The sequence below is a fragment of the Malania oleifera genome, chromosome 6, assembly GCF_029873635.1.
Source record: "Malania oleifera isolate guangnan ecotype guangnan chromosome 6, ASM2987363v1, whole genome shotgun sequence".
NCBI lineage: Eukaryota > Viridiplantae > Streptophyta > Magnoliopsida > Santalales > Ximeniaceae > Malania > Malania oleifera.
Genome location: NC_080422.1, coordinates 4,037,645 through 4,101,262, shown reverse-complemented (window position 1 = coordinate 4,101,262; position 63,618 = coordinate 4,037,645). Strand labels below are relative to the sequence as shown.

The 63,618-nt window shown below is 37.6% G+C and overlaps 2 protein-coding genes across 4 annotated transcripts; one reads left to right on the top strand and one right to left on the bottom strand.

The window, feature by feature from the left end:
* Window positions 1-30,659: 30,659 nt before the first annotated feature.
* Window positions 30,660-60,258, top strand: LOC131158355 (protein NLP7). 3 transcript variants are annotated; one of them, XM_058113163.1, is made up of 5 exons: window positions 30,660-31,104; window positions 31,814-32,385; window positions 57,545-57,592; window positions 57,690-58,629; window positions 58,744-60,258. In XM_058113163.1, exons 1-5 carry the CDS (start codon window positions 30,801-30,803, stop codon window positions 59,844-59,846), a joined length of 2,967 nt encoding a protein of 988 aa, XP_057969146.1. In that variant the 5' UTR covers window positions 30,660-30,800; the 3' UTR covers window positions 59,847-60,258. The 3 variants fall into 3 exon arrangements, with proteins under 3 accessions (XP_057969146.1, XP_057969148.1, XP_057969147.1); XM_058113165.1 differs by having other exon boundaries at window positions 31,006-31,104; window positions 31,847-32,385; XM_058113164.1 differs by lacking the exon at window positions 30,660-31,104 and adding an exon at window positions 31,308-31,414.
* A 925-nt stretch (window positions 60,259-61,183) lies between these two features.
* LOC131157782 (bidirectional sugar transporter SWEET4) lies at window positions 61,184-63,375 on the bottom strand. Its single transcript, XM_058112171.1, has 5 exons — window positions 63,333-63,375; window positions 63,187-63,223; window positions 62,428-62,809; window positions 62,205-62,324; window positions 61,184-61,378 (listed from the first exon to the last, which is right to left on the bottom strand). Exons 1-5 carry the CDS (start codon window positions 63,373-63,375, stop codon window positions 61,184-61,186), a joined length of 777 nt encoding a protein of 258 aa, XP_057968154.1.
* Between the last annotated feature and the right edge of the window lie 243 nt (window positions 63,376-63,618).

Here is a 63,618-nt window from a genome sequence, read left to right as displayed (position 1 = left end):
ACTTTGAAAGCTCGAGGTTTTTATAGCATTATTGGGAAATAGAAAAATAAAAGGGTATATTTCTATGTTAATTTTGGGATGCAAATATTTATATTTTACGTCCTTATATTTTAAGTCTGTGGAGAAAAGAAAGTTTGTGAACATACTGAATTGTTTTGGGAGTTATGTATTTATGGAAATGCAAGTGATGGATGATTTAATATCGATTGTAGTTAGAATTAGTAAATTTTGTTATTATGTTATATGGAGATTATGTTTATGTTCTCTATTGCGTATATGTTAATTATGGATCATGAATATCAGGATATGATCAGGTATAACGCGTCGGACCCGGGTTTATGGGTTCTGGGTGTTACAACGGGTCTATTCTCTAATGCTGGGAGAGGGAGAAAAGGCAAATGACATGGTAACAGGTAATATTTCATTTCTGTCAAATAAAGTTGTTGCTTTGTTTGATTCAGGGACAACACATTCCTTCATAGGACAGGAGTTTATCAGAGTATGTGAGATAGAAACTCAGCCTCTGGATGTTGATCTATCGGTGGCCACACCGACGGGAACCGTGGTAGTATGTAGAAGGATTCTTAAAGGTCATCCAATCGGTATACAGAGGAGAACACTGCCAGCCAATCTAGTGGTATTTTACATGCATAATTTTGATATAATTTTGGGAATGGACTAGCTAGCATCCAATTATGTTAGTATTGATTGTTATAAGAAAGAAGTAGTGTTCAGACCTCACGGGGATCTGGAGTACAGATTCATGGGGTTGTACGTGAGTGCTTCGCCACAAATTCTGTAACACCAGGAACCCTTAAACCCAGTTTGGTGCGTTAAACCTGATAAAAACGTGATAAACCATAACAAATACGCAATAGAAAACATAATTATGATCCTCAATTATATAATATTATAGTTTACTATTCCTATCCATAATCCAAATTAATTATTCACCACCTGTAATCACATATACACATGTCTCCAAAACATAATCCACAAATACCAGTATTCACAACTATTCATCTATCTGAAGACTTCAATACATAAAATATAAAACATAAAATATACATATCAAAATTAACATAAAAATATACCATTTTCTCTTTCTATTTCCCAAAAATGCTATAAAACCTCGAGCTCTCTAAGCTCGATCTCAAGGAAATCTTGAAAAAGATAAATTCATATTCAAGAGAGACACATCTCAATAAGGGAAGAAACAATATATTAAAACGGTGTGTGACTAACATGAGTTTATATAACAATATAATATTTAACATTTGAAAATCGTTAACATAATTTCTGAAATCATTTTCTCATCCTATTCAAATACATGTAAGGTATTTTACCCACGAGATTACTTAAGGATATGGGTGATTACCCGTTCATTCAAGTAGCACCCTTCTGCTCTTATACATATGGCAACCCGAAGGTCACTACTGAAGCATATCAAGGCACTCACCTTACTCAGTAAGCCCTCTAGTGTTAAACTGATCTCGTACTCACACAGTTCAAACAAAGGTTTACTAGCGAAGGCCCCAAGGATAGGGAAATCTACCCGCCCATGGAAATGTGTTCCCATTTCCACACTAGTATAGGCAAAGGCTGCAATGGCCCTGCCGGCCTCTGATGTTAAGCTTTCACCTGTTGACACGTCAGACACTGCTCCATAAATAGGGCAATATCTCTCTTCATACAACTCCACTAGAAGGACTCGCGCAAATCCTGATATGTCTTCGTACCACCCGGATGTACTGTATACAGAGAACGGTGCGCTTCCTCCAGAATTGTCCTTCTGATCTCCTCGTCCTTTGGAACACACAGTCTAGTCCCAAACCTCAACACACCTCTATCAGAGATGTTAAAATTCGCAACCAAACCCAGCTGTACCTTCTCTACAATCTTAGTTAACTCATCATCACTAGCCTGCGTAGCTTTAATATGATCAAACAAGGTCGGTAGGATCACCAAGCTAGCAATGAAAGTCTGATGATCACCAGAAACCAACTCCACACCAAGGCTTTCCAGATCCCATCTGATATGATGCTGAGTTACAACTGCAGATACTGCTGCATGTTCTGATTTCCGACTCAACGCATCAGCTACCACATTAACCTTTCCCGGGTGATAACTGATCGTGCAATCATAGTCCTTGATCAACTCTAACCACCACCTCTGCCTCATATTCAGCTCCTTCTGTATGAAAAAGTACCTGAGGCTTTTGTGGTTAGTGAAAATCTCACATTGAACACCATACAGGTAGTGTCGCCAGATCTTTAGAGCATATACTATAGCAGCCAATTCCAAATCATGCGTAGAGTAATTCTTCTCATACTCCTTAAGTTGTCGAGAAGCATAAGCTACCACCTTACCCTGTTGCATGAGCACACATCCCAAACCCTTCAGGGACGCGTCGCTATAAATCACAAAACCCCCATCCCCTGAAGGAATGGTCAATACTGGAGCAGTAACCAGCCAGTGCTTCAACTCGAGAAAACACTACTCGCAATCACTAGTCCAGTCAAACTTCACTTCTTTCTTAGTCAACCGTGTCAAACGTCCAGACAATTTAGAGAATCCCTCTACGAATCGACGATAGTAACCCGCCAGTCCCAGAAAACTCCAAACCTCTTGCGCACTCTTCGATCTAGTCTAGTCGACCACAGCTTCAATCTTTCTAGGATCAATAGAGATACCACCCTCAGACACCACATGGCCTAAGAATGCGACCTAATTCAACCAGAACTCACACTTCTTCAGCTTATCATACAACTTCTTCTCCCGTAGAATCTATAGCACCAACCTCAAATGTTCCACATGTTCTTCCTTACTCCTCAAGTATACCAGAATGTCGTCAAATACCACTACAAATCGATCTAGGTACTCATGGAAAATCTTGTTCATCAAATCCATGAACACTACCGGCGCATTGGTCAGCCCAAACGGCATAACCAAGAATTCATAATGGCCGTATTTGGTTCGGAAAGCAGTCTTCGCAACATCCTCAGATCTAACCTTCACCTGATGATACCCTAACCGTAGATCGATCTTCGAAAAGACCTGCGTTCCCTACAGTTGGTCAAAAAGATCATCTATACGAGGCAACGTGTAACGATTCTTCACCGTCACTTTGTTGATCTCACGGTAGTCAACACACATACGCATCGACCCATCTTTCTTCTTCACAAATAATACTGGAGCTCCCCAGGGAAAAACACTCAGTCAAATAAAACCCTGGTCCAGTAATTCTTGCAACTGCTCCTTCAACTCTCAAAGTTCTGTTGGAGCCATCCGGTACGGAGCTTTAGAGATCGATGCCTTGCCAGGTTGCAACTCTATCGCAAACTCCACCTCACGATCCGGAGATAAATCGGGTAAGTCGTCTGGAAACACATCCGGAAACTTGTTGACCACCTGAATGTCCTCGAGTCTCAACTCATCCTGCGATGGTTCCTTCACACAAGCTAGGTACCCCTGACAACCATCCAAGAGTAACTTCCTCGCCTGTAAAACTGATAGAATCTGTGGCGTAAAACGCACACACAATCCAGCGAACTCAAACTCTTGCTTCCCAGGAGGTCTGAACACTACTACCTTCCTACGACAATCAATCACCGCATAGCTGGAGAACAACTAATTCGTTCTCAGTATGACGTCAAAACCTGACATGTCGTATACTACAGGTTCGCCGGTAACAGTCTCTCCTGAATCACCACTGGGCAGTCTCCGAACATTTTACTACACATCATTATACTTCCACTCGGCGTAGCCACAGCCAAACTTTCCTCCAAAAGTTGGGTTTCAACCCACACAATTTCACAAATCTAGAAGATATGAATGAATGGGTTGCTCCCGAATCAAATAAAACAATAGCTCTATTCGAAATCAATAACATGGTACCTGTCACCACGTTCCCAGCGTGTTCCGCATTTGCTGGAGTAAGTGAATATACTCTCGTCGGAGCCGTGGTTGCCTGGTAGTTCCCTCGAGGAATCTGATTACTCCCACGGTTCTGGCTCTGTGCAGGCATATCCTTCCTCGGTTCCTGGCAGCTCTTCGCCATGTGGCCCGACTTGCCACAGTTGTAGCAAACACCCTAGAATGGTCGACACTCACCATCGTGCCATTTATGGCACTTAGTGCACGGTGCGGAGGATGAATCCCCCTAAGAACTCAGCCCGCTCGGTGTTCTGCCGATAACCAGAGCTGTAATTCTTCTTCTTCTTCCACTTACTCTGCTGAGGACCACTTTAAGGACCAGAAGATACTGGCCTCTTCCCCTAAACCTGCACTACCTCATCTCCCCAAAGGTCGGTCTCAACTATGATGGCTTTATCCACCAAGAAAGAGAAGTCGCGGATCTGCAGCATCCCTACAAGATGGCGGATGTCTTTCCTCAGACCCCTCTTGGACCTTCAAGCTTTCTCGTGCTCATTCGAAACCAAATATGGTGCAAATCGAGATAACTCGATATATATGGAAGCATACCTCTGCACCATCAAAGTTCCCTGCATCAGGCCCGAAAAATCATCAGCCTTAGCATCCTGTGTGGACACCGGAAAGTATCTTTCGAAAAATACCTCCTTGAAGCGGCCCCACGTCATATCAGATGGACCAGCTCTCTACCTTTCAAGCAGGCTCACTTCCATCCACCATCGCCCAACCTCCCCAGTCAACTAGAAGGTAGCGTACAAGACCTTCTGCTTCTCAGTGCAGTAGAGAACTCCCAAAATCCTCTTGGTCTTCTCGACCCAGTCCTCTGCTACTATCGGATCAAGTCCTCCTGTAAATGTCGGAGGGTGCATGCGTGTGAACCTCTCGATGGTACACCCCGCATCAGTATGAGAGCTCTCACGTCTTCTAACACTCTGCCCAATCTCTCAAATCACCTGCCTCTCCAAACCACAAGACATTAAAGGAGACTCATCACTCGTCGTCTCCTCGGAGCCACTCTCCAAGTTATTATTCTTGGGCTCCATACTGAAAACAGAATAGGAATCGGTTAAAATTCCTATATCGTACATAGTTAACACAATCATAGACCTAATCATGTCAACTATTACTCTCACAGGTCTAAGTCTATCCCGTTACACTAACACGAAAGTCGTCAATGGTCTGCCCTGCCTTTACTAGAATCGTCATCTCAGGAAAAACACGGAATACCGCCAACAAATCCCAATCTAGCAACAAAACAACCCTCGACCAACACTACCCATTTCCTACATCCTATACTCTGGTATGTACACATCAATACTCCTAACCAAGTCTGCAAGACCTAACAACTTTGTTAGCTCTGATACCAAGCTGTCACGCCCCAAACCCGGAAATGGGACTCGGAGGTGAATTTAAATAACCTAACCTGTCTCTGTATCAATTAAAACATACATGATACATCATACAAAGAGGGTCCGACCCCATGGGGTACACGGATGCCCTATATACATACATACAAACATCCATACTCATCAACATACGCAGTGGAATACGATCTTTTATACATAACCAGTATCATACCAGAGTCTATACTATACAAGCTAGGATATACATTCTCATAATACAAAACACACGCCAGGTGTCTACAAAACTATCCTGACGACCTGGATACCAAAACTCGTACCTAGACGGTACTAGCAGTAACTACAACACCCTTGCTTCCAGATGCTAGGATGCTACTTACCGTTACCTGAAGGCACTGAAAAATATTGTACATACATTCGGGGTGAAACACCTCTCAGTAAGGAAGAAAACAGTTTATATCAGTATGTGGCATACCGGTGTCATTTTACATACTTCATAACACTATACATACGATATAGTTTGAAACAATTCGTACAGTTTCATACAAATACATACAGTTCCAGTATTTTCAGAAAACTATTCCAGTTCATACGATACCCAACATACATACATACATACAGTCAGTGTCATCACACTAGTTCGCTACTGTACCAGGTCACCTCGTCTCACAGCGATTACATTGCTACATACGCAACTACGCTGCGACGATCAAGGCCCAATGGTGAATCCATTGGATCATACGCAACTACACAAGGTCACCTAGTCTCACAACGATTACATTGTCATATGCAACTACAAAGATCTACGACTCAGACCCAATAGTGAATCTATTGCTACATACGCAACTACACAAAGGTCACCTAGTCTCACCATGATTACATTGCCATATACACAACTATGCTGCGACGACCTAGGCCCACTGTGAATCCATTGCAACATACGATGTAATGTGTAGCTCACACCACTTCGGTGACCAACCGGAATTAGACTGGTGATATTTCACACCCTCGGATATAATGCTGGTCACTCTCAGCATACGGTAATTAGCCGCCCCTAGCCAATTTCACAAAACCTAGAATCATTTTGGAACTCATGTCTCTATACATTTCAGCGTACGGTAATCAGCCGCCACATAACTATTTTTCAAATACCTGGAACAAATACATACATTCATACATACCACACTTATTTGGTTTACGACAAATAATATCAATTACAATTTCAAGTATACAATTTATGCAAATATGGATTACGGTCACCTCAATAATACAGTTTGAACGCAAACAACAGTTTTCCAAACAAAATAGAGATGATACCCGAAATCCTCAATTTTTTCGAAAAACTTCAACCCGAAAATCCTGTATTTTTACCCGATAGATTTCCCCAAATAAGTAGTCATAACATACATATGATCGTAGCATACAAGCTTACCGATCCTGATTTTGAAAATGGACTGATATAAACAGAATCCCCTTACCTTAACCCGAAATCCAACTATGAACTCTACGGTCCTCAAAACTACGAATTGACACTCCGAAACCTACAACCCATAGTACAAAACATGCTTACAATCCGTACTACTACACATATACTGAATCAGAAAAGAAAACCGAGCCTTACCTCGATTTTGGCCTGAAACCCGAAATCCTTCGAAATGAGATTCTGATCCAGTAGAAACGTAGAGAATCTTTCACTGATCCTCGCAGTATCATTGGATTTACGAATATGGCAACGAATGACAAAGAAAACTAGAGAGAGAGAGAGTGTAGGGAGAGTTCTAGAGAGAGAGAGAGCTTTTGGGAAAACTTAGCCAAGAAGCAAACCAAAATATCCTTTATAAAGACCCTTGACCCGGAGGATTTTGTGGACGAGTTGGTGTCCTCGTCGACGAGGTCTTCAGGGATTTCGTCGACGAGGCAGCGATTTCGTCGACGAACCCTGATATTTAAATTTTCTCCAACCCATCGGATTTTTGTCATCAACGAGAAGTCCACTATCTTCGTCGACGAATTGTGGCCTCATCGATGAAGTCCGTGCCCATTCCATTTTTCCTTCTTTTACACAATAAACTCATATATCATGGTTCGGGTTTTTACACGTAAAATCCTTAGAGGACTTCCACCCATTTGCGAACCAAAAGCCACAACCATAACAAAGGAAGAAATCTTAAAAATATCTCACTAGATGAACTAATTGGATCCCTTCTCACTTATGAGATGGCTATGAATGAGAGGAATGCTGAAAACAAAAATAAGAAATCTATAACTCTTAAAGCATCAAAAGAAAGCTCAAGTGAAGAAGGTGATGACACAAGTGAATTAGATGATAAAGAACTTACATTTATCACTAAAAGACTTGTAAAATTCTTTAAAAGAAACAAAAAGTTCACTAGAAAGTTTAGAGGTGCAAAAACTGATAAAGGAGAAACAAGTAAAAAGGAAAACAAGAATAAAAAGGATCCTCCTACTAGTTATCATTGTAAAAAGGTTGGACATATTAAGCCTGATTGTCCACAGCTCAAAAAGGAAAAGAAGAAGAAGAAGACCGCTATGAAAGCTACATGGTATGATACAAGCTCAAGTGAGTCAGAGAACGAATCAAGCGAACAAGAGATGGCCAACATGTGCTTTATGGCAAACAATGCTGAGGTAAATTCTTATTATAGTTATTCAGAAGAATCTAGTGGTGAATCTAGTAATAATTCATGTGAAAGTATGTCTTCTTACAAAGAAATTCAAGCTGAATTATTCAACCTACACAATAGGTTTGTCACAGTATCTACAAAAAACATAGCCTTAAAAGAACAAAATGAAAATCTCAAGAATCAATTAGAAAGTTCTAAATTGGTTGAAAAGATAAGGATTCTCAAATTGATGATCTAATGAATAAAATTAACAATATGTCTCAAGAATTAGTAAAACTACGAGTGAATGATGATAGCAAGAAAGATCTAGAGATAAGTGATCTCAAAAGTAAAATTAAAGATAAAGATATCATTTACAACTTTACTAAAGGAAAAGAGAATTTTGAGAAATTGGACAACAAATGATGACTAGTAATAAAGAAGGAATAGGTTACAACGAAATTGCATACAAAAGAAAGAAGAACTTATTCATGGGATACTTCGTAAAAGAAGCAAAACACTATACAAGTACATCCTCTACAAATATACATAAACATACTACTTGCTACTTGTGTAAGAATAAGGGACACATAACGTTTAATTGTCCACTTAAGAAGAAATATGTCAAAGTTAAGAATGAGTGAAAAATAAACACTAAAACTAGACATAATTTAAAAAAAAAATTAAGAATGTTTGGATTCCAAAAGTAACACCATAAATCCTTCCTTGTAAGTATGCTTTAGAACTACTCCGTCAAAAGAAAAATGGTGCTTGGATAGCTGGTATTCAAGACATATGACGGGAGATAGAACAAAGTTCACGACCCTAGTTCAAAAAGATGGAGGATATGTGACCTTCGGTGACAATGTCAAAGGTAAAATCGTCGGTATAGGTAAAATTGGTAAAGAACCCTCATTTACTATCAATGATGTTTTGTTAGTTGATGGACTAAAGCATAATCTTTTATGTATAAGTCAACTTAGTGACAAAGGTCATGACATAATCTATAAGAAAGATAAGTGTATAGTTCAAGACCTTAGAAATCATGAAATTCTATTCACAACCTATAAAGTAAACAATGTATATTGTATAAACCTTGAAAACTTAGTCTCTCAAGATGTAACATGTTTGGCTACAATAAATGAAACTAGTTGGCTTAGACATAAAAGGCTAGGACATGCAAGCATGGACTTATTATCAAACCTATCTAGAAAGAACTTAGTTAAAGGTTTACCAAACACAAAGTTCATTAAAGATAAAATTTGTGATGCTTGCCAACTTGGAAAACAAATCAAGACAAGCTTTAAAAAGAAGACACATATATCAACTAGTAGACCCTTAGAACTTATACATTTAGATTTGTTTAGTCTTACTAGAACTCAAAGCTTAGGAGGTAAGCAATATGCCTTTGTAATAGTTGATGACTATTCTAGGTTTACTTGGGTATTGTTTTTAGCCTCCAAGGATGAAGCTTGTAATATATTAATAAATCTATGCAAGAAACTTCAAAATGAAAAAGGATATAATGTTTCAAACATAAGAAGTGATCAAGGAAGAGAATTCAACAATAAAGATGTTGATAAATTTTGTAATGATCATGAAATTAGTCATTATTTCTCAACACCTAGAACTCCACAAAAAAATGGAGTTGTTGAAAGAAAAAATAGAACTCTTCAAGAAATGGTAAGAACTATGTTAAATGAACACAATTTACCAAAATACTTTTGGGCTGAAGCGATGAATACCGCATGCTATATAATCAATAGAGTATCAATAAGATCAAAATTAAATAAAACACCATATGAACTTTGGAAAGAGAGAAGGTGTAGAGACCCAGAAAATTAAATTAATAAAAGTGATAAAAGAAAGAGAGAGGAAAAGAAAAGAAATGGAAGAAAAGGAAAAAGGTAAGAAGCATCAATAGGGGCTCGTCGACGAACCCAAAATTCTCGTCAACGAATGTCCCTATAGTCCTCATCGACGAAGTACACATGTCTTGTCGATGAGAAGATACCGAGAGTTTGGGGAATTTTAGGAAATTTCAGGTTCGTCAACGAACCAGCCTCCTCGTCGACAAATATCGGCCTATAAATAGTGGAAACACTCATTTCAGCATCATTTTCTCTCTCCTCTCACTCTCTCTCTCTCTAAAAATTTGGAACCCTCACCTTCTCTCTTTGATTCCGACTTCGTTAAAGCCCAAATCGACGATCAAGAACCACCACGAGGTTTCTGGGAAGATTCTCTGTAACTTAGGTAGAGTAAATTTTCAGTTTAGGTTCCGAGGCACCACTCCAAATTGGAGGTAAGGGTGTTAAATGTTAAATTTAATTGTTAAATTGGAGTGTTTGGGGCTTAGGGAACATTATATGTCAATATTGTAGAGGAAATGTTGAATAACTTAGGAAAAATGTGATTTTTAGGGTTTTGAACTACGAACGCCGAGGAGTGTATGTTTTAGGGTGTTAGCAAGCCCCTCAGTAAGCCAAGTAAAGGGAATAAATTATAACAGTCTTTTTAAAAGATTATTGGTCGAGAAATATGAGAAATTGAAATATAATATTTTACCTAAAATTTATTATGATATGAATATTAGATGAAATTTGTGTGGTATATGATTTATACCGAAATATGTTTGAAACTGGGTTAAATGATTTACCTTGAGAATTATAAGATCGTGAAATGTGTACTGAAATATGGGATTTGAAATGTGAAAAAATATGAAAGTGACATGTACTGAAAAATATATCCACTGAGAAATGATAAAACATGAAATGTGGAAAGGTGTTATTGAGAAATATTGAATTACATGAAATGAGATATGTATATGTATTTATGAGATGAAATAAGAATTGAATTGATGAAATATCATTGAAATGGTGAATTTAATTGTGAATACTGAAAATAAGAATATTGCAATGTTAATGCTGCAATGAGAATGATGATATGTGAATATAAGAAATGGGAAATATTGCAATGTAAAATTTTGCAATATGAATATTGAATTGTGAGAATTGAAATGTGGAATTCTGAATTGTGTATATTGTAATATGAATATTGTAATGTGATTCATGAAATGTCAATACCGCGCAATGATTGTGGATATGTGGTAATGATAACCCTGATGGATAGATATGGAAACTCTAATGATGGGTTATGATATTGAGCATGGTACCTGTTGACTCTATGAGTCCAATCCGGTTTTGATAATGACAAATCATTTGATATTTGATCTGTGCATTGAGATTATGAACATGAACAATATATAGCATGCACGGAAGGATGACAAGTCATGGAAGCCATAAAGATTAAAACATACACATCTTGGCAAAATCCATGGATCTAAAAGAGTTGGATTATGAAGATGCAAGCGACAAGTTCAAGAACATCATGGGAATGGGAACTTAGAACTGAATATATTTACATTTCATATGATTTAATATGAGGTTCAACATATACCCTAGAATGACCTTAGGACTCATGCATTTCATGAACATCATTAAGGGACATTCATGGACTTACAAATATTTTTAAAAATCCTGAAAAATATTTTTATAAAAGAATCAAAAAAGAAAGCAAAACATATTTTTGAACTGAAAAGAAAAAATTCAGAATTTGGGAACTTCAGAAGATCGAGCACAACGTTCAGTCGTCTGAAGTTGCAACTTCAGAAGACCGAAGTTAACCTCAGTCGTTTGAAGAATTTCTTCAGAAGACCGAAGATTAAGTTCAGTCACCTGAAGAATTTATGGTGAAACACAGAACCTGGAAGAAGCACCTCAGAAGATTGAACTCAGACTTCAGTCGTCTAAACCCGACACTTTAGTCGTATGAACCCCAAACTTCAATCGTCTAACCCTGTGTTCAGGTTATTTTTTTGAAGCTCTAAGGAACTTCAGTCGTTTGGGCCTCTAACCTCAGTCGTCTGAACCTACGGGAAATTTTAAAATTTTAATTTTTAATGAAAGAACATGCGAGCTATTTCTTTGATCCAACGGTTAGGATTGATTCTAAGGGTAAGGCACTTATTTATACATTATCTAAACCCTAGTGCTGACGCAAAGACTTTTGGAAGAGAAGAGAACAAACCTTTTGCATACAATTGAAGAGATTGCACGTTTAGCACAACTTTGAGCACACTGCTGAAACCTTTTCCTGAGATTTCAAAGTTCTTACATCAAATCTGAGCTAAGGCTATCTCTGTAGTGACCTGAAGAATAATAGAATTTTAATAATAAGAAGGAGAGAAAATAGATACAGAAACAGAAGGATACTGTAGACTTCGTCGATGACATTACATTTTGGAGATAATATTAAATAATCATAAATTCAGGAAATTGCCCAGCTTCGTCGACAAACACAGGGTCTCGTCGACAAAGGTCTTCAGAATTTCGTCAACGAACACAGTGCTTCGTCGACGAGAAAATATCGAGAGACGGTTCGGGTTGCTTTGAATTTCGTCGACGAACATAGGGTCTCGTCAACGAAATTTGTGAAGGACTCGTCGACGAGGTGACATGTCTCGTCGATGAACCTGGCCCTATAAATAATGGAAACCCAGGATAATTCTCATTTCTCTCGCCGCTCTCTCTCTCCTCTTTCTCTCTACGTCTCCCTCTCCCTTCTCTCTTCGAATCCGGCCCCACCAGTCGCCTGATCGACGATCTGAGGCTACCACGACGCTCCTGGCGGAGTTCTTTGCGAATCTGCCGGAGCGGATCGTCGGGAAAACAAAGTTGGATTTCATCCCAAATTCAGGGTAAGGTCTTTTATCTAGTTTTTGACTTCCTAGTAGTTATAGGAAATGATGTAGGCGAAAAAATACTGATGTTTTGTTCTGGCATATGTTTGTTTCAGGGTGTTTTGTAGGCCCTGTGGGTGTTAGGCTTGTATTCCCTAAGGGCTTTTCAAAGTTAAGGTAAGGGAAATATGCTATGTTAGGAAAATTCTAAATATTATACAGTGTATTTATTTACGAAAATTATGTATTAAGTATGGTGTAGCTTGTGAATATGTATGTAGTACGGGGATATGTTTTACGAATTGTAGTTTCATGATTTTTATGAATTTCAGTACCATGATTTTACGGACTTACGTACTATGATTATGTGAACTTCAGTACCATGATTTTATGAATTTTAGTACCATGATTATACGAATCTCAGTACCATGATTATACGAATTCCAGTATTACAAATATATAGTTCCATGTTATGATTATTCAGATTTCAGTACGTTTTGCAGCATCATGGTTATTATGATTACTTCAGAATCATGGTAAATCAGATAAATATGTATAGAAAAATATTATATGATATCAGACCCTGTTGAACTTGCAGCTACAAAGCACGGTACCGTTGCTACAGATACTATGTTACTTTACGAGTGCAACCACCTATTCAGATATACGTGGTAAAGTCGACCACCTAAGCCCTTAAAGAGGTTAGGCTCCCCATCCAAATATGGGTTAAGGTGGGCAGGTCGACTGACAGAGTTCAGTGATTTATTCCTCGTTGGCCAGTCAAGGTAAATCCAGCCTACGGGCCGCACAACCTTGTCATGAGGGGACATGTCATGACACAGATAGCCACAGGGAATAGTTTCAGTTATTATTACATACGTATGGATTTACGGGTTTGGGGACCCTACTTATGTACACTAGAAGTATTTTGAGTTATAACTTACAATACTGTTATGTTAAGCAACATGGAAAGGGGATGCATTCTCTTACTTATATTGTACTTAACATATCAATTATACATGTTTATATGAAATCAGATTTAGCATAATATTGTTAGCTCATTTGTCACACACTAGTAATAGCATATTTCTTCTTACTAAACGTTGGTTCATCCCAGTGTTGAAATATTTTTCAGGTGATTCAGGTAGGCGAGCAGACCAAGCTCGCAAATAGAGGGGCGTCTGTAGTGCCCTGTCAGAGAGTGAGTATCATTTTGGGAACGTTTTTGTAAACCCTAGCTAGCTGAGGGTATTTTTGGGAAACAAATACATGTACATATTTTGGAAACATGTAGTACTCTGGTATTATGTGGTATTGTATATAATGGTTAATGGTTGTATTTGTATGAATTCTGCTTCCTACTGCTTAGGTTAATACTATGATATCAGAGTATGTTATTTGCTATTATAAGAAAAAAAAATCAATTTAATAAGCAGGTCATTACAATCTCGTTTGTCAAAAAGCAATCTATCTATCATTGGGGAATCATTTTAGTATTGAGGTTTGGTAAATCGATCTACTCGTTGATATTTCTTCTCATAGAGTTCTTCACATAAACTGATTTGCTTGATTGATATTAGACCTGGCAAAATGGATAAAAATCCGTTAATCCGACCCGCATCCGATTCGTTTTAACCAACTTATCATCAACCGTTTGTTAAATGAGTCGAATATGGTTTTTAATTTTCATATCCGCCTCCTTAGCGGGTCGGGTTGGTTTTATCAGGCAGATATCTGCCAAACCGCTTAAAAATCCATAACTAATTAACCCATAAAAGCTAAAGCCCAGCAACGCCCAAGTATGAAAATGGGAAAGCCCAGTGCGGCAGTGCCCACTGCCCACACGGCCCACGCTCGCCACATATTGACATGTAGTCACGCATGGACAAGCCGACACGGCCATACCACACGGGACACAGCCACAAGCAGCCCGCCGGCCCCCCTCTGAAATCCTGACCTGATTCCTATTAGGGTTTCATTTTCATCCTGACCTTGAAAGTTTCATCCTTTCCAGCTGCGCAGCCACATGATTTGATATATATTTTTCAAAGAACTTCTCATTTCAAATTCTATTGTTGAAATAAGCTGAATGATTGATAGTGAGTATACTTTCATATAGATTATTTAGATAATATCACTACTTGATAAAGGGTTTCATCATTGGTTAATATTTTTGATTCAAGTGTGTATTCAGTTAAAGGATCTATATTTTAGATATATTAAAACACTTGATTAAATATCCTTGGTGTTCATAAATATTTATTTTATTGAGAGATATTTTCTTGGGAAAACTTTATATTCAGGTTTTGATCTTTAGAAATCGTATTATATATACAGATTTGGATATTCCAAAGATCATGTTATGATTGAATATTTGAAAGAAAGCTTTTTGATTTTGATTGATATAATATTCTAGATAAAGCTTTTGATAAGTTCACATTAGATATTCATGCATTTTTGCAAAGTGAACTAGAACCCAAATTTTCTCCAAAGTTTTTAATTATATCATTACTTGAGAGTTTTAGTAAAAAGGGAAATTGTGTATTGAAGCATTTCATTCATAAAATGATTGTATCATTTTCATACATTCTGAACTTCAAGTTTCATCATATGATTATGTATTAGGAATTTCAATTGTACTCACTAGCTTTGTTAGAAGCAACATTGAGTGTTTTGCAGATTATATTACAATCACAGCTCAGGTTGTGAACCGGATTTGAGCAGAGAGTTGTATCTCTTGTAAGCAGCGGATTAGAAGGAAATTGTACCTCTTGTAAGCAACGGATGTAAGGGAAGCCCTATCCCAATTTAAGGAGTAAGGATTATAGTGGAATCCTTGAGTAGGTTGCTCAAGGCGAGGACATAGGCTAGGTTGGCTGAACCTCGTAAAATTACGTTTGCATTCTCTCTTCCCTTATCTCTTTACTTTCTGCACTACATTTCATTACTTGTATTGCATGTGTATGTTGAATAACTTTACACGCACTTAATTGGGTAAAAAGAACTTAATGATAAAATAAATTTAATTCAGTCTTAAATTCCTGCAATTGATTTGTTAAATATACAAATAGGAATTAAGTGATAAATAATTTTAAAGAATTTTAAAATACCCAATTCACCCCCCTCTTGGGATTACACCTAAATCAACATTTGGTATCAAAGTGGGTTTACATAGACTTAATAGTTCATTTGTAAAAAGATCACATGGCACATATCGGTGTAACTCCATTCGATGAGAGACACTCATCTACTAAACCACCAATTTTCTGTGGTGTAAATTACACCTATTGGAAATGTAGGATAAGCATATACCTGTTAAACATAGATTTGAAGGTATGGAAAATAGTTATTAACGGAAACCATGTTCCCATGAAAGTAATTGATAAGGTAAATGTACCTAAAACTGAAGATGAGTATACAGAGGAAGACCAGAAATCAGTGCAAATAAATGCTACTACGAAGAACTTGCTTTTCTGTGCATTAGATATAAATGAATTTAATAGGGTAATGACATGTAACTGCTAAAGAAATTTGGAAAAAATTAGAAGTTACATATGAAGTGTAACGCCCCGAACCCTTAAACTTGGGTCCGGTGCGTTATACCTGATAAAATCCCTGATAATCTTATAATACCATAATTTCGTAATACCAGAGTTTACTAACCTTATCCAAATTTCACAATATCCACCCAACACCTGCATTTCCATAAATACACAAATCTCAAAAACATTTCAGTATATTCACAACCATTCCATTCTCAACAGACTTAAAACATAACGACGTAAAACATAAATATTTACATTCCCTAAAGTATATCGAAAATATACCTTTTCTCTTTATACAATCCTCAAAAGGCTAAAAACCCTCGAGCTCTCTAAGCCCGACCTCGAGGATGTCCTAAAAAAGAAATAATCATATTCGGGTGAGACACATCTTAGTAAGGAAAGAAACATACATATTAAAACAGCGTGTGGCCAACATGAGGTAAATAGATATCATTTTTTATTTCATTTGCAAATCATCATATAACATTGAAATCGTTTTCTGAACCTAAACAATCACATGCAAATATTTAACCCACAAGATTACCCAAGGATAGGGGTGATTACCCATCCATACAAGTAGCACCCCTTTGCTCTGATACTTAGGTAACCTTAAGGTCACAATTAAAACATACCAGAGCACTCACCTTACTTAGTAAGCCCTCAAGTGTTAGATTAATCTCGTACTCACACAATTCAACAATAGTTTATCGGCAAAGGCTCTAAGGATAGGGAAATCTACCCGCCCATACAAGTAGGTTCACTCTACCCTAGTACGTTATGCGGCTACTACCACATCTGTAGCTACTTGTGCACTTGCCTTACTCAGCAAGCTTTCAGGCGAAAGGTACGCCTCGCCCAATCGTAACATGTTCTACGTACATACATAATTCTAATATCATAATACATCATTTTTTCTATCATTATTCAATCATACACATCTGTTCATATTCATAATTTAACATTGCATTGCATTGCATTTCACTTTAAGTGACTCTTTCCCATTTGTATCATTCACGTTTCACATTTCATTTCATTGCATTGTCATTCTATTATTATTTCATTGCATAACATTTTCTTTTCATTCCTTCATACTACAGCTGGTCTTTAGTCATCATTTGTTAGTCCACATAGAAATGCGTTAGAATCTGCTACAGTTAGTCCACATAGAAATGCGCTAGAATCTGCTAACATGGTTGTCTTTTAGCTGTCTTACATTTACATGGTTGCATTTAACATACACAGGCAACGTAATCCATATCATATTTTATTCAGAGTATTTTACTTATTTAATCTGCATCTCATACATTTAACATATATATGCACAGAATCTTATGCCACACAATTTAGTAATAAAATTCATATACATTCCTTACAAAATAAGTCAACCCATAATTAATATTTATACACTGTAAATACATTTCATTTCTTATTTAATTTATCAGAAAATTCTTTCACTTTCATTCGTTTACTTTCACATATACATAACTATATCGACAATCCTAGGCTCAAAAAACATAAATTTCATGGCTGACACTTTAAACCCACATAAAAACATATATACATAAATAACACATAATTATTTTTAATTCATAAAAACCTGATTTAATACATAAATTTTCCTCTTACCTAAATTCTCGAACTACACCGACAGGAATCCCACACAGATGCTCGCGGCACTCACCCGAACCCTGATTCAAAATCCTAGTTTCATTTAAATTATTCTTAAATAAAATACTATTTAAATATTTTCTAGGGCCACAATTTTCAAATTAACAGTTATACTCGTAAATTTAACTAATTTGTCAAGTTTCTCAAATCTCACTCTCGCTTTGAAGTGGGGCCTAAAAAACCCCAATTGGAAGTTTACCTACGTCAAAATGACGACAATCGCGACTAGGACCACGTGGTGGTACCCGATCGTCGATTAAACCGCATATTTATAGAGAAATTGAGAAAATGGGGAAAAGTTACCTTTCCCCATGAACAATGGCTAAGTTGTTCTCACGACAAATATGTTCTAGTAGAAATGTCGGTAGCGGAGTCAGGAATCCAACGACACCTTCTGTTTTTCGATCCGCCGCAAACTCGTCGAGAAATTGAGAGAGAGAGAGAGAGAGAGATGGAGACGAAGAGCGAGCGTTGGAGCGCAGAAGGAATTCTCAGGGGGGGCGCGTGTCTTCTGTTCTGCCAAATCCAATTTCAATCTAGATGATAAGCATCCAAATTGAATATATAACATATAATATAATATCTTATATTATAATATTATAATACTATACCTCTTTTCAATATACATATATATATATATATATCTATTTCAATTAGTTTTTTTTTTAAATCCAATGTAATAATGTTTAATTTAATAACTAATTATTTAATTATTTAATTTATCTTAATTTAATTTATTTTTTTTTCTTTTTCCCACACCATTCCTTTTATTTATTTATTTGTTATTTTATCTTTTTTTATTATTATTATTTCAGTCATTTTTATTTTCCAGGTCTTTACATGAAGGCACTAAGGAAGTAAAAGATAGTAGGATAGACATGTTCACTAGTGAATATAAACCATTTAGAATGACTGCTGATGAATCTATTCAATCTATGTACACTAGATTTTCACACATCACAAATTCTTTAAATGCACTTGCAAAAACTTACCCTACTTATGAGTTGATCAGGAAAATACTCAAAGGACTACCTCTAGTGTGGGAAGCAAAAATTACGGTAATAGCAGAAGGGAGAAATCTCAAAGAGATGTCTGGTGACGAACTCATTCGATCGCTCATCACTTATGAGCTTGCAATAAATGAGAGGAAGAATGAGTAAGGTAAAGCAAAGAAAGCCACAACACTTAAGGCATCATCTCACTGCTCCAGTAAGGGAAGTGATTCAGAATCAGATGACGACATGGCCTTGCTAACAAAGAAGTTCGAAAAGTTCTTGAAGAAAAATAAGAAATTCAACAGAAAATTTCGGAACTCAAAATCAAAAAGAGGAGAGTCAAACATGAAAAAAAAGAAGGAAGATCCACCAACATGCTACAACTACAGAGAGGTTGGACACATCACGCCTGAGTGTCCCAAACTAGTGAAATCCTCCAAGAAAAATAAGAAGGCGCTGAAAGTCGGTTGGTATACGCACAATTCATTTTTTCAGAATCTGAATCCAGTGATGACGAGATTGCTAATCTATGTCTAATGGCACATGATGACCTTGAGGTACAATCATCATTCTCATCATCTTCTTATTATTCTAGTGATTTTGAAAATGAGAATGACATGATTTCATATGACGAAGTGAAACAAGAATATTTGTACTCTATTAAAATGCTTAAGAAGAAAATTAAGAAAATTTCTTATTTGAAAAATAAAGTCAAAGAACTTTCAAGTTTAGTTGAACGCCAAAATGAATCTCATGCATCACTCATGAAAGACAAGCATTTGAAAATTGAGGAATTAGAAAAGGATTTGAAAGATAAATCTGAAATTATTTGTAAATTTAGTGAATGACAGAATAATTTTGAAAAACTCTTAAGAGCTCAAAGAAATTCCCTAGAAAATGAAGGTATTGGTTTTAATGGGAAAGAAAATTTAAAACAAAGACATCTTTACATGAGATATTTTGTAAGAGAGTCAAAATCATATGTTCCAACTAAGGATTATCATAAAAATATTATATGTTTTAATTGTAAGAGGTTGGGTCACATATTTGACTGTCTTTTCAAAAATAAAGATGTCAAAATTAAAAAAGTATGGAAGGTCGAAGGAGAATCTAGTACTAACCCCCATGGACCCAAGAAAATCAAGGTACCAAAGTTAGTTGTCTGATTGTTTCTTGCATATATGCTTAAGATCATCCTCCTCAAAAGACAGATGGTATATGGATAGCGAATGTTCACGTCACATGACCGGGGATAAAGCAAAGTTCACATCCATCACACCCAAGGATGAAGGATTTGTCACTTTTGAAGATAATGTTAAGGGAAGGATCACAGGTGAAGGTAAAGTTGGTAATGATTCATCACTAATTATAGATGATGTTTTATTAGTAGATGGTTTAAAGTACAACCTATTGAGTATAAGTCAACTGTGCGATAAAGGTTACGAAGTGTCTTTTGAACATGACAAGTGCATTGTTGAGCACAAAACTGATAATAAGATATTGTTCACTACTAAGAATTCATGAAAACGTATATACTACCAATTTTGATAACTTAACCTCACAGAGTGTGACATGTTTCTCTACTATGAATGAAATTAGTTGGATTTGGCATAAAAGACTAGGACACACAAACATGGACTTAATATCTGAACTAGTTAAGGGAGACTTGGTTAAAGGATTGCCTAATACAAAATTCGTCAAAGATAAAATTTGTGAGGCTTGTCAACTAGGAAAACAAGCAAGAACAAGCTTTAAGAAGAAGAAAGAAATCTTCACTACTAGACCACTCCAAATGCTACACTTAGACTTATTTGGTCCAAACCCAATTCAGAGTTTAGGAGGAAAATCATACACATTTGTCATAGTTGATGATTTTTCAAGATATACATGAGTATTATTCTTAGGTCACAAAGATGAAGCATGTGAACAGATTATAAACCTATGCAAGAAAATCCCAAATGAAAAGGGATATACTATCAATAAAATTCGAAGTGATAGAGGTAGAGATTTTAAAAATCAAGGCATGGAAGACTAGTGTAATTCATTAGGAATAATTCATAATTTTTTGCCCCTAGAACACCACAACAGAATAGTGTAGTTGAAAGGAAGAATAGGTCTATACAAGAAATGGCCAGAACTATGCTTAACGAATATAAACTACCTAAGTACTTCTAGGCTAAGGCAGTGAATACTGCCTGCTATGTTCTAAATAGAGTTTTGATTAGATCATATCTAAACAAGACCTCGTAGGAGTTATGGAATGGTCATATAGACCAAACATATCATATTTTCATGTCTTTGGCAATAAATGTTTTGTGCTTAGAGACAATGAAAATTTAGGAAAATTTAATGTGAAATCAAATGAAGGTATCTTCCTAGGGCATGCCTTAGATAATAAAGCCTATAGAGTATATAAAAAACAAATATTAATGGTTATAGAATCTATTCTGTAGTGTTCGATGAGTCAAATCTCTTCTCCAAAAGAACTGATGAAGATGAAATTGAGATAAACAAGGAATTTCAGAAACTATCCATTGAGAATGATTCAGAAAAGAAAAATGAAATTAAGGAACCATCCACTGAAACTAATCAAATTGAAAATGAGGTTAATGAACCACCTAAAGAATGGAAGTACATAAAGAATCATCCCATTGATCAAATAATAGGTGAACCATTACGTAGAGAAGCCATTCGATCCTCACTTAGGAATATGATGAGTCATTTTGTCTTTCTATCTCAAGAAAAACCTAGGAATGTGAGTGAAGTAATTAAGGATGAATCGTGGGTGTTGTCCATGCAGGAAGAGTTAAACCAGTTTGAGAGAAACAAAGTATGGACATTAGTTCCTAGACTTGAGGATAATTCAATCATTGGGACAAAATGGATATATAAGAATAAGAAAGATGAACATGGGAGGATATATGAAACGACATGCTAATAAAATAAAATATTTTTTCCTTGTTTTAAATTCAATCATTAACCTAAACAGTGAAAGGCTAATCATATAAAATAAAACCACACATAATATAATACCAGAGTGTCAAATCATCCCACAATATACAAACATTGTTATTCCTCGAAAACTACCCTTACAGTTACCAAGGGTTTACAAAACATGTCACTCAAAAATAATACTCACTCTTAAAAAGGGCAGTACTACAGCCCCTCTACCTGCGAGCCTGCTCCGCTCGCCTAGCTGGTTCACCTGAAAAAAAAATTCAACACTAGGATGAGCCAATGCTCAGTAAGATGAAACATGCTATTACTAGTGTGTGGCTGCTGAGTTATATTTATGTATTTATAATCTAATTTAGAAATAATATCATGGATAACTGAAATTGTAAATACTAGTATAGACAACATATATTAAAACTATATAAATTTACTTTTCATGATACTACTACTATTTGTGAAAATCTACTTATACTTATAATATTTGAGAAAATTTCCCTAAATGGTAGTATGTCATGATTTAACCCCTCATGACAGGGTTGTGTGGCCCGAAGGCGGAACCTATCCTGACTAGCCGACCAGGGTAAGTCCACTGAACTCCGACAGTCTGATCGGCCCCCTCAATCCATATCTGATGGAGAGTCTATCCTGACGTTGACACGATCGACCTCATACCACTTACTATCTGAGTAAAATGATTGCACTCTGAACTGAATTTCTATAGCTACGGTACCGTGCTCTACTGTCTGATCCATTAGGGTCTAATTCTATATAGATAACTGATATATGTAATATACTGTTTTTACTGTGGTTTCTAAATAACCATAACCTCATAGAATTTATCTGAAATTCTGATTTCTATATAACTGAACTGCTATCTGAATATTTGTTTATTAGGGCGTTATGCTACTAATAAACATGTTATTCTGAATTTGCTGAAAATACATATTTCTGAGTATACAGTACACTGAAAAATTTTTCATTCTTTATCATGCAAATATCACGGTATTTCTGTTAATAACTATAAACATGGTATTCACAAATTCTATAAATATAGTAATGTTCTGTTATCAACTCAAGTCACACAAATAAATATTAATATTATCAAGTTTTGGAAACTGTAAATATAGATAATATGAATAATAATTTGATAAAAATATATAGTTCGTGTTGAAATCGTAAAAGAGTTTCCTCGCATAACATATTTCCCTTACTTGACTACTGAAAAGCTCCTATGGTATACTGGTCTAACACCCGCAAGGTTTCCTACTTAACACCCTGAAAACAACATTTTTAAGAACAAAATATCATTATTTCTTCGCCTCCATCATTTCCTACAACTGGTAGAAGGTCAAATACTGAATAAAAGACCTCACTCTAATTCTGGGAAGAAATTCAACTCGATCATACCGACGATCTGCCCCGGTAAACTTGGAGAGAACTTTGCCAGAGCGTCGTGGTGGCCTCAGATCGTCAATTCGGCAGCTGACAGGGCCAAAATTGAAAAGAGATGGAGGAGAGGCCGTAGGAGAGAGAGAGAGAGAGGGAGGAAAGTTGCGTTGATTTTTCTGCGATTAAATTGAGTTTAGGGCTATTTATACTGCAGGATTCGTCGACGAGTCACATCACTTCGTCGACGAGTCCTGAAGAAAGTTCGTCGATGAATTTGCACCCTCGTCGACGAATTTTAGATTTCCTAAAAATCCTCTCTCGGTATCTTCTCGTCAACGAGACGAGACCTCGTCGACAAGATCTTGAAGAACCCTCGTCAACGAAACCCCTGTGTTCGTCGACGAAATCTACTGTCTTCTTCTGTTTTTGTTTCCATTTCCCTCCCTCTTTATTATTTAAATATCATTATTCTTCGGGTCGTTACAATATATCATATATATATATATTTATATTTATATTTATATCATTATAATATTATATTATTTAATTATTAATAATAAAAATTAATTAATAAATTTTAAAAAAAAAATTAATTCTAATTTTAATTTTTTTATTTTTTATTTTTTTAATTTTTTTCTTTTCTCGGGTCTTGGACTCCCGCTTGATCTGATTGGATTTTGCCCTTTACACAATGCCTCTGTGGTTCATAAGGTAAGTTTGAACTGGTTTTCTTTTCATTATAAGCAATTTTAGTGTCCCAAATTTCTTTTGGTTGTTGCTTGGTTGTGTCCTTTCCTCCATGCTCTTGAAGCTTTAACAATGAATTCAGGGCAGTGCCTTCAGCATGAACAAGACTAGCTTCATGAATTCTCAGTATTTGAATGAGATCTTTTTCTAACTTCAGAGATGAAATTAGAGAGTTGGTTTTGTTACCCTGAGCATCCTTTTGTCTGTTGCTTGGCTCTAGCTTTATATCAGATTCATTAGTTGGACCACTCAAATCATTTGATCTTGAATCCTCGTAAACAGTATTAGAAGACTTCAAATATTTTGCACTAATTGCTCCCTCTGTTGGCTGCAGAGATGATTCTGGAATGCTGCTTTTATCCACTGGAGTAAAACAATGTTCTCTGATTTCCTCCTCTTTTATACCTTCCAAATTTAACTTGCTTACGTCCTTCTTCACATCGGAACCAGTTGCACACCTAGAAGCATCAAAGCTGGAATCTCCACTATTTGCAACTTTATTTTGAAGACAATTTTTTTCTCTTTCCTCCAGCCTTCAAAGGTGGCTTTGAGATTTTCTCTCCTTGGTATGTGCTTGGCTCAAAGTTGGTGACTGCTTCCTTTCCATTGCATTTCATTGCAGCTTTGTCATAAGCCCTTGCAGCTTCTATCTCACTGTCGAATGGACCAAGATATATATAGTTCTTTCCCAGCAACTGGCCCATTCGAGCTTACCACCAGCCACATTTGTGCAGTGTCACTCCCCTGTATTTTGAACTTGTTAAAATGTCAACGCCGAATATCTTTGTAAATAAAATACAAATTAGGAAAGTAGGTAATTATGGGAGATTTTGATTTCATTGAATAGGAAATTGTTTCCTTGTTTAGAATAGGTAATTGTATTATATATTGGATTGTTCGTAAGAACAAAATAATGAAGAAATATTTTTTCCAATCGTTTCTTCTTTCATGGTACCAAAGCTAATTACTAGGAGATTTTGGGTTCAAATCTTGTTGGCCGTAATTTTAAAAAAAAAAATATTGCATTTCTTATTATAGATACTATATATCATGTGTTTATATCTCCATGTGCTGGCGGGCTACACCTGGGGGGAGTGTTAAAGATTGATATACATGGTTGACCCACAACTGTCCAGTGCTCTGGCGGCGCAAGATATATACAAAATCTTCCTTCGTTAGCTTACTCATCTGCTGAATATCATCATCATAATCACTGAGATTAAAATTGATATCGGCATCAACGCCCCGGAATTTGATTGCACCACGATCATACGCCCCAGCTGCAGCGTGTATATATATATATATATTGGTAAACCCCCTGTACATCCTCATTTCCCCAAGCACTATCAGATAACCAAATGAAGCCAGAAATTCCTTCAAAATATGAATCTGTGATTTGAACTGTTTCAGGCTAAATCAAAGGGCTAACAATCAAAGATTATAGAGACGGCAATCAAGAAGCAAACCCCATCTTGGAAAGAAACACCCAGAAACTCCAACAAAAGAATCTAAATGCACAACAAGGGAGGGGGTCGCAAAACCAAACCTGGACGTCGACCTCGACAGGATCCTCTTCGCTTGCATGTGTAAGTGAGGTTTGCGGCCAGCGATGGAGTCCCTAGTACAGCACTTTTATCAGAGGCGCCGGCCACAGAACTCTGGTGCTGAGATCGGCGTGTTGTGAAGCGAGCAAATCCCACCCAGCCTTTGAGATCGCAGCTCACCGAGAAGCTCGCAACAGAAAGCACTCTTGGTTCGCCGGAGATGAAAGATGACCATAGGGGTGATCAGAGAAGATGAGAGGCGCTGGATGGATGTGGTTCTGAACTGAGAGAGGCCGGAGAAGACGGGCGAGAGCAGCGGTGGTGGTGATAGAGAAGATCTGTGAGTAGAGAAATGAGATGGAGAGGGTGATGGGCTCTCGGCTGTTTGCTATAGGGGATCTGGTGGAAATGGTTGCGGGTGTTGGCAATGATGTTGGTGTGGCCGAGGAGGGAGATGGTGGAATGTTCTGGAGAGATCCGCGAGCTGGGAGAGAACTCCGTGTGATGGGGAGGTGGCGGGAGACTGTCATTTATAGGGAGAGGGGGCAGTGAATTGGCGGGCAAAGGCCATACCTGCCTACTCCTTTATTCCCGGGGAGAATATGCCAACAAATTGGCATGATGCATGTGACTCCGGATATGTTTATTTATTTATTTTTATTGTATATTTTTATTTGCTTGGTATTTTTCCTTTTTTTGTATTAAATGCATTTTTTTTTTTTGTATTCATTATTTTTGGTTGGCCAAATTTTTTTTTTTCCTAAAAAGAATGACCCGAAAATATTAAAACCCGGTTCCCGGAAATTGGAAGAACCCGGGTTCGAAAAGACGACTCTATAAAATTTTTTAAAAGAAATTAAACGACTCGACTAAAAATTTGAAAATTTTGGAAAAGTTAAATTTAAAAATTAAAAATGTTCAAATCGAAAGATTTAATTTTAAAACAAAATGAGACTTATATTTTTTGGAAATACCGGGACTCGATCTTAGAACAAGACTCCAATTAAAAATATTTGGACTCAAATGGAAACACTGATACTTGACTAAAAATACTGGGGCTCAAATTAACACACTAGGACTCAAATTAAAATACCAAGACTTGGTTAAAGACATCGAGACTCGATTTAAAACACCGTGCTTTTCAAAGAGGGTCCTCTAATTTTCGGGATTTGAAATCAACTTTTATCACATCAGATCTTTTCTTAAAACCACATCGACTATTCGTCCTCATGCTACTTTGTACTGCAGCGTTAATACAATATCATGATGATCACAAACACACAGTAGCGGTACTGTGAAAGTGCTAGCCTAAACCAAGCCAACCAGGTTTTAATAACATATAACTTATAATGAAACAGTGATACATGGATATTTTATACTATTAATTGTTAAATCAATATCATTACATTATTTTGCATATATATACGTATATCATGAAAATCATCGGTCTGTGCGCCGATATTTCATATTTTACCATAACTCAGCCCGTACGCCAGCAAAACATATCCGTAGCTCGGCTCGTACGCTGGCAAACATATCCATAGCTCGGTCCGTACGTTGGCAAATCATATCCATAACAAGGCCCGTACGTCGGCAAATCATATCCATAGTATTGCTCGTACGCCGGCAAATCATATCCATAGCACGACACGTATGCCAGCAAATCATATCCATAGCATGGCCCGTACGCCGGCAATACATGTAAAAATTCTCAGCCTGTACGCCGATTTTATTATAAAAATCCATATCATTATCATATTCCCAGAAAATAATAATTTATCATAAATTGTACTCATGCCACACAAAATGAGTTTTTCATATATTCAGAATATCTCATCAGTTTCAGCAATATTTTCCAACATAATACATATTTATATACATACATTTTCTAAAATCAAATGCTATAAAATTATACTTATATTTTCATAAAATATTTAACTTAGTTTATCCCCTTACTTGATTCCTGAAAAGTCCCCAAGACAAATAATCCTGCACCCGCAGGGTTTCCCGTTCAACACCATGAAAATGATATTTTTCAGAACTAAACTTTAGTATTTCTATGCGTACTATACTTTCTACAACTGTCAGGAAATCAAATATTGAGTAGAAAGTTTTACCCTAAATCTTAGATAAATTCCGAACTCGACCCATCGACAATCCATTCTAATAGATATGCAGAGAACTTCCCCAAGAGTGTCGTAGTGACTTCGAATCGTCAATCCGGCGGCAGACGAACCCAGAAATTAAGAGAGAAGGAAGGAGAACCGAAGAAGAGAGAGAAGGAAGAATCTGCGCTGAAATTCCGACCAAAAATGAGATTTTTACCCATTTATACACTGGCCTTCGTCGACGAGCCACATCACCTCGTCGATGAGGTCATGAAAACAACTCATCGACAAACTCTTGCCTCGTCGACAAAATTCAGAATTACCCAAAACCCCCTCTCGGTATTTTCTCGTCGACGAAGAGCACACTTGTCGACAAGCCCAATAAGTCGCATCGTCAACGAACGCCTCTTGATTTCCTTTTCCTCCCTCTTTATTATTTAAATATAATAATTTCTTCAGATCACTACACATACACTAAATCAAAATTCAAACAAAATACTTCATTTTTCTTCAAAAAAAAAATAATGATTTGAAAATTAGTTCAAATTGAACAAACGAACCAAACTATCAGCTAATTAAACCATCAATTAACTTATTGATTTTGATCAGTTTTGGTTCGCAAAAACACTAAAACGGAACCTTCATATTAATTCGATTTTCGGAGTTTCATTTTAAATAAGTTCCAAACCATGAATCACTTTGACCAAACCGTCCTAGGTTCGTAATCATAATAAATAAATATATATATATATATATATATATTCTTTTTAATTATGATGTGTATGTCAACGGAGTTACTTTTTCTTATTTGATTACAACTTTGCACCCTCTTCTAATATTTTAATTCAATCTTCGGTTTAGACTTCTAATGAAAAAGAAGAAAGTCTAATGATGAAACAAATTTTCTATTGATTAAGAGTGGGGCATCATTTTGTGGTGTGGGTTATAACCGAGACAACACACTACTTATGTTTTCTCTTTTATTTTTTACTTTTTGATTTTCTATTTTTATTTTTATTTTAAATTTTTGTTTCTCCACGGTAAAGAAATAGATTATCAAAATGCATTTATTTATATTGTCAGTTTTTTTGTTTCTGTTGCTGATTTTTAACTGTTTGTCAAAAAATTAAAAATTAGATTTTATGATTTTCAATTATTTTGACAATTTGTTGTTAAAAATTTTAATATTTAAAAATAATTTTTTTGAATTAAATTATTTATTTTGTACACTTTTAAGTTAAAATCAATTAAATGACTACATGAACATAAATATAATTAATACATTAATGTCAAAAAATAGTAATAAAGCTAATTACAAAATACTTTTACTATTTTTCAATATCATGTCCAATAAATTTTTTATCGTAAAGCAAAATTTGAAAGTAGAACAATTAAAGTAAAATAATTATAATGAATTTTATTTTTATTGTAGTCATTTTCAATGTGTATTATTTGTAATTTTATTATTTTAATCATATTTTTATAATATTACCTGATTTAAATATGAAAATGAATATTTTTTTATTAAGTTTTTCACTTGTATTAGTTTTATAAATGTTAACCAAATAAGTTGTTGGTTTATAGTTTTTTGTTTTTTGTTTTGGTTTTTGGTTTTCGTTTATGATTTATGTTTTTCTAGTTTTTGACAATGATATCAAATGATCCCTAACATTATCCAATTTAATTTTGCTACTAAAAATCATCCCATAATTCATGTAAAATTTTATTTATTTTGACTTATAAATTGAACAATTTTATCTTTCAAAACATTTTTTACATCGGTGGAGTAAATTTCACATATATTTTTATCAAATTTCAGGTGTAAGTTTTCTTGTCATTCCATGTCAATCATCAAAGAGAGTGTTTACGTATGTTTAATTTCTTTTTAAAATCTTTGCTCCCAATAGATGAAGTTAATTGTTGATTATATATTTTACTTGATTCGGGCACATTAGCAAAGTTGGTCCAATCATCAAACCTACAACTTGAAAAATAAAATCAATCAAAAAATACTTTGATGGTTGCCCTTTGAAAAAAAAAAATACTTGAATAGGGATAGATCATTTGCATGTAATTTTAACCCTACATGATATATAAAAGTTAAATGTTACAGGCTCATGCGTCAACAGCGCCAACTAATCACAATTAATGTTTCATTTTTTTTATCTGAAAATTATAATTATAATGGTCAAAATGGATATGTACATCTACACGAGGCATACCCAAGAGAAAGGAGTACTTGACTCCATCTACTCTTCCTACAAGTTCATTAGGCCAGGGCATATGCCCATTAACATTCACAACCACTCAATAAACATCACATAAGTACTACTCAACAATACATCATATCCTAGGCATACCCAAAGAAGGAAATTTATCATACATCACTCTAAAAGTATGCGTATGAATCACTTTTATGATGACATCCGGATGGGTGATGACTCCTTGAAATTTTCTTTTGTTTCTAAAATGCCATAACCAATATATTGTGATTGCAAGACAAGCTTTCTTGACCACTACTTAAATCCCTGAGTCCTTACATTCCTTTAGGAGCCACTTAAGGCTAGATTTGATGGTGGACATAGCTCTATTCAGACTCAACTAGCTTTTCAATATATTCCAAACAACAGAAATGATTCTGCATTTAAAAGAAAGATGATCAATCCCCAATTCACTGATTTTATCACATGTCAACTAGAGAATAAAAGAGTATTTTGAGCTACTGGAGTTCAATTATTTGCTGAGATGCATTATTTTTATCAACATTTTTTTTTTATTTTTTTTATTTTAAAATTAAAAAATAGTTATAAAAAATAATTTATTTTAATTTTCCAAGTATATATCTCTTTTTGAAAATGTAACCCATCGTACTCGTATTGAAAAATAATTTAGGAAAAACATGTATAAAAACTTATATTAACAAAAAAAAAAAACAAGTAATTCGGTCTAGTGTAAATATTTATACGCTTTAGGAAATTCTTTTTAAAAATTATTTAAGGATATTTTCCCTTTTTGCAATAATTCATTTCCATTTCTTTCCAAATTTAGGTTGAAGTTATGGTCATCAATTCCTTTGCAATATTTTCCCCTTTTTGCAGTATCCGTTGTGTCGTGCCAAGCTCAAACTCTTTTGGATTCCATCATTCCTTTGGAATCAGAGCCAAAAATTAACCACCGCACGTGTCGGAAAATGTCAGGGCCGGAGGAAGACCACCGGAGCTTCCAGCCGAGGGCGGAGAGAGTAGAGTCGCTGATGGACCTCGATTTCAATCTCAATCTCGATCTCGACGCGTCTTCCTGGCCGTTGGATCCGATGATCTCCTTCCTCTCCAGCCCCTCATCGCCCTTCCCCCTCTCCTCCACCTCCGACCTGACCTGCTCTCCTCTGTGGATTTTGCCCGACGACATCGACGACAAATCCGCTGGCAACGGATGCTCGCGTCCAGCCGCCGTCGGTCTCCCTGCAGCCGCCGACTCCCCTTGGTTGATCTCTTGTATGTCTCTGGTCTCAGATTTCAATATCTATTTAACTTGGTGGCGCTTTTGTTGATTTTGAGTTTCGTTTTGGTTTGAAATTTGAATTTGAATGTTGTTCTTAGTTTGTTCTGGTCAAAGTTGCTTTATTCGAGTTCGAATCGTGAAAAAAAAATAATCGGTGCTTCTTGCTGATTACTGATTAACTTCCGAAAGTGTTTTACTTAAAGAGTTGAAATCGGGGGGAGGGGCGGGGGGTTTGGCCTTGGAAATTGGAACGCAAAAACAGTGCCTTCTCTTGCTGGAAATTCTGCCACACAAAATTGCTATGTAAGTAGTTGCTTACGGCATCTGATTACTTCTTTTGGTTCTAAAGTTTCATCATTTTTCTTCATTTCCCCCCTTTTTTTTGTTTCCTTCTTTTGTTTCTTGAAGGTAAGATTCTGGGTAAGAAGATACCATCCTTCTTACCTGCTCGGTGTGAAAACTTATCGTTTATGACGGATTTTGTCATGGTTGGCCTGTTATTAGCATTAGAACAAACATTAAACTTGAAAATTCACAGTCCATCTGGGTCTTGTTTAACTTGGTCCACTGCAAAATTGCAATTAGCGTAGCATATGCATTAATCACAGCACTCAGTTTTTCTGCACAGAATGATAGTGTGGCTCGCTGACGCTAGTCTGAGGTTCATTTAAGTGTTCTTAACTTAGAAATTTCCCTATATAGATAATCCCGACACAGTAACTCAAAGCCCCACAGGAAACGAAGATAAAAGAAGGATACCCCCACTGCTTTTGGGGATAACACCGCTGGAGAATCCAGATGCATCATGTGTGATTAAAGAGAGGATGACACAGGCGCTTCGATGTTTCAAAGAGTCAACTGAACAACAAGTTCTAGCCCAGGTTTGGGCACCCATAAAGAGTGGGGATCGGTATGTTCTCACAACTTCAGGGCAGCCTTTTGTCCTTGATCCGCACAGTAATGGGCTTCATCAGTATAGGATGGTCTCGTCAATGTACATGTTTTCTGTTGATGGGGAAAGTGATGGAGACCTTGGGCTTCCTGGCCGTGTTTTCCAGAAAAAACTACCTGAATGGACTCCGAATGTGCAATATTACTCCAGAAAAGAGTACCCACGGCTTAATCATGCTTTGCATTACAATGTTCAGGGATCTTTGGCTTTGCCAGTCTTTGAACCTTCTGGGCTATCATGTATTGGTGTACTTGAGCTCATAATGACTTCACAAAAAATTAATTATGCTCCCGACGTTGATAAAATCTGCAAAGCCCTTGAGGTCAGCTCCTCTATTTTAGTTTTTTTCCCCCTTTACCTGATAAGGCTGATTTACTTCTTAGATTTTCAGTATTATGATATAGTGAATGGTGATATTGTTGCTTGTGTAGCTATTTATTCATTTTTTAAAGTTCTTTGGATTACAGGTTAATTCAATCATGTTTTATTGTTTGTGAATTGACATCTTCCCGCCCTGTTGCTTAATTTATAAATATCATTTAAGTATCTCTAGGAGCCACAGATCAATTCAACTGATTGTTATGCTATAATCTAGTTACTGATATAAGTATTTAGTACAAGGATTGTCGCATCATATTATGTGCATCAGTTGGAATTGTTGAAAAGTCCACTTTGGAGGTTGCCCACATTAAAAAAGAGTGTGGAGAAGTGGCTTATATATATGGATGGGTCCAAGAGTTAATGGCTTAAATTTTTGGGTTAAGTTGGTGTTTGTCTATGCATATCAATTATCAAGCCTGCATAAGGTCAACTCCTTCCCTCTGTTTTCTAATGCGGGACAACTCGCACAAGTGTAATTTGCAAATTCCAACTATAGATAATTGTCAACAACGACTCTCATGTTCATATATTATATGATTATAGACTGTAGCCTCAACACAAATTGCTCTTGCTTCTGTCATTGTTTTTAGGTTTTCTATGGACATTTAAAGATATGATATCCAAGAATGTTTTGTTGGTATAAAAATAGACAAACAGACCGTAACTTGGTTAGCAGAGAAACAAGATATTAATCTGGTTTGCCTGTTAAAGGAAAAGGGTGTACTTACGATCACCAGGCACGATAAATGGAAGCCTAGATGGTTTGTTGGGGCAATTGACCCTCTAGAGGTTCCCAATTTCAGTAGCATGCATATAAGGTTTCTCCAAGTTCACATTTTCATATGAGATCTCTCCAATACTATATGACTATAGGACCTCAACGCTAAAAGTGCTCTGGCTTCTGTGGGTTTTTCCATGGACAATTAAAGGTATGATATCCATGAATGTTTTGTTGGTATAAAAATAGATAAGCAGTCCTTAATTTGGTCAGCAGAGAAACAAAATATTAATCTGGTTTGCCTGTTAATGGAAAAGGGTGTACTTACAATCATCAGGTACTATAAGTGGAAGCCTAGATGTTATGTTAGGGCAATTGAGAAATCCGACCCTCTAGAGGTTGCCGCTTCAGTAGCATGCATATAAGGTTTCTCCAAGTTCACATTTTCATATGATGTCTCTCCAACATATACCATATGTTTATAGGAGCTCAACACTAGAACTTCTCTGGCTTCTGTGGGTTTTTCTATGGAATTTAAAGATATGATCCATGAATGTTTTGTTGGTATAAAAATAGTCAAGCAGTCGTTAATTTGGTTAGCAGTGAAACAAAATATTAATCTGGTTTGCCTGTTAATGGAAAGGGTGGTCTTACAATAATCAGGCACAATAAATGGAAGCCTAGATTTTATGTTTGGGCAATTAAGGGCCATACCCTCTATTGATCACCATTGCATTAGCATGCATATCTGGTTTCTCCAAGTTCACATTTTCATATGAGGTCTCTCCAACATATTACATTTTGTGCAAGTGTTGCAAATCAACTAGTAAAACTACCATAACACGATCCACACAATGTTTTCAAAACATAATTTTTCAACAATCGGTAATGAGACAAGTTCAGGGACTAGATTTTCTGCAGCTTCGGGTGTCCAGCTGTTGATTTTTAGCATCATGATGACATAATAAAAATATGATAATTAATATGTACTGAATAAAATTACAGCAGTCTCAACACTATTTCGTTACTCCATTCCTGGTGCAGAAAATTTTGTAAAAAAATCTAAGAGACTGATAGAGTAGATATGTAGGTCCAGACTACAATTTATTGAGCAGGAGAAACCATTGAGAGGTGGAAGCTTTTGATCAAGAAGAAATTTTGATAAAGATCATTTTTTTCCGATGCTTGGTACAGCAAACAAGTGTTGATTGAAGGAAGGTGATTTAGAAGAACAAAAACTTAACCTATCTCTGGAATCAGTAAGTAAATAAACCCAAATTGCCCTCCTGAAGCAGAAGTGACCAAACAATTAATAGTCTCTTGATCCAGGCAACATTTATGGAATGACACACTGGTTCAGCTTGCTGGCATTTTTGAGGTAACAATAATACAAGCACACAATGGCTCCCAGATATGTCCAGAGTCTAGGGTGGAGATGGAACTAATGATGGTTTTGGGCTTGGATTTTGGAATCAATGTAAGAAGTTCCCTTCTAGTCACAATTGAGGTGCTAAAACTTGTTTTATTTTAAAAATTTTTTCCATTATGCTACTTGTAATATTGGCCATAAGTTTGATCATATTGACTGTAATGCTTTGTGAGAATTAATAATAATAAAAAAGTTGTAACATCTAGTGACTAATGGACGTTCAACTATAAGTTGGAGCTGCACTTTTGTAGGTTATTGCCCATCTACATGGAGATAGACTTCTTCCATAGCTTGGCCCTCTGTGCAGCAGGCTACACACCAACTTTTCTTCCTGTTGCCAATTCTTGCATTCAGACTATTATCTATGCTAAATGGTAACTTGATGGAGGATCTGTTGGCTCATATATGCGACTTCAAGATATTCCATTTTGTCTATTGGATAACTTATTATTCATTGTTGTTCCAATTCCTAATAGTGTAAGCTTTTTGGATAATTGGTGGTCTAATGTGTGATTAGAGAGATCTGGTTCTAGGGGATTTTAGTTTCAAGTCTTCCAATTTGTACTTGTTTCTCCATTATGTTAATTTTTTCTAATACATTTTTTTGGGGGGTATCTGCATATCCCCACCTAGTTGGAGCTTAAGGCTTGATTGCTGTTTGTGTTGTTATGTGCTGTGGAGGGGGTTCTTGAGAAGAGAGGAGAGCTTTGTTGTACAAAGGTAATGGATGTTCTAGAGAGGACTTAGCGAGGAGTACCAGGCAATTACTGAGAAGCTCAAGTGTGGATTGTGGCAAGTGAAGGTATTTTGATGATTAAAGGGGTTCCTTGAGCTAGTGGGAATCCAAAGTGGAGAAATAGAGAGAGAGGGCTTGATTGTTCTTCACTTGGAAGAATAGTTAGGGGCATTTATAGGGGAGAGGCAAAATGTTGCAAGCTGTCATCGTCCAATAATATATTGGCATGTCATGTCTTAATTGATGAAAAATATGGATTTTTGAGCAAATCCAATCATGACACATGGTTAGGATGAGAGCATATAAAAGGGAACATGTGTGGAAAATGACACATGGAGGCCTTAGTAACTTAAGAGAAGGCGAAGAGGTAGGGATCCCCTTTAGTGAGCCTTCACTCGAGTCCACCAAGCCAAAAATCTTTAGAACTTCTTAGGAAAAGGACTAGTGGAGACCCTGCCATGTGATGCTATGGCCAATCCTGACAAGTAGCACCAATCTTGATTTCCTGCAACGATTTAAACATTATTTAATTAATATTTAATTTAATTATTATGTACATGCAAAGTTGGTGTTGGTCTTCAATTTCATAATCTAGAGCATAACGATAATTTTTTACACATTTGCATTTAGCCCTTGCATAGGAAGTCATTCAGATGCTTTAAAGAAATTTCCATGTATCAAAATTTGTTAAATGTGATATCTCAAAACGCTGCTAGGTAGAAACATTTTCAGTAAAAGCAAGATAAGATTTTGCAGGGAATCATTTATGCAGTTGACTACAACAGGCCTTTGTCCTTGTGGGGATTTGCTCCTGTGAGGATTGACTCTCATTGGACTTGTCTTTACGTGGATTCACACTCATGGAGGGGTTAACTCTCATGATGCTTTCCCTTGCGGGGATCTACTCTTGCAGGTATCAAATCCTGAAGAGATGGTTCTCGCGAGGACTCCACACTCTCTAATGGTCAAATTTTGTGGGCCTTGTTTGCTAGGAACTCCACTTCCTTGAGGCTTGTTTGTGGGAGTCAACTCCTGTGAGGCTTGTCCGAGGAGTGGGTTGACTTTCGTGAAAAGCTTTAAAAGAAATAGTTGTTAACCAATTGATAAGATGGCTCAATTGTCAAATCCTTTTAATGTGAATTCCCTATTGTGGATAATTTTATTTTTGTTTTTTTTGGTATTTATTGAACTCATTAATGTAGCATTTAATGTGATTTATTGTATTTCACAAACTCTTTATTTCTAGAAAATATTTTCTAGGGCTATACACGTTGATTTTATGGAAATTTGTTTCTAAAAAAAGGAAATGTAATTCCTATTTTACTTTAGGAAACTTGAGCGAGATTGAATGTTTTAAATTCTTATTGCTTCTAATGAGAAAAGTTTGTAGAATATTTGGAATATATTTTTCTTGGACTTTGCTCTTGAATGGATCTAATACTTGTGGAGTTGTGGGGGCTAGTTGACTCCCTTAATTTCGATGTGTCTTACTTACACGAGGACTCCGCTTTTTTTTTTGGGGGGGTTGGGGGGGTGGTTGAATCCCTTCATTCCCATGGAACTTGTTTGCCCAGGGCTTCGGGGGGAGGGGTGGGGGTTTGATTCCCTCAATTCCTAATGAGTTGTCCACGTGTGGGCTCAACTCTTACGGGAGATTGACTCCCTCAATTTCTGGGGGGTTTGTCTGCGCAAGAACTCTGCTTTTGTTAGACTTGTATCCACGAGGACTCTGTTCTTGCATAGATTTGACTCCTTGATTCCTAAGGGACTTGATTTTGCAAAGGGTTGACTCCCTCAATTCCTGCAAGATTTGGCTAATTAGTGACTCTGCTATTAGAAGGGATTGACTCCATCAATTATTGTGAGACTTGTCTGTGCAGGAACCAAGGTCTTAAATTTTGTTTTAGACTCAAATTTTGAACCTCCAAAAGTATAGAAATTTCGATTTTGATGTTAATTTCGATTTCAATTTGAAAAAAAAAAATGGAATCAGTAGTAAAACATGGAATTCTTTTATGAATCTTTAGATTTGATTAATAAACAGAATAATATAAGTTTTAGGACTAATATATTACAAGTAAATGCATCTATGCTTTGTATGAGATGGAGAAGTTGTAATATAATATGTGCATCAAACATATTTGTAAGATAATGTACATGAAACATTTTTAGTGAAGTGATACAAATGAAATTCATAAGTCATTTAAATATTATTTATTATACAAATAATGATAATTTAGACATGAATGGTTAAATAAAATGTTGTTGTTTATTTTTTCATATAATTTCAAAAGCACTTGTAATAATCTTTTGTTTCGATCAAAATAAATAAAATAAATTAAGAGAGAAATTTCACTTCACTCCTAAATCTCTCATTTGAATTCCGAGGAAATTTCATTGCATAGTTCAAATTTCGACAAGGTTTGCTAAAATTTCGAGATTTTGATAAATTTCGGATGATACGTTGAGATTTCGATGGAAATTATACAAGACAAAAATCGATTGCCATTCTAATTTCGAGGGCGATAGAAACCAAAAAATTTCGACGGAAATTTCAACAATTTTATGGAGATTTAAGACCATGGCAAGAACTTTGCTCTTACGAGTTGGTTGACTCCCGCAAACCTTGCATGACTTGTTTGTGTGAGTACACTTCCGCAATGGTCGACTCCCACGAGGCTAGCGCTTCAATAGGATTGGCTTTGCAAGATACCAACTTTTTTTTTTTTGATAAATGCGAGATTTATTATTATTATTATTATTATTATTTAGAAAACACAGAAAGTGTGTGTTGTAGGATTTTTTTTTTTTTTTGAAAAATCAAAGAAGGTCTACTTCCAGTACAAATTTCCATTTTTTTATCAAATTTCTTTTTTAATTTTTTTTTTCATAACAACAACAATAACAAAAAAACTAAGCCTTAAGTCCCACTAGGTGGGGTTGGCTATAGAATCCTTTTTCGCAAATTTATGCGATCATGGATCATTTCTTTTGACCGATTCAAGACTATTAAATCCTTACTTACTATCTTCTTCAAAGTTATTTTAGGTCTACCCTTACCCCTTCTACTGCGCCCACGGTAACTAACTCACTCTTCCTCATTGGCACACTATGTGGCCTATGTTGCAAGGGTCCATACCATCTGAGCCCTCCCTCCCTTATCTTATCTTCTATAGGAGCTACACCTAACTTACCACGAATAAGTTCATTCCTTAATTATCTTTCAGTATTATACCACTTATCCATCTAAGCATTCTCATCTTGACAACTTTTACTTTTTGGATATTCTGTTTCTTCGTCACCCAACATTTTGATCTATATAACATAGCTGGTCTTATACGCGTCCTATAAAACTTCTCTTTTAGTTTTAAGGGTATTCTACGATCACAAAGAACTCTTGAAGCACTTCTCCATTTTACCCAACCTGCTTTAACTCGATGCATTACATCATCTTCAATTTATCCTTCAGCTTGCATAATAGATCTAAGGTATCGAAATCTACAAGTACTATTTATTTCTTCATCATCAAGTTTAACTTTGTCTCCAATATTCCTTCTACCATTACTGAAATTACATTTCATATATTCTGTCTTATTTCTACTTATCCTAAAGCCTCTAAATTCCAATGCTTCTCTCCATAATTTTAACTCGGCCTTTACTCCGTCCCTAGTTTCATCAATTAATACAATATCATCTGCAAACAACATACACCATGGAACCTCATTTTGAATACTCTTGGTCAATTGGTCCATCACTAAGGCAAAAAGATAAGGGCTCAAAGCAGACCCTTGATGTACACCTATGGTGATTGGAAATTCTCTAGTTTTTTCATCAATAGTCCTTACCCTAGTCATTACTCCATCGTACATATCCTTAATGACATCAGTATACCTACTACATGCACCCTTTTTTTTTTTTTTTTTCCTAAAACCCACCATAGAACTTCCCTAGGTATCCTATCATATGCTTTCTCTGGGTCAATAAATATCATTTGCAAGTCCCTCTTCTTTTCCCTAAACTTTTTCATTGATCTTCTTAAAAGATATATAACTCATGTGGTAGATCCCCTAGGCATAAAAACAAATTGATTTTTTGAGACCGTCGTTTCTAACCTTAAAGGTTCAACTATCCTTTCCCATAGTTTCATCGTAATACTCATAAGTTTAATTCCACAATAGTTATTACAATTTTGAATATCTCCTTTATTTTTGTATATAGGTATTAAAGTGTTTTTCCTCCATTCATTTGGCATTTTCTTAATTTTTATAATTGTATTAAATAAATAGTTAACCATGTGATTCTATTATCACCTAAACATTTCCAAACTTCAATTGGGATGTTATCCGGTCCTATAGCTTTCCCATTTTTCATCTTTCCAGTGCAAACTTAACTTCGTTAACTCTAATTTTGCGAATAAATCTCATATTTTTAGTCTTTTCCTCATTTCTCAAATCTAAGTTTAAGTTTTCTATTTGGTTTTCATTAAATAACTTACTAAAGTAGTTTCGTCATCTTTCTTTATTGTCTTCTTCCCTAACCAAGACAATATCATCCTCACTTTTTATACATTTTACATTTCCTATTACTCTTCCTTTCTCTCGCTTTAGCAAGTTTACATATATCTCTTTCCCCTTATTTTGTATCTAATCTATCATACAAACTATTAAATAATATGTATTTAGCTTCACTAACGGTCCTTTTCTACATCTTTCCTCGCCTCCTTATACTTTTGAAAGTTATCCATGTTTCTACTTTTTGTCACGTTTTATAACAAAATTTTTTTGTCTTTGCGACTTTTTGGAAATCTTTATCCCACCACCAACTTTCTTTGTTATTCAAGAATTTTCCCTTTGATTCACCTAAAATCTCTTTTGCTATCTTTTTTTATAAAGTTCCCCATCTTTGATCATTTTATCTTTAAATTTTATTATATTTTCTCCCTTTAGATTCCACCACTTAGTTCTCTTACACTAGTTTATTTTATATTTTTTCTTCCATTTTTTAATACATATATCTAACACTAAGACTCTATGTTGTGTGGTTAGGCTTTCACCTAGAATAACTTTGCCCTTGCATGATAAACGATCTACCTTCCTAGTTAAAAAATGTATATATATATATTTGACTTCTATTTTGTCCACTTTTAATGGTTATTAAGTGTTCTTCTCTCTTCTTAAAGCAAGTATTTATTATACTAAAATCACATGACATAGCAAAGTCTAAAGATCATTTCCCTAGGTTCATTTTTGTCTCCATATTCATATCCTCTATGTATCATCTCATTACTTTTATTATCCCTTCCAACGTGTCCATTTAGATCTCCTCCTATAAATATTTTCTTAATCTCTGGTATGTTTTGTATAATACTATCCATATCTTCCCAAAATTATCTCTTAAGATTTTTTACTAAGCCGACTTAAGGAGTATAAGCACTTATGATATTTATAATCGCTTGGCCTAATGCCATCTTGATTTTTATAATTCTCTCCCCTACTCTGTTTACATCAACAACGCCATCTTTTAAGTTTTTGTCTACAATAATTGCTCCATTCTTATGTCTTTCTTTTCCAATGTACCAAAGTTTAAATCCTGATTTATTAATTTCTCTAGCTTTCTCCCCTAGTCACTTAATTTCTTGAAGGCAAATTATATTAATTCTTCTTCTAATAATTGTGTCCACAATTTCAATGCTTTTATCCATAAGTGTCCTTATATTCCAAATTGTTAATCTAATCCTAGTTTCTAGAACTAACTTCTTTACCTGCTCACGTCCAGAATGATGCAGGATCCCTTGCATATTTGACACTGTATCTGGGTGCCAACATGGCGTGTCGCTTTGGGGCGATGACCTAGCCCACCCTCGCCCACTTTTCGCTACACTCAGGTGGTACAAGTGCAACGTGTCACTCGTAGGGGACGCCCCAACAAATATTCGGTAAGGAATCATTGAACATGAATCATTGAACTTCCTTGAGTGTCCTTCTGTTCCAATTTCTTTGATTATAAATTTTATTCTCATCTTCTTTGATTGTAGGATCGGCAACATTTATTATGATGCACACGTAAAGGTTACCCCAAAATGACTTGGAAGAATCAACAATAATTTTGCATATGAGCGAGACCTAGCAAGGAGATTCTAGCCCACAAAAATCACATCCTTAGCATGAAGTTTGTCATGCAAGGAAGGTTTCCCATTCTATAAATTGCAATATGAGACAATTATTGATTCGTAAATATAGTTGTAATAGAGATGATTCTTATGCCAAAGATCTTCAAAGAGAAGTTGGTGGGGCCTCCCTCAATGCCAATGAGAATCATGGTGGCAAAGATAACCATAGCGTTGGACAGATTAATGAAAGAGTGGATGACAATGGGAACATCTTTCTACATGATTCCTCTCCTATGGCTAAATTTTATTCCTTGACTCAGCATATGTCGTTGACACTTAGCCATGCTACTCAATTTCTAGATTCTCAATTACTCGGCCAATTTCTTGAGACATCTCAATGTGAGTTTGGTCCCCTTGAAGCTCCTCATTTTTCTAGACTCAAGATAACTTTTGCTAGTAAGTTGATCCTCATGGATTCTCCCAATCCCACTTTTCCTCTCCTAATGCCAAGAGCAATGAACTTACATGGTCCTAGGAATTTCATAGTACCTTGGGAGGATCCAACATATGTGGAGTTTCATAGCTTTAGAGTACATAGCAACACATGAATTATTTGAATCATATTTATAAACTTGTAGGCGAGTTCCAAGAAAATGGCATATCAAGTTGGAAAAATGTTATATTTATGCTATTTATATGCCATTGGGCAGGTATTTTACGTTTCATGCAGTTCTTGAAGTTTTATGCTTCAGATGGATATTGTGGTTTAGATGATGGAGTTTTGTAGATGTGTCGGGATTAAATTGGACATGTTTGAATCTTACTTCAAGCAAACTAATAATGCTATCAACCTATTAAAGCTTGATATACATTGTTGGCCGATAACCTAACAACTTAAGCTTTTAGGTAAAGTGACAATCTAACATGGCACTAGGGGGTCCCAGGGGAGTGTTAAAGCTTGATGTACATTGTTGGCCAACAACCTGACAACTTAAGCTTTTAGGTGAAGTGCTATTCTAACACAACTTTGAGCCTTGAGTAAAGTTATACAAGCTAATCATTGAGGCAAAGTTGACGAAGGCCAAGCTCGAGAAGCTAAATCTAAAGAGACTTAATCTTCACCTAATGCATGGGAGGTTAGGGGTCTTGACCCAACTACAAAAAACATATATATCTTGATAATTTTAGAGTAATCTTGTAACTTTCTGATAGGGAGAGCACCCTTTGACCCAATGCTAGGGAGATAAGATCTTGACCTAGCTTCAGGGAGATTCTCTTGACCTACGTTTGGATTAGTCATCAAGTGATTAAGATTTGCTAAGGAGGAATATCCTTATATCATTCCCAAGGAGGATACCTCTCGACCCAAAGCCAAGGATAGAGAATCTCAATTCAACTCTAAGGAGATGGTTTCTCAACCTAGAGCTAGGGAGAGGCTCTAGACCCAACTCCAAGGTGTCATCCTCCGAAACCGGTGGTGTTAGCATTATACCAATGCCTCCTCCTGTAGTTGTTGAAGAACCATCACAGTATATATTCCAATCTTGGCTTTGAGTTGCAAAGAGCCAAGGGATTCTTCAAATTTTCAAGATAAAGACTTGATTGTGGCAAATGAGGCAAGGTCAGAGAGACGTCACCGAGCACTTCATGGAGATGAGACAACTTTGGCAAGAGCTCGACCAGAGCGTCGAGGAGAAGTGGGAATGCTTCAGCAACAACACCCACTACAAGAAACGACTCGAGAACGAAAGGGTCATCGAGTTCTTGGCCGGCCTCAACCGTGAACTGGATGATGTGCAAGGACGGATACTTGGCCGACGACCCCTTCCATCGACCCAAGAGGTATTTGCAGAGGTGAGGTGCGAGGAGAGTAGAAGAAAGGTGATGCTGAAGACACCTATGGGCCATATTGGGCCGGAAATGTCAGCCTTAAATCCAAAACCAAATGGGCCTGAAGTTTCGGCCCTAATTTCAAAAGGCCCTACGGGATTTGGGCAAAAATCACATAAGGGGAAATTATGGTGCGAGCATTGTCGCAAGCCAAGCCATTCAAAAGATGCATGTTGGGAAATTCATGGAAAGCCTGCAGATTGGAAGCCGAGACAAAATCAAAAAAATCGTGGATACTAGGCAACTACTGATAATTTAGCTGAGAAGTCACAAGGCGAAAAAAATAACAATACCACTCCTAGTAGCATATTCAGTCCAGAGCAGATGGATCAGCTATATAAAATGTTTTCCTCAATTCAAACATTGGGTCAGTCTCCCACTAGTTCTCTGGCTCACCGCGGTAATTATTTGTCAGCCTTAAATACTATATCCTGTTACAAATCACCATGGATAATTGACTCGGGTGCATCTAATCATATGACTAGTTCTTATCAATTGTTTTCATCCTATTCACCATATGTTGGAAATCTGAGAGTCAAAATTGCAGATGGTTCTCTATCACCAATTGCCGGTAAAGGAAGTATTCGCATATTTGACTCTGTAACTTCAAAATCTATCCTACATGTTCCCAAATTATCTTGCAACTTGTTATCCATCAGCCAGTTAACAAAAGACTCCAATTGCTCTGCTAAATTTGATTCATCTCATTGTGTTTTTCAAGACCTATCATTGGGGAAGACGATTGGCACTGCTAAGGCGTATGAGGAACTCTACAACTTTGAGGAGGCAAGGTTGAGTGAACGATGTAATACTACAATTTGTGATTCTGCATCTATTTCTAGAGATAGTGAACTTTTGTTATGGCATTCTAGGATGGGTCACCTAAATTTTCATTATTTAAAATGTTTGTTTCCGTCTATTTGTTCAAATAAAATGTCTTCTAAGTTTCAATGTGAAGTGTGTGAGCTTGCAAAACATCGGCGTGCTTCTTTCCCACCATCTATATACAAATCATCCCACCCATTTACTATGATTCACAGTGATTTGTGGGGACCCTCAATATCCCTCAATCGCACCCATACGAAATGGTTTGTTACTTTTATTGATGACCGTACTCGTCTTTGTTGGGTTTTCTTGTTGAAAGATAAAACTGAAGTCCATTCCATTTTTGTCAGTTTTCATTCAATGATTCAAACACAATTCCAGACTCACATTCAAATTTTACGTACTAATAATGGTACAGAGTATTTTAATGATATTCTGGGAACTTATCTTCAAGAAAATGGGATTGTTCATCAAAATTTTTGTGTGGATACCCCTCAACATAATGGGGTTGCTGAACCAAAAAACAGACATATACTTGAAGTAGCTCGGGCATTGATGTTTACGAACATGAAAAACTATTTTTGGGGCAATGCCATCTTAACAGCTACCCATCTCATTAATCGAATGCCGAGTCGGGTACTTACCTTTGCCACTCCTCTCTAGAAATTCTAGGAACATTTTCCTACCTCTCGACTCACCTCCAGTCTTCCGCTGAAAATCTTTGACTGCACTGCCTTTGTTCATGTTCATGCTCACCATCGGGATAAGTTGGATCCTCGTGCTGTTAAATGTGTCTTCATTGGTTACTCCCCTACCCAAAAAGGCTATAAATGTTATGACCCCGTCTCAAAAAGGATGTTTGTTAGCCTTGATGTCACATTCTTTGAAACCACTCCTTATTTTCCCCAAAGACCTCTCTTCAGGGGGAGAATGGAGTGAAGATCGGTTCTTTGACTTCTTTACTACTGAATCTATGCCATTTGAATCTGTGCCATCTATTGAGCCTCCCATTGCTTCATTCTCTGACCCATCTATTGAACCTTCCATTGCATCACTTCTTGACCTGTCGAACACAAAAGAACACTTAACCTTGAGGGGAGATGTAGGGAAGCAAAACAACATAGACATACTCGTTTACTCAAGAAAGCCGAACACAAAGAATAGGGAGAATCTCATACCTGAGGCACCAAGAGCGTTGGAACCGATGATGGCTTTGAACAACCATAAGTCCACGCCCAATCTTGATCTGGTAATAGATAGTCATGAGCTCTCTTCTGATAATCCTGTACCTGATGACATCAATTTACCTATTGCAATCAGAAAACAAACCAGGTCATGTACTCAATATCCCTAGTCTAAATGCATGTCTTATGAAAGCTTGTCTACAGGATATCGTGCTTTTGCCTCAAACCTTAACAGGATGAGAATTCCAAAGAATATTCAGGAAGCTCTAGAAATACCTAAATGGAGGGAGGTGGTCATGGAGGAAACATGGGCTCTGGAAAAAAAATGGAACTTGGGATGTAATGAATTTGCCAAGAGGGAAGAAGTCAGATGGTTGTAAATGGGTCTTCACAGTGAAATATAAATCTGATGGGACAGTTGAACGTTATAAAGTCAGACTTGTTGCAAAAGGATTTACACAGACTTATGACATTGACTATACGGAGACATTTGCACCGGTGGCAAACTTGAATATAGTTTGGGTCCTCTTGTCATTAGAAGCCAACTTAGATTGTTTACTACAACAACTTGACATCAAGAATGCATTTCTAAATGGCGAGTTAGAAGAAGAAGTCTACATGACTATTCCACTAGGCTTCAGTAAGAAAGGTGAAGAAAACAGAGTGTGTAAACTCAAGAAGTCCTTGTATAGACTCAAACAATCTCCCAGAGCATGGTTCGACAGATTTGCAAAAGTAATAAAGAACCAAGGATATCGACAAGGGCAATCAGATCACACCCTGTTCTTCCAATAGTCTGAAAGGGGTAAAAGAACAATTCTAATAGTGTATGTTGATGATATAATCCTAATTGGGAATGATACAGTAGAGATGGAAAGATTGAAGAAAATTTTAGCTACTGAATTTGAAGTTAAAGACTTGGGACAAATGCGGTACTTCTCGGGCATGGAAGTTGCTAGAACGAAAAAGGGTATTAGTGTCTCTTAGCGAAAGTATATTACTAATCTTCTAATTGAAACTGACATGCTTGGATGCAAACCTAATGAAACCCCAATTGAAGCAGTAAAGAGGGTCGAAGACTGTGGAATACCAGTTGAAAAGGAGAGGTATCATAGATTGGTTGGTAAGCTAATCTACCTATCACATACTAGACCAGATATTGCATTTGCAATCAGTGTGGTAAGCCAACACATGCATTCACCAAAAGAAGCTCATTTAGATGCTGTGTACTAGATCCTTCGATATCTCAAGGGCTCCCCAGGCAAAGGACTCTTCTTCAAGAAATATGAAAGCAAGGAAGTAGAGATCTTTACAGATGCAGATTGGGCAGGATAAGTGGAAGATAGAAGATCCACCACCGGGTATTGCACATTCGTTTGGGGAAATCTTGTAACTTGGAGAAGCAAAAAATATAATGTAGTGGCTCGTAGTAGTGCTAAAGCTGAGTTTAGGGCAGTTGCTCAATGAATATGTGAAGGACTATGGTTACAAAAACTCTTGGAAGAACTACAGGTCCTGGTAAAAATTCCTATCAAACTCTATTGCGACAACAAAGAAGCCATCAGTATCTCTCTCAATCCAGTTCAACATGACAGGACTAAACATGTGGAAGTGGACTGACACTTTATCAAAGAAAAAGTTGAAGAATGAACTATTTGTATGACTTATGTACCTACCAACGAACAAACTGCAGATATCTTTACTAAAGGGTTGGCATGACAGAACTTTGATGATCTCATTAGCAATTTGGAGATGATTAATATCTATGATCCAGTTTGAGGGGGGTTAAAATTCCAAGTATCTTTGTGAATAATGAATAAATTAGGAAAGTGGGTAAATGTAGAAGATTTTATATTATCTTGTAAGGGGATTATTTCCTTGTTTAGAATAGGTGATTTTACTATATAATGTAAGATTGGGATGTAAAGAAAGTCCAGAATTGAAGAAATATAGAATTTATATTCTGTTTTCATATAGCCAAGTAATCAACTTCACTCCTATGTAAGAATTTGCTTAAATAATATATTGGACATTCTTGCTCACCCACTTCTTGTGCCAATAAAGCCCTCACAGAATTTTTGGTATAAGCGAGATACTATCTCATAGGAAAGCTTTTTATCAATATAGTTCATTGTAGTCAAGGCAACTTGAATGCAATTTTCTCTACATCCCTTGGATGTTAAAACCTAAACATGCCTGAATTTGACTGTCTCCCAAGTCCCAACATGTGTATCATTGTGGAGTTTCTTATTCAAATTTTGTTCCCAACTTTGGATGACATTCACACTAGGACCTCTCTTCCTGAAATGGGCATTGTCATTCCTTTGCCTTTGAATGGAGTTATTAGTCCTTCAAGTAGCTTTTAGCAAAGGATGACAATGCCAAATTCTCCAAATGCACCCAATATTCAATAAACATCCCTTGGATGCAAACTTTCACAAGCTCCCACTCCTCAATTTTATCTTGGATGACTAATACATGCTCCTCAAAGCATTCTTCATAGTCCATTAGATCCTATTTATACATTTGATGCTCCCTCTCAAGATCCACCAAAGTCACCTTCTCCTAAGTGGAGACGAATTTTCCACAAAAAAATGACACATTTGATCCTAAGTTTCCATGAACCCTAGTATTAGAGTAGCATACCACATGTATGCCTTCTCAATCAAGGATTTGGAACATTCCTTTAGTTTGAGATCATCATCCAATCTATAGACGCTAGAAGTCACCACAAACTTCATTAGATGCTCCTTGGTGTCACTAGACTTGCTATTGAAGAGCTTAGATTTGGGATTGGAAGGGACCCTAAACCTAAATAAGGCTTGGAGATATTTCAATATATATATGGAAGACTAAAGTTCATCCTAGAGAAAAAAAGACTTCTCATCATTCTTGTCCAAAATCTTATCCAAATCCTCCTTAGTGGTGTAAGGGATAGAATTGGATATGATGGATTTTGAAGGAGGAGGAGTGAGGTTTGGAGGGGCATGTGAAGTGGATCCTCCATATTGAAGTTTTGGAAGAAGCATAGTGGTTGCAAAAGGTGAAGTAGAGATTATCCCCAAGAAAGGTGGTGTTTGAGAGACCATTGCAAGGTTCGTGGTAGAAGGATCTTATGGCATGTCTTTATCGTACCCCCCAGAAATAGGAGGATCAATATAGTCATTGTTCCCACTTTGAGGTAAATTAGCCAGATGGTTCAAGGCAATCCCTTGAGGTTATGAAACTGAGGTGGATGCTAGAATCATTTGACTAATAATAGCAATTGCTTCATTAAGTAAACTTTTTCTTGGGATGTTTGAACCATTTGAATCATCTAAGTCATGTAGGTCAGTAGGTGTCAAAGTTCGAAGATTCTTTACACTCAATAGCATGATCACTGGAATTCGCTTCATTCTCTATGTCTTGAGTGGGTTGAGTATTAGAAGCTTCTGGTTAACTGCTTACCTTTCTCTTAGCCATAACCTTACACAATCAAACTCTCCGTCTCTCCCCAATGGAGTCATCAAAATGTGGAGGGGGTTCTTCAGAAGGGAGGAGAGCTTTGTTGTAGAAAAGTAATGGACGTTCTAGGAAGTGCCTAAAGAGGAGAACCGGGCAATTACCAGGAAGCTTAAGCATGGATTATGGCAGGTGAAGGTATTTGGATAGCCAAAGAGATTTTTGAACTAGTGGGAATCCAAAGTGAAGAGAGAGAGAGAGAGAATGCTATAAGGTGTTATCCTCCTAGAATAGATTGACATGCCATATCTCAATTAATGGGAAAAAAATGGATTTTGAGTGAATCTGATCATGACACATGGTTAGGATAAGAGCATATAAAAAGGGAACTAGTTTCACAAATGACACACGAATGCTAGAGCAACTTAAGAACAAGCTAAGGGGTAGATATCCACTTTAGAAAACCCTAAGTCAAGCCCACCAAGCCAAAACTCTCTAGAACATCCCAAGACCAGGATTGGTAGAGGCCTTGCCATGTGTTTCTGTTGAGATTGCAGGTGTGGAATCGTCGGCAGAAGCACCTCCCTCGCAGCTTATGTTGAAATGGAGACCAACAGCCCAGCCGTGTTCTTTGACATTGGAGACCGGTGGCCACCAACCTCTGCAGACTATGCTGAAATTGTAGCCACCGCCTTTTGAATTTTTCTCCCCCTTGTGTATATATATATATATGAGTGTGGAGTTGTGCAGAGTGTTGTGTGTAGTGTGTTGTGTTGTGTTGTGCGCAGAGTGTTGTGTGTAGAACAGAGAGTTGTGTGTGTGTGAGAGAGAGAGAGAGAGAGTTGAGTTTAGCAGTGTGGCTCCTCCTGTATAATTCTCTCGGTGGTAATAGTGATTTGGTGTGTGCTCCGTGGACGTAGGTCAATTCGACCGAACCACGTAAATCCAATGTTCCATTTTGTGTGTTCGCATTTCGTGTGTGATTGTTGCTCCAGGATCTAACCCCAACAATTGGTATCAGAGCGAGGTTGGAGGAAAATAGCCAGATCGGAAAAAAATTCCCAGATTTGAGCCTCTATCCAGTAGCCCAAAATTCATTTTTGAGGCCACCATCGCATTCCTCTCGTCGAGACGAAGCCAATGGTGGCCACCGGAGCTCCAAACGACCTCAGACAGCATAGCAAGCGCCTGCACACGTCGCTAATGTCCAGACGACATTTCCACACGCCTTCACGCACCGGCAGGTCAATCCATGCGCCCCCACGCGCCGGCGAAAGACCGGCCAACGGACGAAAGGAAGAAGATGGTCCACGTCATCGGACACATCAGTCGGGACCCGCGCCGCGTTAGCACCTGGTCAGCTTGCCGCGTCAGCGCCACGTGGCGCCAAGCAAGTAGCCCAGTCAGCAGCCACTTCACCGCCACGTCAGCGGCCAAGCCAGCCGCTACATTAGCTTGGGCCCACGCCACGTCAGCAGCTAGGTCCCACAGTGGGTCCCACATTCACTCGCCAGTAGGTGGGCCCCACAGTACCACGTCAGCAGTGGGCCCCACGTTGCTACGTCATTTAACGACGTCACTAACGCTGTCAGGAATATTCCGTCAGTCAGAGGAATATTCCGTCATAGTTTACTAGAGTTGACCAGATTTGACCAAGAGTTTGACTGGGCTTTTCGAAGCCATTTCGGGTTCGTTTTTTGAACAACTTAAGCCATTTCTAGGGTTTTTAGCCATTTCGGATCCAACCGTGCTGTCCGTTTGAGCTAATTCCGTCTCTAAATTAGCAAATCAAGATGTCGAACGAAAAGAGCTCTCAGATCGAGATGTTTGACGGCACGAACTTCTGTTTCTAGAAAATGCAGATTGAAGACTACTTGTTTGGTGAGGAGTTGCACTTACCATTGAAGGAGAAGCCAGAATCCATGAAGGAGAGCGAGTGGGAGTTGCTTGATCGAAAAGCTCTCGGAGCTATCAGAATGACATTGGCAAAGTCTGTTACCTTCAACATCAAGTACTTGACAACCACCAAATCCCTTACGGATGCTCTATCTAATATGTACGAGCAGCCATCAACCGCGAATAAGGTACACTTGATGAAAAGATTGTTTACAATGAGTATGTCTACAGGTGAAAGTTTCAGTAGACACCTGAATAATTTCAACGAGCTGTCGGATCAACTAGCCTTGGTTGGAATTGCATTTGACTGTGATATCTGTGCCCTACTGATTCTCAGTCAGCTGCCTGAGAGTTGGAAAGGTATTGTTACTACAATCAGTAGCTTTGTAGGAAAATCGAAGCTGAAGTACAACGAGGTTATCAGCATGATTTTGACAGAAGAGATCAGAATGCAATCGAACAATGCCTCCACTTCAAGTTCATCTTTGAATGTGGAAAGCCGAGGAAAAGGAACCGGGCACGGACGATTAAACAATCGCGACAGATCTAGGACCAGGCGGTCTAGATCCAGAAATCCCAGAGGTTCCCAGGGCACAAAGAACATTGAGTGCTAGAACTGTGGAAAGGCCGGGCATTTCAGAAACCAGTGCAAAGGTACGAGAAAAGAATTTGAGGCGAAGACAGAAGCAAATTTCGCCTCTTCCTCAAGAGAAAAAGATGCATTGATATGCTCTTTGGAGAGCAAGCAGGAGTCTTGGGTCTTAGACTCCGGAGCCTTATTTCATGCCACTTGCTGCAGAGATTGCCTAGAGGAGTACACACCAAGTAATTTCGGTAAGGTGCACCTTGGCAACGATCAACCTTGCGACTAATCGGCAAGGGAGCTGTGAATATCAATATAAACGGGTCAGCATGGAAGCTGAAGGATGTCAGATATATTCCGGACCTGAAAAAGAATTTGATCGTAGTTGGTCAGCTGGCAGATGAGGGATACACGACGACATTTATTGGCGATGAATGGAAGGTTTCAAAGGGTGTACTAATCATTGCGCGAGGTAAGAAAAGCAGAACACTTTATCTATCCTCCAATGCCTCCATGTCTATTTCAGTTGCTGCAGGAAATGACGACAGCAACATCTGGCACCAACGAATCGATCACATGAGTAAGAAAGGACTCAGGGTGATGCACTCAAAGGGAAAATTGAGTGGTCTACAGTCAGTGCAGATTGACTTGTGTGAGGATTGCATATTTGGGAAATAGAAGAGGATCAGTTTCCAAACAAACACCCATGCCCCAAAGAAGAAGAGACTAGAACTAGTCTACTCAGATGTGTGGTGTCACACCCCGAACCCTGAAATGGGACCCAGGGGTGAATTAAGTAACCTAACCTGTCTCTGTATCAATATAAAACATACAAGATACCATACTCAAGAGGGTACGACCCCGTGGGGTAACGGATGCCCTATATATATTCATACAATACATGTCTATACTCGTTATATACGCAGCGGAATATGGTCTTTCTTTATATCAAACTGTATCATACCAGAGTCTATACCATATAGGATTAAACATAACCACAAGATACTATACATACCACGGGTGTCTACAAAATCCATCAGGACAACCCGGTTACAAAATTCGTACCTATTAGGTACTAACAGTAGCTAAACACACCTCGCTTCCAGATGCTAGGATGCTAGTTTCGGTTACCCGAAGGACCTAAAAAATATTTGTATATATTTGGGGTGAGACACCTCTCAGTAAGGGAGAAAACAGGTTATATCAATGTGTGGCATACCAGTGTCATTTTCATACTTCATAACACATACATACGATACAGTTTGAAACACATACGTACAATTTCAAAACAAGTTCCATACATTTCCATACAATTCCATACAGTTCCAGTATTTCCACAAAATCCATTCCAGTTCATACGATACTCAAATACATACATACATACATATGGTCAGTGTCGTCACACTACTCACAACTGCACAAGTCACCTAGTCTCACAGCGGTTACGTTCCAACACATTAAACTACGAAGGTTTTCGACTCAAGCCCAATAGTGAATCCATTGCTACACATGCAACTACACAAGGTCACCTGGTCTAACCCCGATTACGTTACCATGTGCAAACTACACTACGTCAACCTAGGCCCACTGTGGTCCGTTGCTACATTCGATGACCAACCAAATCATACTGGTGATATTTCGCACCCCGGATATAGAGCCGGCCACTCTTGCCCACGGTAGTTAGCCGTTACAGGGCACAGCGTACAGTAGTTAGCCGCCCCTAGCTGTTACAGCGTACGATAGTTAGCCGCCCCTAGCCGATTTTCACAAAACCTGAAATCACTTTGGAACTCACGTCCCTATACATTTCAGCGTACGGTAATAAGCCGCCACATAGCTATTTTTCACAAATACCTGGAACAACATACAAACATACACACATACCACACTTATTTGGTTTACGGCAAATCATATCGTTTACAATTTCAAGTATACAGTTTATGCAAATATGGATTACGGTCACCTCAATAATACAGTTTAAACAACATAAACATTTTTCCAATCAAATAAGAGATGATACCCGAAATCCCCAATTTTCCCGAAAACTATAACCCGAAAATTTCGTGTTTTTACCTGATAGATTTCCCCAAATAAGTAGTCAAAACATACATACGATCGTAGCCTACAGGCTTACCGATCCTGATTTCGAAAACGAACTGATATAAACTATAAACAGAATCCCCTTACCTCAACCCGAAACCAAATCACGAACTCTACGGCCCTCAAAACTACGAACCGAGACTCCGAAATCTACAAACCACAATACTAAACATGCTTATAATCCATACTACTTCACATATACTGAATCAGAAATGAAAATCGAGTCTTACCTCGATTTTGGCCCGAAACCCGAAAACGCTCGAACCGAGATTCCGATCCACAAAAGTTGTAGAGAATCCCTCCACGATCCTCGTGGTAACCTCAGATTTCCGATTCTATTAACGACCGGCGAGAAAATCTAGAGAGAGAGAGAGATTTTAGAGAGAGAGAGAGTAGATAGAGAGAGAGTAAGAAACTTAATGAATAAGAAAAGAAATTTTCCTTTTATACCCCCTTTGACCCGCCCAGTTTTCGTCGACGAAAAGTACCTTCGTCGACAAAAAGTCAAGGATTTCGTCGCGGATGTCGGCAGCCTCGTCAACGAAGTCTGATATTTAGAATTTTCCAAACCTCTCGGCTTCTCTTCGTCGACAAACCTCTGAATTTCGTCGACAAAAAGCCTATTGCCTTCGTTGACGAAATCTGCAGGAATCCATTTTTCTATTTTTCGAGTTCTTACATGTGGGGACCAACGCCCGTCTCATCCATAGGCAGAAGGAATTACTTCGTCACGTTTATTGACAATCACTCTCGGAAGGTATGGGTTTACTTTCTGAAGTATAAGTCGGAAGTATATTATGCTTTCAGGGTATGGAAAGCTATGGTTGAAAACGAAACTGGTTTGAGAATTAAGAAGTTAAGAATAGACAACGGTGGTGAGTATGAAGACACCGTTCAAGAAATTATGCTATGAGCACGGTATCAGGATGGAAAGAACTGTGTCGGGTACGCCACAGCACAACGGCGTAGCAGAGTGGATGAACCGAACGTTGACTGAAAGAGCCAGAAGCATGCATATACAGTTAGGCTTACCTTTGCAGTTCTGAGTAAAAGCAGTTGGCACAATAGCGTACTTGATTAACAGGGGTCCATCAATACCTTTGGACCACCGTATACCAGAAGAGGTATGGAGCGGAAAAGAGGTGAGACTTTCGCATTTGAAAGTTTTTGGTTGTGTTGCATATGTACATATCAGTGATCATGTCAGGAACAAGCTTGATCCTAAGTCCTAGAAATGCATTTTCGTCGGTTATGGTGAAAAAGAATATGGATATCGCATTTGGAATGACGAAAACAAGAAGTTGATCAGAAGCAGAGACGTGATTTTCAACGAAAAGGTGATGTTCAAAGATAGGCACACAGCAGAATCCACCGAACCAGTTCAGATAGAGTCAACCTATGTAGATATGAATGATATCCCAGAATGTTGCAGGACACAACAGCAGAATGCTGAGAATCCTCAGGCAGAGGAACTAGTGGAGCAGATCGTCGCACCACCGCCTCCTACTCCAACTCCAGCGCTTAAGAGATCTACTCGGCCCCATGTACCAAACATAAGGTATATAGATTACTTACTTCTTACAGATGAAGGAGAGCCCGAATACTATGATGAAGCATGTCAGGTGGCAGATACGAGCAAATGGGAGCTTGCGATGAAGGACGAGATGAAGTCCCTCACCTTCAATAGAATGTGGGAACTAGTTGAGTTGCCCAAAGGTAAGAAGGTCCTTCAGAACAAGTGGGTGTACAGAATCAAAGAGGAGCATGACGGCTCCAGGAGGTACAAGGCTCAGTTGGTAGTTAAAGGCTTCGAGCAGAAGGAAAGAATTGACTACACCGACATCTTTGCACCAGTTGTGAAGCTGACAACCATCAGATCAATCTTGAGCATTGTTGTCTCAAAGAGCCTATATCTTGAGCAGTTAGATGTGAAGACGGCGTTTCTTCACGGTGATCTTGATGAGGAAATTTACATGCATAAACCAGAAGGATTCTCAGAGAAAGGTAAAGAGAATCTGGTGTACAGGTTGAAGAAGAGCTTGTACGGTCTCAAACAAGCTCCTAGACAATGGTACCGAAAATTTGACGGCTTTATGCATAGTAATGATTTTCTAAAGTGTAACGCCGACCATTGTTGCTACTTCAAGAGGTATCAGTATAGCTTTATCATTCTGTTATTATATGTGGATGACATGCTAATCGCAGGACCAAATATAGTAGAGATCAGGAAATTGAAGCAGCAATTGTCAATGGAGTTTGACATGAAGGACTTAGGCTCAGCGAAGCAAATACTTGGAATACGGATCTCTAGAGATAAGCGACAGGGAACATTGTAGTTATCTTAGTCGGAGTACATTAGCCGTGTTTTACAAAGGTTTAACATGAGCAGCACCAAAACAGTAAATACACTTTTGGCAGGACACTTTTGCCTCTTCAAGGATCAAGTTTCCCAGACAGATGAAGAGAAGGACTTCATGGCTAAGATACCTTACGCCTCAGCCATTGGAAGTCTCGTGTACGCCATGGTTTGTACCAGACCATACATTGGCCAAGCAGTGGAAGCAGTCAGTAGGTTCATGTCAAATCCAGGGAAGACTCACTGGGAAGCAATGAAGTGGATTTTCAGGTACCTCAAAGGCATTGTTGATAAGTGCTTATGTTTCGGCAAAGGAGACTTGAAAGTCAAAGGGTATGTAGATGCCGATTTTTCTGGTGAACTTGATTACCGCAAGAGCACCACCGGATATGTGTTCACTGTTAGCATAACAGCTGTTAGTTGGATGTCGCAGATTCAAAAGATTGTAGCCCTATCCACTACAGAACTTGAGTACATAGCAGTGATAGAAGCCAGCAAAGAGTTGATTTGGCTTTAGGGTTTGTTGACAAAGCTTGGATTAAAGCAGGAGAGGAATGTTTTGTACAGCGACAGTCAGAGTGTGATACATCTGGCAAAGAACTCTGCATTTCATTCCAGAACCAAATATATTGGACTGCGTTATCACTTCATCAGATCTCTATTAAAGGATGGAGTATTAACACTTGAAAAGATTCAAGGTAGCAGAAATCCAGCTGACATGTTGACGAAGGTGGTAACTACAGAGAAGCTGAAGTTGTGCTCAACTTCAATTGGTCTTCATGCTTGAAGACAAATATGAGCACATACCTATACACTGATTGAGATGTTGCCTCTGTCTCCAAGTGGGAGATTGTTGAGATTGCAGGTGTGGAATCGTCGGTAGCACCTCCCCCGCAGCTTACGTTGAAATGGAGACCAACAGCCCAACCGTGTTCTTTGACATTGGAGACCCACAGCCACCAACCTCTGTAGACTATGCTGAAATTGCAGCCACCGCTTTTTGAATTTTTCTCCCCCTTGTGTATATATATATATGAGTGTGGAGTTGTGCAGAGTGCTGTGTGTAGTGTGTTGTGTTGTGCGCAGAACTGAGAGTTGTGAGAGAGAGAGAGAGAGAGGGAGAGAGAGAGGGAGAGAGAGAGAGAGAGTTGAGTTAAGCAGTGTGGCTCCTCCTGTATAATTCTCCCGGTGGTAATAGTGATTTGGTGTGTGCTCCGTGGACGTAGGTCGATTTAACCGAACCACGTAAATCCGGTGTTCCATTTTGTGTGTTTGCATTTCGTGTGTGATTGTTGCTCCAGGATCTAATCCCAACAGTTTCTTTGGCTAATCCCGAAATGCACTGCCAATTCTGATGTTAGTTTATGTTAGTCATCAATTTCATAATCTAGATCATGACGATAATTTTACACATTTACACTTGCACACCCATTCAAGTTCAATTTGTTCATCTTTCCATGTGTTGGAAGAGACCATTCTAAGGAATGTTTGTAGCTTGATGTACATTGTTGAACCATTCCAAGCTTGAATGGTCATTTAGCTTGAAGAGGAAAAAAACACATTGCATACCTCCAGATTTTTTTTTGCCCAATTTTCAACATCAAAGTAAGAAAGGAAAAAAAAAAATAGTTTTATTTGTGTTATTGAGTCCATTTTGATCGTACCAGTCAATCGAGAGTAAGGCTTGGTAGAGCTTAAGTTGAGTTGAACTATGTGCATCAAATGCTTAATAACCTTGTACATTAATTTATTGTTGCCCCTGTGTTTTGACAATTATTTTCCATCTTAAGCCTTAAGTACTGCTTATTTACTTATTTTTCGGTTCCACTGCAGGCAGTAAATTTGAAAAGTTCAGAAATATTGGATCATTCCAACATACAGGTGTGCAAGTGGAATAGTAATTTGAAATACAATGTTCCTATCTCTTTCTTTTATTTCCCATTTTTACAAAATTTAATTTCCATGTCTTCTGAAACAGATTTGCAATGACGGTCACCAATGTGCACTGGCTGAAATCTTGGAGATATTGACCATGGTGTGTGAAAGTCACAAATTACCTCTAGCACAGACTTGGGTTCCATGTAGGCATCGCAGTGTCCTAGCAGATGGCGGTGGCCTGAAGAAAAGCTGCACCAGTTTTGATGGAAGCTGCATGGACCAAATTTGCATGTCCACCACTGACTTAGCATTCTATCTTGTAGATGCTCACATGTGGGGTTTCCGGGAGGCCTGTGCTGAGCATCACTTACAAAAGGGGCAGGGGGTTGCTGGAAAAGCATTTTCATCTCATGGCTTTTGTTTTTGCAGTAATATTACGCAATTCAGCAAAACTGAATACCCCTTGGTACATTATGCACGCATGTTTCGGTTGACCAGCTGTTTTGCAATTTGTTTAAGAAGCACCCACACTGGCAATGATGATTACATTCTAGAGTTCTTTCTTCCCCCTAGCATCACTAATGCTAACGAGCAGCGAACCTTGTTGAACACTCTTTTGGCTACCATGAAGAGGCATTTCTGTACTCTCAAGATTGCTTCTGGAGAAGAACTAGATGAGGCAGGATCCATTGAAGATATTAGATCATCAATGGATGAGAAACATGATCCAGCACTTGAATCCATTAGGATATCTCGAACTTCTAAGTCTCCACCTGAGCCTGAGGCCTTTCCAGATGAGGGTGAGATGGTACAGGTGCCTTCATTAGACAGTAAGCTAATGGTGGAACTTGATGCTGTGAAAGATAGATGGAATGATGTCAGTGTGGGTAGTAACTGCAAAGCTCCTCCACTTCCAGAGAACGAAGACACAAGAAAGGCCTTGGACAGAAAACGTGGAAAAGCTGAGAAGTCAATTAGTTTAGAGGTTCTTCAAAAATACTTCGCAGGGAGTCTTAAAGATGCTGCAAAGAGCCTTGGTGGTATGCTTGTGTACTTAAAATTGTTGCTTGTGCTTTTGCTCATGTAGAGCAGGAATAGTCTCCTGCGGTAGCATTTGAAATGGACTTCTCTTATCAAGGTTCTTGCTTTTACAGTTTGTCCTACAACGATGAAGCGCATCTGTCGACGGCATGGAATCTCTCGGTGGCCATCTCGCAAAATCAACAAGGTTAATCGTTCCCTCTCTAAGTTAAAGCGGGTAATTGAATCTGTTCAAGGTGCTGAAGGAGCTTTCAGCCTTAATACTCTCTCTAGAAGTCCAATTCCAGGAGCTGTGGGTTCCATTTCTAGGTCTGCTGGTTTGAATGGTTCCACTCAAATGGATTCACCAAGCCAAAATCTCTTGGAGTTTGAGAGGGGTGATAATGAACCGTACACTTGTAAGACACCAGGAAGGGATGGACAAGTGGGAAAGGTCATTCCTGGGCAAGGTGGGTTTCCACCAGAGTTTGGTGATGGCTCAAACAGGTCCAAAACAAGGAGTGGCTCTACAGAAGAAAGCACTGGATTGCCAATGTCTCATGGTTCATGCCATGGTAGTCTTGCAAATGAAACTGCTCCAGCAAATGATTTATTTGTGTCTTCTGCCCCTGAACAATGCATCGAAGTTGCAGGCTCCTTGGAATTGGCATTTCAACAACCAGAACTAAATGTCTCGGCTGTTCGCTCAATTCCTGATGCTGTGATCACCACAGAACTTCAAGAACCATTAAGAGGAATGCTGATTGAAGATGCAGGAAGCTCACAAGATCTGAGAAATCTATGTGCATCAACAGATGCCCCTTTGGACGAACAGGTTCTGGAATCAATTTGGACAAATCCACTGTGCTCTAATATTGCTTCCAAGCAATTGGATGGTTCCACTCCTACAGCACCTCATACCGCTGGGCAAGAAGTGAAGATGGTGACTATAAAAGCAATTTACGGGGAGGATATTATAAGGTTTAGAATCTCCTCAACTTCTGGTATTCTTGAGTTGAAGGAGGAAGTGGCAAAACGTCTGAAGTTGGAGGTGGGTACTTTTGATATCAGGTATCTGGATGATGATCACGAGTGGGTTTTAATAGCTTGCGATTCAGACTTGCAGGAGTGTATGGATACTTCACAATCATCAGGCAAGAGTATAATCAGACTACGGGTTCATGATGTAATGGCCAATCTTGGAAGCTCCTATGAGAGCTCTGGGGAATTACAGTAATCAAATTGCGAAGTTCGTAACACCAATCTTGTAGTGTTAGGGGTCTTAGAATACCTTTGCAAGTGCAGGTACTAGATTTCGGTTCCAAATTCCAGCTGGAAGAAATTTTCCGTTGTACCATCCAGGTTGCCCTTTTCTTTAGTGGAAAAATGATGAAATTGCTTGTCAGTGAACTCCTTTCTCAAGCTTTTTGAGCCTTTATACTTTCCTGTCATGTAATTTCTGAAATCCAATGTAATTTCTGAAATCCAAATAAAGACATTTGAAGAAGGGGTAATGAAGTTGAAACAAGGGGTATGCTTCTATTGCTGGAATTTTGTGGGAGTTTATGATTTATCTAAGAGAACCATCCTGCTGATGGTTTAATCCTTATGTATAAAGCTTTGTTAAATTCAACACTATGTTTGATGGATGGAGTTCTGAGTCATAGCTAGATTTACCTAATGTTTAATTGGAAGGTTTAGACTTAGAACTTTAAATTTGGATTTTTTGTGAATTTGAATGAAACAAAGTACAAAATTGTGTGAATTTCTATTTAATTTATACAAATCTAAATTCAAAATCCTAAATTTATGCTTCTAGATATAACATTTAACATTAAAGTAGTTAAAATTTGTATAGAATGTAATATAAAATTATTTTGATTTTTTAAAATTTTATTAAAATGTGGATATAATGTGTTATCTTTCATTGTATTTGTCTAGAGTAAGTCTCCAACAGACCGAAGAAAAGTTACATAAAATATGAATACGAGTAAGGTATATTTGCCTGAAAAATACTAATATGGTGAAATGAGATTAGCATACTCGTTAAGGGTCGTGCTTTGTGCTAGCATTCTTGAAGAAATACTTGGAAGAAAAGGTTCTTTCATGTAAAAATTGGAGTTCAGCAATCATATAATGTTATACTGATATTTAAATCCCTTAAAATGACAAGATCGTGATAGACTCGTACAATTAGGAGTTGCACCAAACACACTTTTCACTTACGTGGATTCAAGTAATACATTTTAAAATTGCTAAACATTTTAAGTCTCCTGCAAAAATTACGTAGAGATCATTCTTACGTTATTTATATGTTTTAAGCATTGATTTTTTGGGTGGAAAAGGAAATGAAAGATGAAGTAAGGCCCAATTATGACCAGTATCAAAGCAAAACTTAATACTTAAATTGTGCCTTTAATTTTTAAGGACCATAACTATTATAGCTTATTATTACTACTATTTTTACCGTGACAACAATACATTACTCTTAATTTTCCCGGCATGGAAATCTGAAATGGCGATCTCTAATTGGACCCAAGGATCTAGGTGGTGACACGTCACCATGCTGAATTGTCAAACATGACCGTTCTGGAGCTCAGCGGTCCCCACTTTAGTGGAATGTTGTGAGTCTTCTGCCACTGTGACATGGGCCAAGCCCATCTCACCTCTGCTCTTCCTTTCTGCCAACTGCTTTTGTGTGGATTTGTAGTAGGTGGCATACAACACTAGTTGGGCCAAGGCAAACACTGAGCCCAGCCCATTCGGGATCTGTAAAGGAAAACCCAAAGTTAAGTAGAGGATCCACCAAACCAACCAACAATTTAATATCGAACAATGTTGTTTTATATGATCATTACAAATTTACATGACAACATGAGAATACTAAACTTTTTTCATTAACAATATGAAACAACATAAGCAAATGCTACTTATCATGAGATGACATAGTGAGTAGGCATGGCATGAGTTTCGAAAAATTGTTACGTTAAATAATCCAATCACGCCGTATTCAAAGTAGATTGTCTAAATATTTTTTTTCTATGTAAGCTCCACCTTACTTGCTCATTAAGCTCATAATCATCACAAGTCTATGAAGGGTGCATTTGTCTTGGTAACATTACTAGACTAAGCAACCTTTTTTTTAGTATGACCTAGATGTGGAACAAGACTAGCCCAAGGGGGGTTAGTCTAAGATTATCGATCCATACCCACTGGCCAACAATGGCTAAGCCGTATCGGTCTCTAAAAGGATTGGACCATCCTTGTTGCCATTGTTTTGTTTTGTTTTTTTAGGTTCTTTTCATTCAGGTCGTCAGTTTACATTTGCATTTGTATTATTTCCGATAAAACTCAATATAACCTTATACTTGTCTGAATCAATACAAATGTAAATTCTCAAGCACGTAGTTATCCTACTTTTGGAAGAATAGATCTCGAACCTTAAATTTGGATTTAGGTGAACTTGAAGTTTAGAAATATTACATTATATATAAATTTAAGATCTCTTTAGACATAGACCGAGTTGGTCCAATACTATTCAAGCCAATCTAGTCCCGTCAACTAAATTAATCACAAGTTTCGGAGAGGAACTCACAATAATGAAGGGATCAAAACGGATAAGAGCATAAGAAGCCCAAGAAACACCATTGGCAAAGGAAGCAAAGGAGATGAAGAAGGGCATATACTCCACACTTTTTGTCCTTATCACCAATTTCTGCATCCATTTGCATTCACACTCCTCATATTAATTTCAACTCTAAAATAAAATATATATAAAAAAAAAACTTAGGTGTCACGAGAATAATAATAGCACGTACTATGACAAATAATGGCGAGGCGTACATCATCACATTAAACAAAATGCAAAGGGTTCCGACCACCATGGAGCGGCGGGCCTCGGTGTGGGCTAGAGTGAGTACAAGAAGCGCCACGGCCACGATGAACACAACCTCCGCGAGCATCGCCGCCACCACCTTGAGCCTCTCTCTCTGGTCCCCGGAGTAAAAGAGGAAGAGGAGGAGGTAGGTGAGCTCGATAACGAGACCGGCGCCGTTGATGGTCAGGACCAAGAAGCTGTGGGGGTGCACCATGGGCAGGCCGTACATGACCCAGATCATGCAGTTCACCAGGGCGGCTAGGTATGGCACCGGCGAGTACTGCTCCACAGACCCTTTCTTCCATATGTGAATAAATGTTGGCCTACAAATTAAAATCATTAATTAATACATATTACAAAGCTTATTAATTAATTTTTGAGTAACGAAATAATGATTTAAAATGAATATGTGCATGTGAGTGATAAGCTCGATCTATCTAATATTTTTTTTTTAAATCTACGTTCTTCTAATTTAATTAAGTAATACATGCATCAAAAAATGTTCTCTTATAAAATTATAGGTAATTTTATGAAATATTAGTGAAAGAAATCTATTAATCTTCTCCTTTTTCACTCAAATCAAAATTCAAGAGTCAAAATTCATACTCCCAAATACAATGCGGGTATAAAATTTCTAGAGAGAGAGAGTTGAAGAGAGAAATTTCTATATAAGAGTTTTTCTTGAGCCTTAGCTGCTTACACCGGTGACAAAAACAAGAAGAGTGAGATTATGTTTCCTGAAAAGAAAAATCAAAGCAAACATCAGTAGGTTTCCACCAAATGGATAGGAAGAAAATTATATGTACACACATACAATTCATTCACGAGGCTCATTAGCTGGCTCACCTAGAATTCCAACTGCAGTTCTAGCTCCTTCTGCAGAAACCATGGCTGGCTTCTTCAACTCTAGCTGAAGAAAAAGAAGAAGAAGAAGAGAGCTGTAAGCCTGTAAGGAGAGATGGAAGATCGTGGGGGGGGGGGGTATTTTCTAGAGAGAGGGTTGGATTGCTGTGTGCAATTAAATGGCACTACTTACGAGGTTTATATCTTATCAAAACCCTATTGGTCCTATTTATTGTTTGAGTCACTCATAGATGGGTTCCTTTAGTATGGTAGCCAATTAAGATCATTC

Bases quoted from the DNA above. Each gene is read 5' to 3' on its own strand.
- LOC131157782 (XM_058112171.1), bottom strand. From the start codon at position 63,375: ATGGTTTCTGCAGAAGGAGCTAGAACTGCAGTTGGAATTCTAG. The intron at 62,810-63,186 runs GTAAGCAGCTAA...TTTAATTTGTAG, and splicing joins TTCTTGTTTTTGTCACCGGT to GCCAACATTTATTCACATAT. The intron at 61,379-62,204 runs GTGAGTTCCTCT...TTTCCTTTACAG, and splicing joins GTTTTGATCCCTTCATTATT to ATCCCGAATGGGCTGGGCTC.
- LOC131158355 (XM_058113163.1), top strand. From the start codon at position 30,801: ATGTCAGGGCCGGAGGAAGACCACCGGAGCTTCCAGCCGAGGGCGGAG. The intron at 32,386-57,544 runs GTCAGCTCCTCT...GTTCCACTGCAG, and splicing joins AAATCTGCAAAGCCCTTGAG to GCAGTAAATTTGAAAAGTTC. The intron at 58,630-58,743 runs GTATGCTTGTGT...TTGCTTTTACAG, and splicing joins TGCTGCAAAGAGCCTTGGTG to TTTGTCCTACAACGATGAAG.